Source organism: Electrophorus electricus, chromosome 12 (assembly GCF_041902795.1).
Source record: "Electrophorus electricus isolate QZ-2024a chromosome 12, ASM4190279v1, whole genome shotgun sequence".
Taxonomy (NCBI): Eukaryota; Metazoa; Chordata; class Actinopteri; order Gymnotiformes; family Gymnotidae; genus Electrophorus; species Electrophorus electricus.
The window spans coordinates 19,742,674-19,797,500 of record NC_137508.1 but is presented as its reverse complement, the minus strand read 5'-3'; the positions used below and the strand labels follow the sequence as shown (position 1 = coordinate 19,797,500).

Here is a 54,827-nt window from a genome sequence, read left to right as displayed (position 1 = left end):
CTTTTAACCCTGGGTCTCCAATGTCCATACTAGTCTAAAACATAACACCGTAAAATGTGTCTTATCGCTTAATACTGGCCACCAGTGGAAGCTACAAATTAGACTATGGTTGCGTGTGCGCGAATACACGAAACACAACGGTATTGTATGTTTTTTTTTTTAATTATTATTTAAGGGCTTATCTTATAATACCAGGAAATACAGTAGTATAGTGTTATACAGTTAAAATTAGTCTATGCGAAATTTATATTTGAAAAAGTAGGTCCAGTGTCGTAGGATTCATTTCAACTTTTGGGGGCACACTGCTCAGATCATCCAACCTGACACATCATATGAGTAGTGTGAGCAGGAATTATTGCTGATCACACTAACCCCCACCACTCCCCCCCCCCCCAAAAAAACTACGCCTATAAGTAAATCATTACATTCATTCATTCATTTGCTTGCAGAGCTGATGAAGGACCTCTCTCCGAAATGTTCTATTTCCAGAGAACCATCTATCTATCTATCTATCTATCTATCTATCTATCTATCTATCTATCTATCTATCTATCTATCTATCTATATATATATATATATATATATATATATATATATATAAATATATATATATATATAGATATATAGATATAGTGTATGTGTGTGTGTGTGTGTGTGCGTTTAGCTATCGCGAGCAAACTCTTAATTCACCTCAGTTGCTGCAATTACTTACTACCCGCCCCCCGTTTAACTTTCTCGTACCCGTTATGACTGACGTCATACATTATTTCGAAGTAAAGAAGACCAGCGGTGGTGTTTGGAAGCAGAAGTCACATGCGTGGTTTAAATATCTACCCAGCTGTGCTTCAAAGATTTTACAGCCCTTGTGTTCATTATATTAGGAAAACACCGCCTAGTAACGCAACTGAAGATGGCGGACGGGGAAAATAAATTGGTTGGAGCCAAAGCCGGTTCTGATGGGATAGAAGAACCGATGGTTAAGAAACCACGGATTAGCATTCTTCAAAATCGTGGTATGGACATTATTCGCGGAGAGCATATAACATGTGGAGCCGAGTCGGATGAAACTTGGGCGGCCGCGATTTTAACACGGCCCGAGGGTGCTGAGATGGCGGTGAGTCAGGCCACGGCGTTAGCAAAAGAAGAAGACAAAGTGTCTGTGATTTGGGAGCCAAGTGAAGATGCCTATAGCACAGAGAAGACTTCCGTGTCTGGACCTGAAAGTGAGCTTTCAGGTAGCCATCTAGCTAGCTACTACACCATCATTTTGTTTTTATGTGAGGCCTTAATGGGACTCGGGACTGTATCCCGAGTATTCTTTCGCTTTACAATTATGCTAGTCTGTTAATATAGTTCTAGGGCTAAGAGCTGGATAGCTAGCTAGCTAACCAGCAGGGAAATTGACTCACTCTGTAGCTAATATATTGTAAGGTTTGAGAGTAACTTGTAAAATGTATAATAATGCTGAGAGCTATCTGTGTGATTTGAGAAATTTGTAATTTTTGTTTTGACAGCAAAGATCAGCACGCTGCTAACACAATAGCGAGCTAGCTAATGTCTCCGAAAATATTATGCTCAGCCCCAAACTCTTAATTGCAGGTTCCATCATCAGCTAGGTTGGCTTTGTACTTCTCATTCTACATCTCATATTTCCACCTCATTTTAAAAGGGTAGCTGCTTGTTTGCTAGCTGTAATTCATAAAAAGACATGCAGTACTGGTTTCTTATAGCTAGCTAACATGACTAATTAAAACTAAATTGAGTATTATAATGAGTACTTTTTAATTTTGTACGGTGAAATGGGTAAAGGTAAGTTTGTTTTACAGAGACAAATCTTAACTTGGTGAGTTTGGGTTTGTTTACAGGGATAATGGATGACAGTGTCCACCCCAATGGGTTTTACTCACCTGATGTTAATGAAGACGATGACTGCTCCTCCCATGCCAGTTCCAGTGACTGGACTCCCCAGCCTCAGATTGGTATGTCTAGACCACAGGTCCTTTTAACCTACACACAAACAAGAATAAACATTTTGTACGGAAGTCCAAAAAGACCATGGGTTGCTTATTTTTCCTGTACTGTTTTCTTGGGATCTCAGGTTAATAAAAGTTGTTTTCTCAACTTATTTTCCTCAGTGTCAACGTGCATTATTCGGCATACTTGTTGTACATCATGGATGAGAGCATTTGTTCTTACTTTTAGGGATATAAGAGATATGCTGTCATGCATGCAGGCATTTGCACACTGAACAGAAATGAAAAAAGTCCTTTTCTTTGTTTACTTGTGCAAACCATTGCTTGCAGTAGCTCTCGCAGAGCGTTCATAATACAAATCCATTGTTAAGTTGTATAAAGTCAGATATTTTGAAGAGCTCTAAACACCGTCATAACCTCCACATGCTCTCTGCTTCATAAAGTACATGTTTAACTGGGTAAAGTCTTTTTGTATTTTAAAATTCCAAATTCCACCAATTCCTGAAAATAATTTAGCTTGTATATACCTTATATAATAAATAAAATCATTTGATGTCTTGAGAAGTAAAAAAAAAAAAAAGTTGAACTCTTGAGAAAACAACTTTTATCTTGAGTTCCCTATCAAAAAAGTCAATCTCAAGAAAACAACCTTCACCTTGAGATCACAAGAAAAATACTCATGGTCTTTTTTTGACTGCCGGAATTCCCACAGGGTTTTTATTTCTGTGTATCCTGAAATTGCTAGTATAGGATTAATATTAAAAAAAACAAAACATGCTTCTCTTCCTTAAAATTTTATTTTGTATGGTGTTATTAACTGATGGTGTAGATTATAGTTTAGACCTTTTAACAGGTATTAATTTGTCTTTTATTAGGTTCTTATCACTTCATTCAGCAACACATAATGAGAGAGACTGACCCTCGGACTATTCTAAAAGACCTACTTCCAGAAACTGTCCTTTCACCTGATCTTGATGACATGACACTATGGCAAATTATCATCAACATCTCAGAGCCTCCTAAGAGAAAGAAACGCAAAGATATTAATACCCTGGAGGATGTCGTCAGACTCCTTAATGATGGCAAAAAGATACTCGTCCTAACTGGTGCTGGGGTATGTGTTTCAATTTAAAATTGTCTGTGTCCTAATTACCAAAACATGACTGACACAAATAAAAATAATGGAGCAGTCTAACATTTCTACATTTTCCCAAATGCAGATGGTTATGTTTTGAGCGTCACAGGCTTCCACTCCTCATTTGACTAAAATTAATTATTTACCTTTTTGTAATGTGCCTAATGGATGCAAGTCTGTGTAATCGGCTGTAGCAGGTCATGTCAGTTTCTGCTGACCTGTAATTAACAACTTTGTTTCTAACACCACACTAGTCATAGTTTAGTTTTAAAGCTAAATGTAACTTGCTGCCATGCGTGAGAGTTATTTAAAAGAGCACAGGATAATTTGTTCCTATCAATTAAGTATATCCCCCTTTTCACGTGTGAACTACACACGTTTAGATGTTAAACTTTACATAGCATTATCCACCATTCACTAAATTACAAAAAGTAATTACTTTATTGGGTGGTGCATATCCTATTTATATGAAGTTTTCTAAGCTCACCATTACAGTAAATACCACTTTTTGGTTGGAGCACACATAAGATTCTAATTTCAAGTCAAATGTCTGTCACATTTAGCATTTGGTATTTCTGGAAAGACCTCTTTTTTGAGGAATAAACAGCACTTTTTGTGTAAGGATCATGGCAACACCAGGCACCTTTTATCAAGTCGTCAGAGTGAAGTATAATGTCTCATTTTCTCTAAGTTTAAATGCCCATAAACCACAAACATATGTCCTGGTGGACCAAAAGGGCATCTTTCAAACTGATCACTCTTTTTGGATTTTCCTCCAGGTGTCTGTTTCTTGTGGGATACCTGACTTCAGATCTAGAGATGGGATTTATGCACGACTTGCTATAGATTTTCCAGACCTTCCAGATCCTCAGGCAATGTTTGACATAGAATATTTCAGAAGGGACCCAAGGCCATTTTTCAAATTTGCAAAGGTTTGTATGGTGCACCTGGGATACAATTTGCAGAAAATGGTCTGTGGTGATAATGGCAGTTATATCTCTAATAGCTATTTTCATTCTGCCTCAGAGGACACAAAACCCATCTACCAAAACGTGCACAATGTTGTACTGACTAGTCTGTGCGCCCTGTCCTGTGTGATTGCCACTGTATTGTGTACCTAATGTCCTGCTTATTGTTTGTCCTTATCCCCCCCCTTTCTCACATTTATCCTATGTGAGGTTGCTTGAGTGGCACAACAGAAAAACCCTATAGGGCGATTGTGAGCTCGATCCCTGATGTTGGGAACCCAAAATCGCAAAATTGGCCATGAGGGAGAGAAGGCCTACTCACTGTCTCCTGTCAATTACAAGTGATGACATGGGCATCTGTGAGTTCATGCATCAGAAGGGGGTGGATACCACCATTCTCTGAACTTTACTTCACCCCCAGACGTTGCATGAACTGCAGTATGAAAAGATGTGTTGATTGGCTGCATGTTCTTTGGAGGAAGCATGTGACAGCCCTCATCCTCCCTGGTTTGCAGGGGAGACTTACCTGATGGGTGGGAATAGGTTATTTGTAAGGGAGGGTCCCACAAAGAAAATAATGGAAAAAAAAAAAAGAAAAGAAATTGTACTGTGCTGTGGTGATCCAGAATAAACCTTTTGATCTCTCTTCGCCATTAGTTTTAAAATCAACACTCAGATTTTAATTTTGTTGTAGGAGATCTACCCTGGACAGTTTCAGCCATCTCTTTGTCACAGATTCATTTCAATGCTGGATAACAAGGAGAAACTTCTGAGGAATTACACTCAGAACATTGACACTCTGGAGCAGGTTGCAGGAGTCCAGAGGATCATTCAGTGTCATGGTATGTTGATTTCATATTGTAATGCTTCATTTATGTCTAAATTGGGGAAAAAAAAATACTGGTGCCACGCAACAGTGAATCTGGTAGTACATTTGAAGGTCACTACATAGAACTTAGTAAAATATTCATAGTGTATGTATAAGTTCAAAAAGCATAGACACTTATGAATTCTTATTAGCAACCACGGTTGGTATTTGTCATAATTTTTGGCATTAATATAACAGGACACTAACTAAAGACAATTGTATGCAGTTGAATTTGTTGGTTATGCAACATGCCAAAAAAATTACTTAATGGCATCCCCCCCCCCCCCCCCCATCCTTTCATCAGTAAACATGTCTATGCAGGCATTGCTGATGCCTACAAAAGAACAATGAACATGTCAGGTAGTTACTGCAATCAGTTCCAGTACACTTCCAGAGCTAACTCTTAAGATATAAATACTATTTGTAAACTTATATACCTTGGGAAGAAAATATTTCCAAGTGTGAGATGTCAACTTTGTTACTCATCTGGGAACATGTGTTGGTGTAAAAGCTCACAATTCTAGCCTGTTGTCTGATATCATTTTGTTATGATTGAATGCCTGAACTAGATAAAATGTCACCTACAGCTGGATAAAAGTGTATATACCTTTCTATTTATTGTGTTCTTTGTTTGCTTGTTGATTTTTAAAATATCAAGATTTTAAACCTTTTTTTATACTTCTACCTTAAATTGCTCATCCTTTTGTGCCATCTCAAATTCAGCAAACTCTATAAAACAAAATGATCATAAATAACCCTATGTAAATAGCACATTTGACTGTTGCAATTTAGAATATTTGACACTTCAAAAATGTCTTACCAAGATAGGCACTCTGACTCATTTGTCTTTTAATCATAAAAGTGTATCTAAGAAGAAAAATAACCTTGTAAGGCTTATCAGATGTGATCAGAAGCCATTATTTATGAAGCCTGTTAATTATAAAGGTTTTGTAAGTGAGTGGAAGCAACCCATGTATATGAGGAATGCTGGCTAAACAGCTTGCTAGTTTGACACAAATCCATTTAAATGTCTTCGATGAAGATGGATGGCTTGGTCAATCTATTGAACCCAGGGAAATGGTAGTGCTACAACAGCAGGAATTTAAAACTGTAAGCATCACAAACAAGGATACGAAAACAAAGTAAAAGAGCTCAACACTCTAAAATTCTGTGTAAAGACAATATAACAATGATTACATGCAATATAATTCCAAGGTACTTGAATTTGTCAGAATGCAAAAAAGCGAGCAGCAGGGGTTCTCCATTTAGTGCACATAACATCACAGTTGTTGGGTAGTCACTGTAGGAATGCCTAATAAGCGGCAGAGTTAGCTTTTAGTGTGAATGCTGCAAAAAACCCAAAACACTGAAAAATGTGAAAGCACTATTATGCGAGGGACAGGACAAATAGATTGATCAAGAATTCAGAGCTATCTTTTTACAGACTGATGAAAGCTAAAGAAAAGAAAGCCAGTGTTTGTTAATCAAGACAAACCCAGTTTAGATGGCTAGCCAGATAACTGTAGGTTTTAGTTATAATATTAGTTGGAATGACAAACATTCAAGATCATAGTGAACACAATTTTATTTCATGTGTTAAATTTAATCATAACATTGGAGGAGATGTAATTTTACCTGCACAAATACTCCATGTTACAAAAAAAACCTGCATGTTACTGAATGGCAGTGTTCACTATGAACAAAGTAGGCCTAGCTAGCTTACAGTGTAACAAATAAAAGTTTTAATAAAATACAAATATTTGTAAAAACCTGTCCACATACAACCAGAAAATCTGAGCCCTCGTTGTCTTTTCAATAGGCTCTTGCAGGCTAAGCCTTAAGGCTTTGCTTAGCATATTTATGTGGTGTCGAAATCAGGTAAATATAAATTTCAGAAAAGAAGATTCCTGGCCATATGTCAATGTCCATGAATAACTGCTTCTATGGTAATTTGGATGGCCATCATCTCCAACTGCCTTTAAGTAGATAATCCCTTATTTCGTTCCTGGTTTTGCCATTCTCCCTAATAAACATAGCCATGTTGCATGAATTGTTTTGCCACTCAGCCCGACTGAGGGCTTTTCCAGTGGAAAAGTGACGACAAAACATACTTTCTAAAACAGCAGCAACATGTAAGAGAATTAGTCCAGTGTTTATCTTAATATATTGACAGAAAATACCACTATAGTACATGGATCTTGAAGAGTAGAGCACAGTGTTACTAAGTACTACTTAGTTATTGACATTATTCATCATTAGCCCAACAGTACCAGGTCTGTTCTACTCCAGCTGTATGGTGACTCAGTCTGACAGCAGTGTGTAAGAATGACTGACTGTTTCACTGACTGGTAAAGTGAATAATATCTTTTTACAGTGGCACCTGTCAAGGGGTGGGATATAATAGACAGAAAGTGAAGTTGGTTCTTAAAGTTGATGTGTTGGGCAGGTGATTTCATATTGTAATGCTTCATTTATGTCTAAATTGGGAAAAAAAAATACTGGTGCCACGCAACAGTGAATCTGGTAGTACATTTGAAGGTCACTACATAGAACTTAGTAAAATATTCATAGTGTATGTATAAGTTCAAAAAGCATAGACACTTATGAATTCTTATTAGCAACCACGGTTGGTACTCCAAAAAGGGTCAAATTGTGATTAGATTGTGGTTATACAACTGGGTCAGAGCATCTCCAACATGGCAGGTCTTGTGGGGGTGTTCCTGGTATGCAGTGGTTAGTACCTGCCAATTCAGTACCTGTCATTCCCTCCTGCCTTTATCCAGCAATAGGTAGGATTGCCTTATGTTAGCCACCTGTTTATCTGTTAGTGCTACATTCCATGGAGGGCCTTATCCTTCACTTCTGGGGGGGAAATCATCCTTACTTGGATGTATTCATGGATGTTTTTAGAATCTTTTGTCGGCCCGTTTGGTCTGTCTTCCAACCGGTGTACAACCTTTGGATGTTGGATCTTGGGTGGGGTGCCCATGCATAATTTTCTGGTTTTGACATTGGTACCTTCCAGCTTTTCTCTCGTCCAGCTTATTGTGCCTGTTGGGTATCTGATGAATGGCAGGGCATATGTGTTCATGGTTTTGATCTTGAAGTGCTGCCTAACCCTATAAAGGGACTTGGATCTTGCTGCTATTTTGTATCTGCCTCATGGTTTATGTGTGACTGGAGAATCTCAAAGTCATGTCAAATCAAAATTCATTTGTGTAGTGCTTTTTACAACAGATGTCCCAAAGCAGCTTTACAAATTTCCAAGTCTAAGCCCCCAGTGAGCAAATCAAGGGTGACAGTGGCAAGGAAAAAACCCCTAGAGCATAAGGAAGAAACCATGAGAGGAACCAAGACTCAAAGGGAGGGCCCATCCTCCTCTTGCTGACAATGGTCACCACAATAATAACAATTTTAAGAGAAGGAAAAAATAGAAAATTGTACTAGACATTAACTACTTAGAGGTCCTAGTTTTGTCCAAATGGTGTGCATGTGTCCGAAAGCCACCATGCATTAGAATGTTCATCAAGGGCAACGGAGAAGTTGTTGGTTTGGGTGGACGTGTAGTGTGCTACAGCATGGGCCACCAGGGGGTGGTGGGAAGAGCCATGGCAGCTGAGATGGGTTGAGACTCAGTAACAATATGACATCAGGCATAGGTGTACCTGAGCAGAAAGAGAGAATAGATTATTAGGCATGTCCAGGTACGAGGGTGTGTAAATTGGGGAACTATAATGTGCAAACATGGACTCCAGCAGATTTAGCTATGATGGCACAGCTAAAGGAATAGAGCCAGAAGGAAAAACAGGCAAGAGGGCACCCTGGAATATCAGCATGGCGCCGCTCTCAGTCAACAAACTTGTGACAAAAGAGGTGAAGTGACAGCATCATAATATCCCAGTTTACCATAACTCTCAATGCCCATGGCTCCCCAGATCTATACCTTTACCCAAGATGGGAAGTAGTTAATAAAATGCCTGACTGTACAAGCAGGTTTTCAGTCTAGCCTTAAATATTGAGACTGTGTCTGATTCTCAAACATTTGCAGGAAGGTTATTCCATAGTGTGGGAGCTTTATAGGAAATGGCTCTGTGAGGATGCACAAGTTCCGTATGGTGAAAGAAGAATCTTGAGGGGAAAATACTGGAACTAAACCTGCTTATTTGGATGTACTGTCTGTTTGGACAAGGAGAGTTTAAGGGTAGAACATGCAAAATGTGAAGAATCGGCTAATTCTCACCTTAGTTATTCCCTGACTTTCATAGCTAATTTATTTTGGTAGATTAAAAAAACAAACACAAAAAGGAACTGTGCTGTACATTGTCATCTAATTTTATGTTCAAGTTGACAGTGCAAGCAAAGGTGGTATTAAACACCTTTATCATTTTAAAGGAGAGATGTGTAGAATCTAGTAATAACTGCAATCAACGGAATACTCCCTCACCCCTGCCTTTCCCAGCATGATGTAGAACCTGTCGTGACTGTGAAGTGACAAGGCACATATAAAATTATATCGTCTATGTCCGTGTTGAGTAAAGATAAAAGCCAGCAACAGGTTATCAACTATTTTAATCAGTGCTGTCTTTGTACTATGATGAAGCCTAAACTCTGACTGCAGATTTTGTGTATCTGGTGCTGATGAAAGTATGATCTTTGCTGATTAGCTACTGCTTCATCTAGGGTCTTAGAAATGGAGAAGGTTTGAAGTCTGCCTAGTTTGACAACTGACATGGGTGAAAGTTAGCTTTCTTGATCAGTAGTTTGATAACTGCTAATTCGAAGGACTTGGGTACATACCCAGTGTTGAGGGAGTATGTAGTATATTAGAGGTTTGATTTACTTTCAGTAGGATTTAGATGGCTTGTGATGGTCAATGAGTCTAGTCAGCAAGATTTTGAAGAGGTGATTAATGCTGATGAGGTTGTTGGGTAGGAGTAAAAGACTCTTTATTGACATGGTTATTTTGGTTTCTATATAACTGTCTGATGCATTTAATACTCTGAGTGTTATCTGTTTTTAATTTTCCCATTGGAAAAAAAAAAAGTAAGAAATCATTACTACTATCTGATGTAATCTGAGCTTTGGTGTAAATTTTTATTTTTTTCCTTGTAAGTGCTATTGTACTACATAATCTCAGATAATTTATATTATCTTCTATTAGTTTAGAGAGAAGCTGTTTGAGCCTTTTTAATTCATTAAGAAGGCTCCTTCCATGTGAGCTGGAAGTTTAGTTTGGTGCTACTAATTATTTGACTGTTTTAAAATGTGGATCTGTTTGTTATACCATGGTTCCAATTTTTTAAAAATTATTCTTAAGTGAAGTAACATCATTGGGTATGCAACAAAATGTAGATTCTAAACATTGTCATTTGATCCAGTTATACAGAGTTTGAGGATGTCCCAATCAGAATCAATAAATCAGGGAGATTTGCAATAAACCTAGTTGCAGTAGCTGATGTAATCGTGCATCTGGTGTGGTGGCCAGTCAAGGTGACTATATTGTGACTGCAAAGCTCAAATTAAATAAGGGAGTGGTCTGAGATGGCATCAGACTGGTATAGGATGACTACTTTCTATGTCTATGCCATACCTCAGTATTAAATCAGTTATATGCCCACCAGAACCATCCACCAGCGTTCTCCTCTTTTACATTGATTCTTGTATAGAACTAAAGGCTGATATCAAAAGGTCTTCAGGATTATCAAGGTGAATGGTGAAGTCACCAACAATAATAGCCGTTTCTATCAAAATATCTAGATGAGGTTACATAGATGAGCTACTGCCCTTGTCCCTCACCAGGGATCTAGGCTATTTACCATCCCCCTAATGGAAGAGGTGGGTTCCACCCCCAAGTGCAGCTCCAATTTTAAGATCATTTTTGAACGATTTGTACTTGTACAAATAGCCCACTGATCCTGAATGATCTGAATTTCAGTGACTAAAGCCCCAAACACGTCCTACAGGTGATAAACACGATCCCTGACCACCAGACCAAAGAGCCAGCTCCCTGACAGAGCAGCCAGAGCACCCTCTCTCCTTCAGAGGGTGATGGACATTGTCACCACAGTGTCATTCTAAATAACTGCAATGCCATCTCCACAGCCAGTTAGACAAGGTCGGTGTACACAAATATAGCCTGAAGGACTTTTCATTTAAAGCTATGTAATCATTTAATCTGTTCCAAGTTTCTATTGGGTGCAGTACATTTAAATCTATGGTATCATAAGAACTTTAGATGTTGCATCTAATATTTAATTATCCTAGCTTTAGATGAAAGATGCTTACGGTATTCTATGCATCATTTACTTAAATACTATTTCGGTAATTGAGACATTAATGTTTTTCTAGTATTTTTCTGTACTTTTTCACAGTATCACTATGGTGGACTTTGGGTCCAGACATATCAGCAGATGGTCAGTTTAGCAATTTTGCCTGCTGCCTGGCTTCCATTATGTATTGTATTGTCATTTATTTGCCATGAAAAAGGTTTCGATTCAGTAGTTGCTTGTCCTTTAGGCAACTTGTGATGCATTTAAAAGTAATACAACACTTGCCCTTAGAACTGGGTATTAGCAATGTTAGTTTCTTCATGTTGTGGGTGTTTTCCCTTTCAGAGCAGATAACAGTTACATAGATTTTATTTATAGTGGTTCTCAGAAGTATATTTAGGGAAGTTTCATTCCTGGGTGAAAACTACTTCAACTTGCATTAAGTTAGATTGTGTGCTATGTTTATGAATTAGTAACTGTAAAGCACGGTTTTGCCTAAAATGTTTTTGTTTCAAATTGCACCCAGAGTACAACCTTGGAAAGCAATTTGTTGTAGTAATTTTTATTTTAATTACCTGCCCTTTTTATTTACCAAAATGGCAATGGATGGATGGGTGTTTACCAAAACACTTTGGCAAAGAAAAGTGAATTGTTTTTATTATTTTAAGTGCAAGGCTCTGGGTGTTACAAGTGTAACTACAATATCTTTGAAGTTTCTTTTTTTATATACAAAAAATAGTGCTGTTAGATGAAAATAATCTATCAATTGCAAAAAAGGCTTGACCAGCTAAGGCATTTTGATTTACTTAAAATGTGTTTGTGGTTTTTTTTTTTTTTTTAATACCTGTGATTTGCTGTCTGTTTAGGGTCAGGCAGGTTGGGAATCCATGTGAATTCAATGTCTGTCTTCCCCTTGGGTGGTAACCATGGCATAGAGTTTTCCATGTCAGTTAAAGTTGGTGCTTGCCTGTGTAGGATGTTTGTGAGGTAACCGACACAGGTCAGCAGCTATAATTCTCCAAGATAAGGGCTTCATGTATTGTCAAAAAACAAGTTTTTCTTCAGTAGAATTGGCTAGCTGACTGGCTATGTTGACACTGAGTGTAATGTATTAATCTGAAACCCCCTTTGTGCATGCAGACTTAGCCATAGATGCTGAAGCAATTTTTATAGGATAGAAAGGGTTGTCTGTGAGCTTGAACAGAAATTGATCATGTAGTTTGTTTGGATTAGACCCACATGCCGTTTTTGTTACTCCTAGTCATTCAGGCTGTCTAAGCATTTTACTTTCTCTTCTGAAGAGGGTCCTGGGACACCAGCAGTGACAACCTGCCTTGCCTGGGTAGTAACACCTGTTTCTCCTTAGCTGTTTGTCAGCTCAGCTATTTAATCAGTAGTCCTCCACTAGCTCATCGTGCACATTGCATTGCTCCAAGTGCTCTTGCTCTGCTGCTTTATCATTCCTGTATCTGGTTAATTCCTGTTATTACCTGTTGTTTCACTGTAGCCTACATGTATGTAGTGTTCTCCATTGGATAGCTATCCAAGCAGTGTTTTTGTATACCTTTTACTTTGTAATTCTCTTCTATAGTTTACCATGTCATTCTGTTCTGTGTTTTGTTTGATTGCCAGTCTGTTCTTCATTCCCTGTGTTGCTGCTGCTGTTCTCCATTAAACCTGCTAAAGTATTCATTCTCATATGCCTGTCTCACTACATTAGGTTAACTTGACAAGCTACCAATCATTAATCATGTATTAATGATCAACCTTGACAATTGGCTGCAATGTCTGAAGATGCAATATTTCATGCATATTATAGTATTTACACAGTTACAGACAATAGCACTGGCAAGTATCTGATTAATAATTACCAGCCTAGTAAATAACAAAGGATGAAATCTTAAGCAAATAAAGACCCTGTTAGCATTAGTAAATGGCAATATTAGTGAATTAGTTAATGGTAGCTGTTCAGCTAAAATATTTTCAGTTACAAGGGTACATTGCATTTCATTACAGCACCAACATAAACTTTTATAACAACAATAATAATATGCTTGCTATTTTTGGTAGGTAGCTACCAAACTACCAACATAACTAAATAAACTTGTAAAATAATTTTTAAAAAAGCCAAGTCAACATTACTCCTGAATCCCTTCAGGTATCTCAAAGCCAAGCCAATGTTTATTCTGGTCTTAGCTCAAGTTCTGTTGCTCTCCTTTTTAGCTTGCCAGCTCACTTTATTTATACACTTCCTTGACCATTGGTAAAGCCTCAGAAGATGATTAGGTTTGCCATTCTAATGTCATCATATTCAGCGATACCTCTTTCTCCTTCCATTCACTTTCAGACCTGTATTAAATTCAGGTAAACAGTCCATCGAATCAGACCTACCTTTTGAGCCTGTGCGTATGACATTAATACACAGAAGTCAGTACAAAAACCTCCCAACAAATCTTGCATAATGCTGCTTTAATAGTGCTACCTGTAGTATTGCTACTACTGGTGAAACAAAATGCTCCAAATCTTTGATTCTTTTAAAACCTAAAGTAAAGCTTCATTCACAGCACAAAGATTTACATGATTTACATGAAATTTGCTAGTCATGTATGAATCATATTGCTGCTTCATTTATAGATTACATTTATAATCTTTAAATAGTATAAATCAATAAATTATAAAGTTATAAACTATAATCCACAATTAATTAATCTACATATAATTTATGTTTGATTAATGGAACTACCAAGATATTTAAAGCCTGCATGAAAGCCTGGTTTAAAATTATGGTTCCTTAATGAGAATTAAAAGGCTTCTTGTTGCTGTAAATCTGTGTTCATTTTTCATCCATTCTTACCATGAAGTCTTACTTCATGGGATTTTTTTTATTTTTATATATTTGATCTTTTTAGAGTGAAAGTAAATTTATTGTAGTTTGTTAAGAATATAATAGCCAACTTTATCCATCTGGATTAAGAGAGAGATTGTAGATTTGCTATTAATGTGGCCACAAAACATTTTGTTGGCAAGTCTTGATTCATTAAAAATCATAGCACTGCCTACAGACCACAATCAAGTGATAGTAAATGACACATGCTGATCATGTGGAGTAAGTTTTAATCATTCAGTTCAGTGTTCATTCTTTCCCCATTCTTTTCCACATCAGTTCATTGTCCTCCTTGTATGTTTTAGGACTCATTTTTGCCATGATTAGTCCAATAGCCTTAGCTCCAATCTTTTTAATCATCATGTTGCGATGCTGCCTATCATATCTTACCACCTTTTTAAAAACAATTTTTCCATGTATAGCGCAATCAAAACTAATCAAACCTATTCTTTTTCTAGACCTTTGTTTGATTTGGGTAAGAAGACACGCTGTTTTTCATAAGTCCCTTTAACATGGAAATATGCTCTAATATATAACATAATGCTGCAAAATCCTAGACAGAAGACATCGCTAGCAAAAAAAAAAAAATTAACACCATTCAATTTATGTTCCAGGAAACAATGCCTTTGGTGGGACAATGTAAAAACTAGAATGAGTATTTACCATGTCATTGTACCTAGCAACTGGCTGTTAGCAGGGTTGGGGCAATTGGTTTAGACAAACGTGAAGGGGAATCGGTATTGCAAGAGAAATTATGCTGTTTCTTTCTTCTGTAAATTATGCACATGAGCCTCTTTTCCACTGTGGGGTTGAACAGTTTTGAGTATGAACAGTAACTGTTCCTGATGCTACCTTTTTATGCATACTTGGTGCCACCAGTTCCATATGAGCTTCATGCACTACACCAACAGAAAACACTGCTGTTTCCACACAGCCAATCACAATTTGTTGCCATGAAACATACCTATAATATGCATAAATTGACAGCCCCCTTCAGCAATGCACAGCATCATGCTATATCATTTACAAATAAAAATTGTCAAGTTATTTCAGAATGCGAAGGTAAAAAATGTTTAGCAACATTAACTACCTCTAAATTATATATTTCAGTAGCCAAATGTAGAATGTAAGCTATATTAAAATGACTAATTACTGTTATAATGGTTAAAAAGTGTACCCTAGGGTTTGTAGACACCTCATTCGAATAAAAGCTTGACCACTCTTTCCAGCTTACAAAATATTATCTGAACACTTATTAGCTAATGTTAGTAACAGTGCATAAAAAACATTATACACTGACTACATCAGGTTCCAATCCAAGTGGGTCACTTTTCTAGATTCATGGAAAGTTCAAAAGAACAAATTTGACTCTGGAATTCTTTAAAAAGAAAATGTAAGGGGTAGGTTAATGTACAACCAACTAATCATCATCACAAAACTCCTGATGTGAAGTGGAGCACCTGGCCTTATTTGGCTGTACGTACTTCATAGCAACTTGCTAAATAAATCATTAATTTTATATGTTTGATTTCCGCAAAGAAAATGCATCAACTGATCAGAATTGAATTTACAGACCCAAGTAAATATAACAGTTTAGATTTTAGTAATGTATAATTAATGTATAACCTCAATATTCAAGGAATTTGGGCCAGCCTTTTTTAAAGAACTTTATTCTACCAGTGACATATATGGTGAAAATGCTGACTAGTGACGCCTATACTGATATCAGTAGGTGATTTTTCAGAAAGTTGCCTAAGGTCTTTACACAATATTATTAACATATGCATTACCATTTGTCTTGTGATTATGTAGTTGGCTTGTCTTGTTTTGACGTTTATAAAATGTTTTTACGGGACATTTTAATTACATTGATTAATGCTGCCCTCCCCTTGTTTTTCCTTTTTCTTTCCATTTTAATTTTTTAGGTTCCTTTGCAACAGCATCCTGCCTTGTTTGTAAACACAAAGTTGATTGTGAGGCCATAAGGGAAGATGTATTCAAACAGGTATAGTTCAGTTCATTGCCCATATACATGAGTGTAAACATGAGCTATTTTTAGGTCTGTATCACTGTAGCAATTGACATCATGGTTACTTTTTCTTTTAGTCTTGAAAACAGACAGAATTTAAAATGGTGAGGAAAATGAGAATTAAATATTAAAGTTGCTTTAAATCCAAACAATCTGCTACAAAACATGCCTACTTGCCTTACCGTATGCAATAAAATGATCAGTAGTTGAAACTGTCTTACGCTCTCATATCATTTAACCTGTAGATATTTTCTTATTGTCTTGTTAAAATGACTGCCTTGAGATTTGTATGTAGATGACATTGTACAAAAAACAGTATGTGCTATAGCTTTTAATTGTTAGTCCTGAGTTCAATTGTTTAACTGGTTAATATTCTTTTCAGCTTTATCTATATAAAGGCCATTCAACATTTTTACAAAAAAAGTCATGTCTACCTAACATGCTGAATTAATAACATTTATTAACAACTGAATACTCAGTGTGACTCATGCAGTAGATCACTTAAGACAATGTCACATATAAAGCAGTGTCAGTTTCTACCTGGCATAATTCCAGCCAGGTCGCTATTTAACTAGCATCATTTATGAAATTTACTTGCAAGGCAATATTATTTTCTATACTGGGATGCACCAAGCAATAGCTAACCTTTATTATCTAAGGCTTTGTAGGGATAAATAATGAAGTAGGGTAATATGTTAATCTCCCTACTTGTTTGAATATTATGCTGTCACAAACTAAGGCATTATTGTGGAAAACTGCAGGCCACCATTGGTTCTTTGGATCGTGCTTTGTATACATATGCAGGGGCAGTGCTTAATTTGTGCTGGATGCTGCAGAAACAAGATTCAGTGTGTCTCATATTTGGACATCCACGTTCTGGAACTTGAATATTCCAGAACAAATTTTCATTAAAATATACTTTTGTGTGTAACCACCTTTCCAAAAACCCAAATTCTTTTCTTTGGTATCTGTAATCCTGTCATAATCAGGTTATTAGTCACGTACCAGGAGGGCTAGCAGACAGCATGGTTTAGATATGGCAAAAAAGACATCTGACTTTCTTAAAGAAGTAAGCAAAAAACCAACCTGAACATGTATTGTGTATCTTAACATGCTGTAAATGTCCACAGAATTGTTTAGATTTTATTGTACTGCAGTCATCATAGTAACATTAGGCCTAGTTTGAATGCTACTATATTCAGACCTATTTTGAGCAGTTAGAGCACTGTTTTGTCAATAGAGAGTATTCACTGACGTCTCAAGCTTGGTCATACTGGTAATATTTGTTTTATTACAGCTTTTATTTGTAAAAATAAGATAGCTAGGCTTACTTTGTTTCCAGCAAATATTACTACCCAGTAATGTTATATATTTGTGCAGATAAAACAGCCTCTCCTACATTTTATCACTAAATCTTAAAATAAATTCTTGTAGTCATCATGACCGTCAATGTTCCTTAATTCTAAGTATAACTTGCAAATCTACAAAGTCTGGCTATCTATCTAAACTAGACTTGTCTTTCTTTAGCTTTCAGTGGTTTGTAAAAAGATTTCAGAACTCTTGCTGAATCTATAGTCTAGCACAGTAGCTCATTTCATATTTCAGATTTTTTGGTGTTTCTCCAGCATTCACACTAAACACCATCTCTGCCACTAAGTGGTCAAAATTCAGTGACTCTCAACAACTGTGACATCACATTCATACCCGCCATATGTTCCGGGACATTTCCCTCAGTGTCCACTTGCTGATCGTCACCCTTAATGTTGTTACATTGTCTTTTACAAATTAATCACTGGCTAGGGGTTGGAGGTGGAGTCAAACAATAAATAAATTATTCCAGTGGTGGTGTAGCGATTTTATTACTTTTAATACATTGTCAGTTACAGTTGGTAAGATTAATTGGGGTACAACCCTGATTAACAAGGAAAATGTACTAATTGTAATTTATTACTAATAATTTTACTAATAATATTACTAATAATGACTAATAATTTAGCTTCAACTCATGAAAGTGGCCAGTACAATAGGTGATTATTTCTTGGCTCACAGACATATTAACCAATGTATGTTTATTGTATAAGCAGAGGTAGGAAAAATATGCACAACAATCATTGACTAAGATTCTAATAATGACCAGGAGTATCTAATTCACTAGAAACATTATAACAAGCCTAACAATGTAAACAAGCTAAATTTAACACAGTTTGTGGTGATTACAGGTAGCTAGCTAAAATAAGAAAAGAGTAGAGCAACAAAAAGTAAATAGATTGTTTTAAGTAACATATGGAAGTAACCAAATGGGTAATCTACTTATCAATCAAGACCAACAAAGTGAAATGTAATCAACAAATTCGGAATGAAAGTATGCCTACAGTCTAATTGGAGGATCAGGAGAGAAAGTCATTGTGAACAGTGACGTGGGGAACTAATTAGGAGTGCTGAACCAGTGTCACAGGTGAGGGGACAGTTAACTTGTCTAATTTGATTAATAAACACTAAATTTACTATTGATACCAACTGGTAGCATATGAGAGAAATGTTGGCTCTTATGACTTGCTGGTATTCAACCCTGTCGAACTGTCTGGAGATGCATGCGTGTGTTCCATTAGATTGTCTGGACAGTGTGGAGAGAGCGAGGGAGAGTCCATTTAACTTTGGGGCTTCAGTTTACCATGCTAGAAGTGAAGGTCAGTCTTTTGTCCAACTGCCTGAATTGTGGTGAAATTCGTATCCTTTCTGCGTAATTGTCCGGTGACTCGGAGAGTTTGCTGTTTCTTGAAGTCATTCGAGTGACTCTGAGATTGATGGGATCCGATGACGATGAGGACACCAGGGTACTTAGCCCGAGGAATTAGACCTTCAGTGATGACTCAAGTGAGAGCCATATAAGCTTTCGCATGCAGACCTTTCTGAAGTAGGAGTGGGTTCATTACCAACCCATTACTAAATATTGGAATTCTGGTCTCAACCAGATGGGTTATAAACCGTGATGGATAAATTCCGATGAATACACAATAATGATAAGAAATTAATAATAATAAAATAAACAAAACAACAAAATTAAAATATGGTAAACAATCTAAGACAACCTGGTTTCAAGTATTTCTAGCTGCTTAGCGGGAGGTTATTGACAGATCCATGGGAGGGAACCCCTTTTTGTTTCAGTCAGTTTTTGCACCTTGGACCAGACTACTGAGGGGGTTGAGTGTCAGTTATATCTTGGAGGAAACGAGGCCTGCCTAGGGTAAAGAATTTAGGAGATATAGTAATACAGAAATGCATAGGATCCACTACATATCAATTATAAACAAATTGAGAAATAAAGGAATAATAACATAAAAAGAAAATCATATATTCCTATTCAGTTCTGTCTCCTGGTCTTAGAATGAGTGTAGAGCATTTGGATAATCAGTTTAATTACTTTCCTAATTTCTAGACGTTACTTTAATATATTGTCTAATTGGTTTATATAGGATTTCTTTTATACAACTAGGAGTGAGTAAGTTTGTTTACAATATGCAATATGAGGTAAGCAACATACAATTGAGGTAATATGGATGAATAACAAAGAGGAACAAGTAATGAACAGAATAATGCAACATAGCAGATATAACAAGTAAATATCACAATTTGGAGATATTATAATTACCATGCATTACTGGTTGATTATCATTTGATATCATAGTAGACTATAAATGGTAACTTGTTACTTTGTGATACTGTGGGATGGGAAAAGTTGGTTGTCCTTGTAGGGATTTGAGTCTGATGGAATTTATGGTCACAGTTTCTTGGAAATATAACCAGGCTGGTAAGCTTTTCAGCTTCCTATCTATGAGTTTATACCCCTAAGGGGAGCGGGTTGAGGGTTAGAAGCCATGCCATCTTGATAGCTAGGCCTTTTATGGCTTTGTTGCTCAACCTCAAAGCACCAACAGGTCCTAGGTCTGGTCTGTGGCCTGGGGGTGGGAGAGCCCCCCCTTTCGACCAGGTCAAGTTTCATCAGGGGAATAATTTGTAGTTTATTTTCAGTACATCAAAATTAGCCAAGAAAAATGAATTCTTTGCTGGAGCCACATTGCAGTCCTCTCCTGATGCTCATTTATCTAGGCTTCTGCATACAAGCACTGGGTTAATAGCTTCCAAGCAGTTCAGTTTTGCTAACAACTTGTTAAATAATAGAAGTATTATTAATAAACAGCCTACTTCATCTTTTGAAAGTGATGATGACAATTTTGGTAATTCTAGAAAACCAATTGAATTACACTTGACACCGTGGATTTTTAACAATGGGTTAAAAACCAGTGTTGTGTTCACCTGCTTAACTGATAGTTTCTTGAATTTTGACTAATGCACCCTTAGTAAAATGTGTTATATATCTAGTTGATCTGGAATAAATAGTACTCTATGACAAAATCTGTGGTATCATGTCTTTTCATGTTCCTGTATCACCTGCATTAATAGTTGAGGTACTGGTGAATTTTACCTTGTCAAATGCCTTTAAACAGTATAATTCTTTTACAGATTGTTCCTCATTGCCCAAGATGTTCTGATGTCCCTTTTGCTATTATGAAACCAGACATTGTCTTCTTTGGAGAGAACCTTCCTGAATTGTTTCACAGAGCCATGAAACAAGACAAGAATGAGGTGGACCTCCTGATTGTCATTGGATCGTCTTTGAAAGTGCGACCAGTGGCTCTTATCCCAAGTATGTTTTAAGTTTTAAGTTTGACCTTTGTCTCATTTATTTTCATGTGAGAACTAATCACTAGGTATACCTACTTTGTTACAAGCTTTCTAACTCTCAGGTATTGAGAGTGCAGTTTACCTCGCTCTCAGTCTCCACACCTGCTGTCACTCCACACCTGCTGTCACTCCACACCTGCTGTCACACTCTTCCCACACTCTGAATTTTTTTCTGTTCTACATAATAAATTCCATTTCAAATTGTGGTGAGCAAAGTTGGTATCCTTTTGAATAGATGGTAAACCCTATGGTTAGCATGGCCTGTAATCTTAATGGAGCTTCTTGTAACACACCATAATTGTTACCAGTGAAGTATGAAATCAATTTACTATGGCAGTTTAATAAAAAAATCATTAGAGAACTTGTGCTGGTTAGAAGCGCCTAACATTTTCCAGGAATGTTGGCAGTCTTCTGAAAGCTTTAAAGCCAAATGTGTTTTAGAATTCACTGGTTAAAAGCCAAGCAACAGCTAACAATGAATCTAACATAAAACAGAGTAACATGATTCAGTATTTTGATTATGTAGATAGTGGATAGTATGAACTACCAAACAAGTTGTTACATTTTAAAATGTAGACAAATACATGAAATATACACTTCGTTTTTATTAGCTTGGGTGGGTTAGTGAACATGAGTTGGCATTTCAACAGTTTTTTTTAATTTAAGGAATTACTGTATTTTTAAACCAAATCTCTACCCTAGATCATTGTTTTTCATTTTCATGGTACATGGCAGACGTCCATATTTATTTATTTGTTTGTTGACTTTTTTCTATCCTTAGAGGCAAACTGTATTTCTTTTGTCACTCTCAATGTTGTCAAATTTGCTTTCCAATACATGATTGTTGCATTATGGTTTTGAGTAATGATAAATAATAGTTAATTTTTGCTTCCATTAAGGCTCTGTTCCCCATGAGGTGCCTCAAGTTCTGATCAATCGCGAGCCACTGCCCCACTTGAATTTCGATGTAGAGTTGCTGGGAGATTGTGATGTTATTGTCAACGAACTATGCCATCTGCTTGGTGGTGACTTTGAGCAGCTTTGCTACAACTCCTCACCACTTAGTGAAATCACAGAGAAACCTCCTCTGCCTGAAAAGTACACTGAAGTCCAGTCATTGGAGGTACAAAACACTGATGCAGGCGAGGCTTCCACAGAGTCATCAGAAGCCATCACAAGTATATACTCTCGTCCAAATGTACAGTTGCCCAAAGATGTTGGAACCAACGTATCACCTTCTGCAGCTACTGAGGCAAGATCTTATCTGGAGTTTGGAAACCTCAGTACAAATTTACCAATACCTTCAGAAAAAAGGGAAGTTTCCCCAAATACACCCAAGAGAACAAGCCCATGTCCAGGGAGCTCAGTGAGCTGCCAGAAAGCACCTATAGAGGTAGATGATTTTAATTTAAATAAACAATACCAAAAAGGGGATATACCAGATAGATTAGAAGCTAAAAATGAAGAGGGTTTGAAGCACCGACATCACAACAATGAAGTTTGGAAAAAATGGTGGTTGAGTCAAATTCATCGAAATCCAATCAGTAAACGGCTTGGAGGTAAGATTTCCATTTTTTGTTAAATGACAAGACTTAAATTTGCATACAAAATCAGACTGGCAGTGTTGGTCACTGTGGTTCTGTTATTCATATGTTCAAATTCTTAAGATAATTATGGTGCTCACCATTTGCTAATGTATGTTCTGTTTTGCAGCTCACCAATATTTATTTCAAACACCAAATCGCTACATCTTTCATGGAGCTGAGGTGTACTCCTGTTCAGAAGATGAGACCTCCAGCTCCTGTGACAGTGAGGGCTCCTGCTGTAGTGGGAATGGTTTAGAGGAAGAAGAGAGTGATGCAGAGGCAGCATCTGCACCAGAACAGAGTATGGGAGATGGAGAGAATGATGTCAGACGGACAATATGTGACAGTAAATGCACCACAAGCCTTTCCACAGACAATATGACAGAGAATCTACACACTATCACAGACTTCTAAGTCACTCTGTTCATATGTCTATAAGCACTATGTGTATTTAATGTGCTCACTTCTGTTTTAGACTGTATATTTTTGTACTTCTATCCCTTTCTTGTATTGTTACAGTGCCCTCCAAAATGGACATTGAGATCAAAATTGCTATTTTTCTCTCCAAGCAGTTTTGAAGGATATGGAATCTAAAGTTTATTTCTGGGTAATTCTGGACCTACAAGCTACCATTCATGAATAATAGCAATTTTTGTATCCACATTTTATGAACATAATTAGATTGAATTAAAGTAATTGATCCCAGTCATTTGATCCCAGTGGACTTTCCAACAAGCTCTGAGTTACAAGAAAAAGCAGCAGCAGAATTATTCAACAGCAGAATTATTAAAAGATTAGAGCAAGACAAATGTATTATCAATTGACAGAGATGAACTTCCAGACTCTTGTAAATGTTTATGTACAGATTAAGTCAATGGGAATTGTGGACAAAATATACAACCAATTAAAACAAACTACCTCTTGTGTGCAACATGTTGGGTTAGTGTTTACCAATGGTTTTGGAGGGTACTGTCATTCTGATTTCTGCAAGAACTTTTAGTTGGCTCATTAAAATTGTTTTTTTCATTTTTCATTTTCACATTCTGTACATGTAAAACTGAAGTTTAATTACAATCAGTGTTTCAGTACAATGAGATGGTGGAAACTTGGACTTGCCTTTAATAACCTGGAATAAAAAGGGAAATGATATTCCCCTTCTCTTTGTTTCTCTAGACCAAAGAGAATATTCTGCATTTATAAACATTTTTGTTCCTTTTTTATTGGATGAAGTGTTTCACGATTAGCATCCCACCAGATTGTAGCATGCTTTTTTTTAAAAAGATTATTTGTTTAAAAGAGTAATGTCATTTTTCCAGTAATTCTTTATGAAAAAGCTTTTGTACTGACGTATGTGTGTGTGTGTGTGTGTGTGTGTGTGTGTGTGTGTGTGTGTGTGTGTAATATATAAAAAACTAGTTATAGTTGTCTGTGAAAGCATGTCTAATCTCATTTTATTAAAGGAGCAGTAAGTAATTTTTACTACCAAAATGTAGAAACAATTTATTAATAATTTACACACACACACACACACACGTTGTCAGTACAATAGCTGTTTCATAAAGAATCACTGGAAAAATTACTTATTACTCTTTTAAACAAATAAAAGAGAAACATTTTATCATTTTCTGGTAATGGGTTTCTTATATTAACATCTGGCCACCTAATGATTTGTCAGTTTTGAACCAACACCAAAGAAACCATAGAGGAAATGTTGAATGGCTCACATCAGAGACATTCCGTCAGTTTGCAATATTCAACGAGGCTCAAATATGATTCTAAAAAAAAAACAAAAAAACTAAACGCCACTTAATAGAAAGGGACTCTTTGTGCTTTGCTACTTTCAGTATATAGGTATGAACTAATTGGATAGTTATCAAGCCATTCATTATCTGAGTTTTGTTACAGTAGGTACAAAATGCACACTGTTTGGAGTCACCAGGATTGGGGCTGAGAACTAATGGAAAAGAAACACTTTGTAAAATGTTAGTGAGAACTATAAACATTTTTAACCCAGTTGCATTAAAATGTCCTTATCATTTTGTCCAAAGTACGTATTGTTTGAAGACAGACATTTATATTTCCAGAGGGCTTAAAATGGGACACAAACATCCAACAGTTTCCAAATAAGATGGCTCATATACACAAACGGCACACAAAATGAAAGTTTTCACTGCAGTTTCATTTGTGTTTTTGTAAGTGTTCAGTAGTGATGCGGCTCGCATACAATTTTGTGATAAGGAATTGCCTAAAATTGAGAAATTTTTATCAAACGTTTTGACACCATTTAACAGTTCAATTTTTCCAGTGGGGAAAAAAAGCACTTTAAAAATGTTTAGTGTTCCTAAAAATTCTTCCAAATCCTTTGTATAAGTTTCATAAGCAAATTATAGTCAGAAGGAGTGCTTAAGAGAGTTCAAGGCCTCAGGGTTTTTGGCACATAACTGGAAAAAAAAATGCTGTATATCTCATTTGGGGGTGGCATGACAAAAAAAGCACATGACAAAGTTCGTCACTCTGACTTATAAAACTTAAAACTTGTATATACTTTGTGTGAGTGCATGAGTTCAAGTGAAGATACAATGCAACATCTCCAGTTTATATCTGGAAATATCACCTTTACATAGGCATTCAGACCCTTTGTTGACACTGGTAAGCACTGGTGCTTATTGCTTATTATGAATAGTCCTTGACATGTTTCTGCAACTTGTTCACTTGTGCCTTAACTTGAGGCTAAATTGCCTAAATAAATAAGCATGTATGGAGGAAACCAGGCACTGAGCATAATTTCATTAATACTATCTATGCAGTCATACATGGTAGTGGCACCATCATGCTGTGGGGACTGGGAGACTAGTTAGGATGCAGGGAAAGATGGAGAAAACCATAGAGCAATCCTGCGTCAAAACCTTTCATGTATCAAACTTGTCTAGTGACTTAAGAACTGTTAGTTTTTATTGTCAAAATGCTCTGAAATTTGTCCTGTGTCCCACAACAGTTCTTCACACAGGTTTATACTCCACAGAACACCTTTACACATGCCTGCAACAAAACAACTCAAACATCACAGGACATCTTGCATGTATTTGCAACAGTAGCACACTTACACACTCCACAAGACCCATTTGCACCTAATTACAACTACACTAACCTGCTCCACAAAACATTACACTTTCACACTATCACATTTTACAAATATTGCTACATGTAATCTAAAATGGGCCCCTTTTATTTATTAACAGGTTTGATTGAGGATAAAGGAGTTCATAAATCTATTTAATTTCATCCTTGGTACTCCAAACTGTTTATTTGAAGGCAGAAGGCTGTGTGTGGTTATAAAGCCATTATCTAAAGGTTGACTCACTATTTTGAGCATATTCATACTAGTCTAAAAATTCTGCTCCTCAATTTCACTGAGAGACACCTTTCACATTATAGTATTGTAACAGAATGAGATGAAGATTTATATCTAACTGAACCGTTTCAATGAAAAAAATATCAGACTGAATGGTATTGAAATCTGAATAGAAGTCCAGAAAGAGTGGTCTGGCATATGCGGAGCCTGATTAATTTTTTAAAGCACACTGGGCCAGTGCGACAGCTCTATCTTCTGCATTACAACCATGTTTATATGCAAACTGATACAATTTTACTGTGTATTGCTCTAGTAAGATGCTGGGTCAAAAGCATCATTACAGCTGATCCAATTGCTACCAGATGGCAGTCATTAAACATCCTGGGACAAGATTTCTTGGAAATTGTCGTAATATGAGATGTCTTCCAAAGTATTGGGATAGTGTGAGTATCTATGAAAAGTTGGAAAATTATTTGCCAAACTGGAGCTAGTTCTATTGCAAAAGATTTTAAAACAAATATGCTCACATTATCTGAACCAGTAGTTTTCCTTTTCTTTTACTGATGCATCAAAATCTATGTAACATATTATTAACCTTGATTGTTATTCTACCTAACTACTTGTTATGTTGCCCTTACAAATTTCATTATCAACACATTTTTTACAAATGTCCCCTTTTTCAAATCTTGAAAATTGACTGTTTAATGAATTTGAAAATTCAGGCTCATTTCCTACTGGAATTGGCTTTCTTGATGAGGATATTCTTGTCATGCTCTTCATTATATCCCTTATAGCCTTTTCAGGTTGTTTGTGGTAAAAGCATCTTTCACATGTTTCCAGATGCTCCATTTTAACCTCCCATAGCTTCCCCCTTAGGTTTTCTTCTGCTAGTTTGACAGCACCCAGTCCTGGCCTGCCTCCTTTGATTTAGAATCTGTTTAACATTCTTAGCGATCTGCATCATATTTTTGAATATACCTTGATCTTTTTTGTAGGAATATATGATTGCACACAGAAACTTATATAGTCACTTGTAACTGTAGTTATTTCATCCAGTGTTCCCTGCTGAAGTATACTCTTAATCCGTACATTCAAAACAAGAATTCAGCTCATCCATACTGTCTTGAGTCCACACCCTGCCCTCTTTTTCTTGGGGTTTATTACTTTTAACATTAATTTGTATGTTGGAATTAAGTACATCACGTTGTGCTGAGTTTGCTATAGGTATTCTAATTCTAATTCTCCCTCTCCTATCTTTTAATTAGTGCACTGCCTCCAAGCCATACAACATAGCAGGCCTTGCTACTGTCATATAGACTTTCCCTTTCACTCTGGCAGGTTCCCTTCTATCAAAAATCACTCCAGCAACTGTACACTATCTGCTGCACTCTCTTCTTCACCTCTCTATCACACTCTCCATTACTTTGTACATTCAACTCCATGCATTTACCCTCATCCACACATTTACCACATCACACAAAGTACCTTCCTATCTGATTGTCACCATTTTTGCAGTCATTGCCTAGTTGTCTAGCTCCGCTCACCACTACCCAGTGCCTATTTCAACTCTTACCTGAATTTCACAGCAAAGTCTTCTTCCTTTAACTTTCACCATCTGATCCTTTGTTCTGCCCTCACTCTCTTTCTCCTCTTCACCATCATCTCATGCTGTCTAACTACACTCTCCCCTACCACAACCGTATAATTTCCAATATCATTTGTCTCCTGCAAAGGATATAGTCCACCTGTGTATACCTTCCCTCACTTTTATCATCCTGTGTTCCTCCTTTCTTAAAATATGATCAGTACATCCATTTCCATCCCTTTTACAAAGTCGACCTCCATCTGCCCTTCCTTAATCAAATCCATAACACCATATATACCTCATCACCTCCTCATCACCTCTATTTCCTTCACCAAAATGCCCACTGATCACAACTCTCTCTTTTTCAGCTCGAATTACAACTCTCTCTTTTTTGGGTACTCTCTCCAATTCCTATACCTCACTCCAGAAATCTTCTTTCTCCTATATTTCACAACCCACTTGTGGTGCATATGCACTGATGTCATTCATCAGCATTCCATCATTTTGAGCTTCACACGCATCATTCTATCAGACACTCTTTTCACCTCCACTACATACTTTCTTTCAAGAATACCCCCATCCCATTTCTCCCCTCATGTACACCATGGTAGATCAGTTTACCCCCCCTTCCAATCCTCCTAGCCTTGCTCTGCTTCCACTTGGTCTTTTGTGCACATAGTATGTCAGCACTTCTCCATCATATCCTCTAGCTCTCTCCCTTTACCAGTCATTGTGCCCATCATCCTTCTTACCCTTCCACCTCTCTGTCTCTTCTGTAAGACATTCTTTCCTCCCCCTTCTCCTCCTTAGCTAGACAGTATCACAATTTGCCACCAGTACCCTACTGGCCAACAGCAATAGTGGTGGTCATTGTTAATCCAGGCCTCTACCGATCTGGTATGTAAATATGTCTTTTGATCCACATACTTGATTTGGCAGTTTTTCACCAGCTTCCCTTCATGACACAACCCTCCCTATTTAACCAGACGTAGTACCAGCACTAAAAATGCACTGATATGTACACCCTCTATGGCTAGGTTTGCAGTTACACATAAGTGGGGTGTTTATGACTAAATGACTAAATTTAAAAGATAAAATGTGATTTTTTTAAGAAATCCATTTTTGTAAGTCTCAGTTTACCTTTGTCATGCTTGTGTTATAGTAAGTAGCCTTTAATTTTAATTATGGCTCTCTAATCTTTATTATTTTTACATTATTTGACAAGTTGCATTATTTAGGTTTCATTTAGTTTGTGAGGTTTTTTTTTCCAAGACAGAAAAATCCGGCCGTCATGTTTGAATTAAGAATTTAACATATTTTCCAATGTGATTCTATTGCAGTATTTGCCCTTTTAATCCTGTTCAAATAAACGCTGTACTTAGAGCCAGTTTGGCAAGCGCGTGACTTTTAATTTGTACTATCTCTTAAAGCGTATGATTTTACGGATATCAATGTTGCAGCAGGCTTCACGGCAACAATATGGACGTACAATTTTGAAAACATGTCTTAATTTAGGTGCAGTTGAAGTCAAAATTAAATTTGAATACGCATTGTGCCTAGTCAAGGAAATGGAGGAAGCTGGGTGTTTAGAAGTAAACGATGACCACAATCACAACTGTCGTGAAACCCAAGGGAATGCCTATTACTCAAATTGTAGGTCGCATATGGCTGGAGAGACCCATTGTTGCCCACCTGTTTTCGGTGTAGGCCTACGTGTTTCTGCAGAGGAGGTCTTTGATAAATACTCAATGACAGAGCCCATGTACGAATCAGATTCAAGCAGCGAGGCCAGCGAGTGTGACAGTTACGGTGTATCCACGTCTAATGCCGGAAGACTGAGTTTTAACTCGCCCTCAAACTTTCGTAAGTCTAAATCTTCGTGTTAGTTGTTTGCATTACTTTTGTGAAGATGTTTCAATGCAATTCATTAATCATTTTGACTTTAAGGGAAATCATTAATTTTAGCTATTTAGTTCATTTTTAATGTATCGTATAAGGTCATTTACAAAATATAGTCGTCAAAAATGTTACTTATTTTAAACTGTAAAGAAATAGATAAAACTGACTCTATTTTCAGTTTAGTGATTTTTAATTAACTCTCCCGTTTTCGTTCAGCTAGCTACATATTTCGTGGCAAGGAATAAAGGCCCCATGCACTGCAGTGGATAAAGTGTGATTTTTGAAATTCGCTAACGTGAGGATATTTTAATCCCTGCGTTGTTCCAAAATTGCTGTTGCATCCCCACACCATTTTTCAGCGCAGATGCGAGTCGAAAATTGTATTTTTAAATGAAGACTTAACAGTTCTGTCTTATTTCCCGCAACCAGTTTGTGTATGTAATTTGTCACCCCGTGTGTGTGTGTGTGTGTGTGTGTATATATGTATGTATGTATGTATGTATGTGTGTGTGTGTGTGTGTGTGTGTGTGTGTGTGTGTGTATGTATGTGTATATATATATATATATATATATATATATATATATATATATATATATATATATATATATATATATAAATATACACACACACACCCAACTACTGCTTAAATACAGATGACAACTACTAGATGTGAATCACAGTTGATGCATTTCATGTAGTACATAATAAACTCTATGTCCAAAAGTATGTGGAGACCTGTGGAAGATAGCTTGTTGGCCACCCCATTCCAAAACTGGTCATTAATATTGAGTTGGTCCCCTTGCAGTCCAAATTTCAGGGAAGGCTTTCCACAAGATTTAGGGTTGTGGAATGGGAATTTGTGCCCATTCAGTCAAAAGACCATTTGTGAGGTGTAGCACTGATGTTTGATAAAAACATGCTATTCACATTCCAATTCATCAAAGGTTTTCAGTGTAGTTGTGGTCAGGGGTGAGTTCCTCCACCCCAAACTCATCACACCATGTCTTTATGGACCTCGCTGTGTCCTCTGGGACACAGTCATGCTTAGACAGGAAAAGGCCTCCCCCAAACTGTTTCCACAAATTTGGTAGCATATAATTTTCTAAAATACTTTGTTTGATGTAACATTAAGATTCACTGAAACCAAGAGGCCTAGCTCAAACCCTAAAATTGCCTTAGATTATCCCTCCACAACAAAACTTTATGGTTGATCCTCTGTACTGCTGTAGGTAGCATTCTCCTGGCATCCATTACATCCAGATTAGTATATTAGACAAAGATAGTGAAGTGTGATTCATCATTCCAGAGAACAGGTTTCCACTGTGCTATAGTCAAGCCACGCCTCACAATTACAAATATTGACTTTTGTGCAGCTACTCAGGAATGGAGGTCCATTCCATGAAGATCATGTACATTGCTAACGTTGCATCCAGAGGCAGTTTGGAACTCTGTAGTGAGTGATGCAACAAAAGATAGGTGATTTTAATATACTGTGCACACAAGGTGGCCTCGCTGTGTGAGTTAGCATGCTCTACCACTTCACGACTTGGCCGTTGTTGTTCCTAGCTGCTTAAATTTCACAATAATAACCCTTGCAGTTTACCAGGGCAGAAATTTCACTAACTGAACTGTAGAAAAGGACTCATCCTATGAGTGTGATTTTACATGTAGCAATGAGGAAGAAAGAATAAATATGGAGGTGTTACGATCCCAGCAGGAACGAGGCAAGAGGCAGAACGCAAATGCACAAGGCGTTTATTAACGAGGGAAATACAAACACGAACGGCAAAATAAACAGAGGCAAGGGGAAAACATGGAGGGTAAGTAATATACTAACGGGCCAAACGGAAAAGCAATGATGACGACAGTACAACGAGCATAATATGAATCTGACGGGAAGAACGTAACTTACCAAAATAACCGACAAACTAGAAGACAAAACACAGGGCTTGAATAACCAGAACAATTAAGGATTAATCAGACGTAGGTGAACATAACTGCGACAACCAAAACACGGACTGGATCTAAGGAACAGATGAGGGGCGGAGGAAACAAAACCAAGGAACGGAACAGGGGAAGTAAAGGAAAACAAAGACACGACAGGGAAATATTAAAACAGGGACGCTAGGAGGGTGGCTAATCATTACAGGAGGAGAGAGGAAAATTTTGTTGCTCTGCCATGATTTAAAATAATAATTTAGATGAATATCAGTGCAAATACCAAGACTTGTATCTAACACACATGCCAACATTTTAATGCCATGAAGTCCTGGTACTCTTCATTCTTCATTGGCAATGGACTCTAACTCACTGGAAACATGCAGTTCTTATCTTGATGAAAGTTACAAATGCATTACATTTTTATGCAATTGGCAGTTTTCAGTCACCTGTCTCTTGTTTTGGGTCTTGAATATGCATGGCTTGATTTACATGCTTGTTTATTATTATTATTATTATTATTTGGCTTTCAGCTTGAGCACACGTGAATTTACCACGGCAGCAAGATGATACTGGTGTGCTAATTATCTCCACAGTGACTTTATGAACAGAAATTAAATAACATATTGCATATTTTGCATGGTTACCAAGAGGTTTTATGAATCTGGCATTTTTTGTCTTCTTTTAAGTACAGATCACATGGGGGGCGAGATATGAATAGTATGAGCATTAGTTCTCTTTGTATAAAGTAATGCTGGGATGTAAACATTGACATAAGGTGGAGCTTCTTCAGGTTGTTTTAACCACAACACCTGTCGTGATACATGATAAACTCACAATCTGTGGATATGTGCAGTGAAAGTTGAAACCACTAAGAAGCACAGCATGCAACTTCCAAATATGCTATATCCAGTCCCCTCATACCTCATGTCCTACATAGACATTTTGTGATCAGACTTCATATTATCTGTTAAAGTGATTAATAAGTGTACTGATGACACATTTAATCACTGAATATATGTTGAGCTACAAACACAAACATGCTTATGTTAATCTTATCATTAACTGGAAAAAATAATAATTTGAAGCAGGGTACATGGCAGTGATTCTTTTGAAGTGGGACAAAACATGATGCAACATTGGAAAATAAAATTGCCCAACATTTTTTCATCAAAATGTGCCTATTAACTAGGTGTTACTCATATTTTGTTAACATTAACACCACCAGACACCAAAAACAAATTAATTTTTACCTACATCATACTAGCTTTAGAAGTAACCTCTGATTTTCACCAAGAATGAAAGATACCCAGTTGTTGTAAATGCACAATATAAATATTATAAAGGTTTCTATCTATGGTTAAAATGTAATATGCAGTGCAATTTTAATTTTGACTTTACCTGTAATCAATATGTTTTTAAGATTTAAAAACATGTTGTTATTAGGAGACAGCTTACATTTTTTTTTACTTATGACCTACAATTCCTTGACAAATATGAAATATCTTAATAAAAATAAACAAAATATTAATCTGGCGGTGGTGACATTGACAGGGTTTACATGTTTGGCAGTGGTGTCACATGATTGGAATTATAGTCATTTTAATTATTTGTTACTTAGAATCAGTTATAGTATTAAAACAACTAACAGTGAAGAAGTTATTTTTTATATCCTTTTTATTGAAAAAAGGCATGTTGAAAGGCATGTTATAGCCAGTGATGCATGCTTTGCAAAAGATAGTTTGGGATAGTTGAATCTGGGGGATTATTTAGATGTAGGGGAAACTGTGGTAAAAGGTATCAGACTAATGGTGGTGGTTGTTGACTGTGGATGTTAATTTTGGTTGAGGGGAAATTGCTATGGAGTCGTGTTTGGGGGCAGTTTTCCTGATGAGGTTGTTGAAAGGCATTTGGCTGTGGAGTAGGAGGGGTATTTGACTGATTGAGATCATTTTGGTTGAGGGTATTTAGCTCTGGGTTAAGTTGTACTTGAAGGTTATTTGACTGATGGGGTAGATGCCATTGAAGGTCACTTGGCTGTTCATGGGTATTTTGGTTGAGGGGCAATTGGCTGTGGGGTAGTTGAAGTTGAGGGGTTATTCAGCTGTCTGAATAATTATGGTTGCAGGATCTTAGGCTGATAGGCATAGTTGCTGTTGAAGGGCATTTGGACATGGAAGGGTATTTTGGTTGAGGGACAGTTGATTGTGGGGTAGCGGAGTCTGAATTTAGATGTGGGGTACTTTTGGTTCATGTCTATTTGGCTGGTGGGGAATTTGCCATTGAGGATGTGTGGTGTCTCATTCAAGTCACGAGATGGATCCTTGTCCCTCCTGTGTTAGAAATTCCTCTTTTAAATCTGATCATGGACTGATTCTTTCTCCCCTACACTTCATTTAGTACTCTCCATTCTTTTTCCTATCCTTTTCCAATGAGAGGATTTCCCTAACCACTATCTTACAAATAAAAATAATAAAAATTGATAATAGAGCTCTACCTAGATGTTTTCATTATCCAAGTTTGAATATCTTTTATCATAATACCCTATACTATCCTAGAGGCGAGTTGGCCTGTGTTCCTTCTGCCTGTTTCCTTGAGACCTATGTATCCTCAGCCTTATGTTGTTTCTCCTCTATGTTCCCTCAACCCTAACCATACCCATAATCCTGACCTCTTACTCCAACCTAAACCTACCCCTATCCCCTAAATCTTGCTGGGCTAATAAATAGCTATCCATAAAGGCAATATATATTGTCAAGCTGCATTTAAGATGTCTGCTTTATTAGAAATAATAGACCTTTATTACTACATAAATATTAATATATAAAACATACCAGACCCTGTTTGACACTGATATATTCTGCAGAGCTGAAATGTGGCAAGGCTTTTTCATTTTAATGCACGCCTGACAGCAATGACAAAGTTGCCACACAACTTTGAAACCTTATAAAACACGCGTGTCTCATTCGAAAACAATCTAGTTTATATGAGATTTTTAAATGTTGCTTTTTATGAAAAAGAAAATCTATGTAATCATTTTTGTAACACTTAAATACATTTTATTGCTTATGTTTAAAACCTTTCTCTGTTGACACACTGTTTTAGTTATGTATTTTAGTTAGTTATTGGGTGTCACAAATTGTATATAATAATGATTGATGGTGATGGTAATCATGTTAAATACATTTATATTCATAACATTTACAGTAAAAATATTCTAGTTATTAAACCTGCAGTTACAATTGCTGGACGTTTTGTTCCATGTCTTAAGTATCAATAATGGTATTTCCTGGCCAGTACATAAATGCATAGTATATTGCTGTCACTGTTGACTTTATCCCCTTCTATACCAGTATTATTATATGCCTGTCACTGTTCGCTCTATTTCACTTTATTACACTGTGTGTAGTCTTTATCTTTTGTGAGACCTTCCTCGAACCTTTTTTCCTACTTAACATGTTCCCTTTCCTCTTAATTTGTTACCGTTGATAATTTCATGAAGAATACACCACATTTTGAGCAGGTTTTGTTTCTGAGTTGGCTAAATGCAAGGTACTGCTGCCTGAAAAAGCCATGCTTTTTATTACCTAGAATGTAGTTGTACAAAAATCCTAGGGATTACTCATTCTGCCCAGCCTGTAGACAGGTTTTCTTGATTATAACCTAATTTAACAAATTACAATTTTTAGTTATTGCATTTTTATAAAGTGTCCCATTGTATTCTGGAAATAGGATTTGGACTATAAAAACTATTAGGCACACGCCATTCTTATAAAAAAATTAAATATACTGACATGGTGAATCCAGGTGACTGCTTTGAAAATTATTTTGCCACTAATGCGTTTTAACCACATGTAAAGCCAAAAAATGCCCCTCTAGGTACATCAAAGGGGCTACATTTATTATTACTGATATATTACTGATGGTAATGTCGTCATTTCTTGAATGAAAAAGTGTTTTAAATTTGTTAGTAAATTGTTTGTCTCATGTTTTTAACGTGATGTATATTATGTTTTGACACAGTAATGAATGTAATAACAGTAGAGGACTACAAGAAAGCCCACTGGCCTAAACTTGAGAGAGCCATTGAACATTTGCTGACACAAAGTCCAATGGACCACATCTCCATCTCCTATGAGCAGATATATAGGTTGGTGGTTTATAGTTGGAATATACATATGATGTTTATTACTGTGTTTCCTCTTTTCTTTCTGTTGGGAAAAAAATATTTCACATACAACCTAGTTGCAGTGCATTATATACATTGTGTCACATGAATACGTCTGTCAAAAAATCAAACTTTAACCTGAATGCTATTTTAGCTACATTCTACAACAGCATAGCAGGAACAAGCAGACCTATGTTATTAGAACAAAACACACTTGTAACATTGGTAGACACACTATGACTGGCACTATTTATGTGCAGTCGTGGCCAAAAGTTTTGAGACTAGCACAAAATTTTGGTTTTCTCAAAGCTTTGAAGCTTCAGTTGTATGCTGGCAATTTGCATTGACTCTTGATTGTGAAGTGTTCAGATGAATCGCAATTAATTGCAAGTCATTCCTTGTCATGAAAATGAACTTAATCACAAAAATTACTGCATTCCAGCCACTGCATTTCAGCCCTGCCACAAAATGGCCTGCTAATATCATTTCAGTGATGTTCTCGTTAGCTCAGGAGAACGTGTTAATGAGGACAAGGCAGCTGATAGCACTGTCATGCTTATTAGAAGAGCAGACTGGTTTCTTTAAAAGGGTGGTGGTGCTTGAAGTTTTCTTCTGTTGACCATAGTTACCTCCAAGGAAACACGTGCAGACTTCATTGCATTGCATCAAAAGGGCTTCACAGGGAAGGACATTGCTGCTTGTAAGAGCACCTAAATCAACCATTTATCGAATCAAGAACTTCAAGGAGAGAGGTTGAATTGCAGTGAAGAAGGCTTCAGGGAGCCCTAGAAAGTCAAGCAAATGTGATCTGGTCACCACCAGTGTAGAGCTTGCTCAGTAATGGCAGAAGGCAGGTGTGAATGCATCTGGATGCACAGTGAAGCGAAGGCTTTTGGAGGATGGCTTGGTATCAAGAAGGGCAGCAAAGAATCCACTTCTCTCCAAGAAAAACATCAAGGACAGACTGACATTGTGCAGGAAGTATACGGATTGGAATGCAGAGGACTGGGGTAAGGTTATTTGCTCCGATGAAGCCCCCTTCGGACTGTTTGGGACATCTGGAGAAATGATTGTCCGGAAAAGAAAAGGTGAGCACAACCATGTGTCACCATCCGAACGGTGATACATCCTGAGACAATTTGTATGTGGGATTGCTTCTCATCCAAGGGAGTGGGTTTGCTAAAAATTTTGCATGAGAACACTGCCATGAATAAGGAATGGTATCAGAATATCCTCCAAGAGCAACTTCTTCTTTTCTGAATGTGAATCAGTGATGAGAAGCTCTTTATCAGCTAGTAAAGGAAAGGCAAAGATGAAAGACCATATTTGCATGCAAAGTGTAATGTGAAATGATTAGGAGGCAGATGCATATGCTGAGAAGTGTGAGATTTAATAAAAGCAGATGATGACAAACAGTGGCTAAACAAATGCCATGACCGTAAGGATGCTAGGAGGGGCCAAACGTGACAGTACCCGACCCAACCCCCTCCCCAAAGTACGCAGCACCGAGGCACACAAAAACAACCAAAAACAAAACAGACCAAAAACAACTAAGAAAAGACACCGAAAGGAACAACGGGCAAGAGAGCAGGACCTGGAGCAGGAGCAGACCAGGAGCAGGACCTGGAGCAGACCCAGAGGCCAAAACAGAAGCAGTAAGGACACAGACAGGTAAAGGAAACAAAGACAGAAGAGCAGAAGAGAAAGAAGACACAGAGACTAGAGATTCAACAGGAGCAGACAAGGGAACAGCTGTGGGAAACAACACAGAAACAGGGGGGAACAGATACAGAAACCAGGGGGACAGGAGCAGACAGAGCAGCACAAGAACAAGAGGATGACAAAAGTGCCCGGAGGGAGGAAGAGGAGAGACAACAAAAGACAAGTGATATGGGATGACAGGAGGCACAAAATGATGAGGAAAACCACACCACAACACAACATGGACCAGGGCAGGGACAAGGGAACAGGAACAAAAACGGACATGGGTGCAGGGACAGAAACAAAGGGAGACACAGGAACCGCAACAGGCACTGGAATGGGCACAGGGACAGACAACACAACAGGGGCAAAAACAAAACCAGGCACTGGAGAAGGCAAACAAAATGGGGCAGCAGGAGCAGGCAACAACGTAGACAGGGGAGGCCCACAGGGAACAGGAGACAGAGGCCAGAGTGGGATGGGTGGGAACCATGGGGCGGAGGCCACAGGAGAGACACAGACAGGGGCGGAACGGGCAGGGAACATGAAGCCTATGAAGAGGCAGATCTAAGGGTGTGGAGGTGACAGGTGAGTGCAGGAGGTCCAGGGGCATGGGCATTCGATGCATACGATGAGAAGAGCGAGATGTATTAAGGGCAAATCCATAATCACAGTCCATCATGGAGAGTCCAGGAAATCATAATAAACAAACAAAAGCACCCAATGACAAGCAGCAGCTAGAATTAACAAATGGCTAGCATTAACAAACAGCTAACCAGCCAACAAACAGGCAAACAAGGCAAGGTTTAAATACATGAACTAATAAGAGTTAACTAGACACAGGTGCTACAAATGAAGGGCAGAGAAAAACAAAACACAGAAGCAAAACATGTACATGAGACAGGGTAACCATGTGACAAAAAGGATGCTAGGAGGGGCCAACATGACACAAAGATGAAGGATCATATTTGATGTGCACACACATCTTTTAAGTTTAGAATATTATCTGAACAAGTAAGTGGCCGCATTTTCTATAGCCAAAACCAGAATACCTTTTATCTTAGAAACTTCAGTTTAGTCTCACATTTTGGATATTTTGCCCAAATCCGGGCTGCATCTTTTACTGCACTTGATGAATTCACGTTCAGTTAATCTGACCTATAATCTGTGCAATTCAGTTGAAAAACAAACAAATCATTTAGAGGGGGAGAATAAAAAGAAAATTTATATAGCACCTTTCTCAAACTCAAGGACATTTTAAAGACAGAAATCATCTTTTGCATTCAAATAGTAGTAAATAGTAGTGAGTACAAACCTGCCATTAATTAAAGTGATTCTGTCTAACCGCATAGAGAAGCTATTTTAGTAATAATAATTATATAATATGTTCAATTTATATAGTTTTTTTCACAGACACAAGGTCATTTTACAATGATGGTTAAAAAATAAAAAATGTACACAATTTGACAACACAATAATTTAAAAAATACGGATAAGAAAAGAGGTATGTTTTAAGTTGAGATTTGAAGGAGGAGAGTGTGGAGCAGAGATGGAGAGATTGAGGAAAAGTATTCCATAGTTTTGGGGCCATGACACTAAAGGCTCTGCCTCCTACAGACACCAGTCTAAACTTGGGGATGGAGAGGAGACCTGCATTAGAGGACCGAAGTGTAAGGGTGTAAAAGTTGAGCTAGATAGGGGGATGCTAGACTGTGCAGAGCTTTGTATGTAAGGAGGAGGATTTTGAACTGAATGCGTTCAGGGACTGTCCAGATTTAAGATTGGACAATTTTGATATTTTGGACTTCGGGCCAATAAGTAGAAATTCCGTTTTATCAGAATTCAGTTTTAAGAGGTTTATGTCCATCCACTGTTTAAGATCTTGGATACAGAAGAGTAAAACAGGAGGTGGTAGAGAGAAAGTGAGAAGGTCAACAGCTTTGATATTATGGAAAGAGATGAGAGATTTGGTCGAGTGACTGAGATGCTAGAAGTGGCTTCAATAAGTTTATGATCAGAGATACCAACAAGCAATCCAGTATCAGAGGTAATATCTAAAGCAGAGGAGCATATTATAACATATTATAGCATAATGTGTGACCATGAGTGTGTAGGAAAATCGACGTGTTGTCAGAGAAAAATAGTCAAGCACAGATAGGAACTGAAAATGAGCAATCATTGTTCACATAGATATTAAAGTCCCCTAGCACAACCATCGCTGAAAATATTGCACTGGCCAGAGTGAGAAGTTCACTGAATTCTGACAGAAAGTCTGAGGATGTTCTGGGTGGTCTGTAGATGAACAAAAACGGTTACCAAAAACATACCAAATATTCAAATGAAGAAAACTCATGAAAGATAAAGACAGAAACCTTGTAGACAGCAGCCAGACCATTTACATTTGTCATTTAGCAGACGCTCTTATTTAGAGTGACTTACAAAAGTGCTTTGTCATTTACTTATAGAATATATCCTACAGTACAGTATGTTAGAATCAAACATACCGATGAACTAGAATACTGTAGAATACAGGGATGAATGCTGATACCTAGAAGTACAAAATACATAAGGTCTTAAACAATGAAAATTGCTCTAAACAATAAGTGCTAGAGTTTGTTAAACAACATGAACAATACCCTACAATAAGTACTAATTTAGTCAATATGGGAGTCAGTCAATATGGGAGCAGTGTCAGTCGTCCTTTAAATATTCCGCAAATAGATGGGTCTTCAGTCTGCGTTTGAAGACTGCACGGGATTCTGCTGTCTGGACAGCAAGTGGGATTTCATTCCACCATCTTGGAGCCAGGACAGAAATTAGTCTCAATGCTTGTCTTCCATGAGGCCTGAAGCACGGTATTTCAAGCCGAGCCGCACTTGAGGTTCGAAGTACTCAAGGTACAGATCGGGCTTTGACCACTGACCACATGTATGAAGGGGCTGGTCCATTTTTGGCTTTGTAGGCAAGCAGCAAGGTTTTAAATGTGATGCGTGCAGCTGCAGGGAGCCAATGAAGGGAGCAGTGGAGTAACCACCACCTTTTCCCTCGGTTCTGGGCTTAGCCGAATAATTATGGCTACTGGGTGTTAGTAAATTGAGATATAAGTAGTCCTCAGATTGCTGCTAAGTGTCAGTAAGCAAAAATAAATAAAATTTGATTTGAACAATGAGATCGTGGCATATGGAGGCTTTATCAGTGAGGGAGCAACAGTTGAATAATGCAAAGTTAAGTTTATTAGTCCCAGGAACAGCAAGGACACACATTGCAACCAAACATATCCAAGTGCTGGCAGCCAACAACTTTAAAGAGCAGTTAAAAACTCACCCAATAAAGAAGCAGCCAAAGTGAAGGTTAGTGGGGAGAGAGCTCGCAGCAGGAAGGCAGGTAAGGACTTAAACCCAAAAAAACAAAACAAAAAAAGTAATCAAATTATGATCACTGAAAGAAAAATCGCAGCAAAAAGTAAAAGATCTGGTGAGAAGCAGCAGCAACAAACGCACCAAGCATACTCCCACCCAAGTCCAAGTGATCAATCCCACAATCCCAGTGGGATAGTAGGAGTCTCTCTGATATTTATGTAGTGTTATCTTGCAAAGCTATGGACCACAAAGAACTTACAAAGCGTGAAATGGATCTCATTGTTGAAAGGTATAGACCAGTACAAGGCATTAGATAAACCATAGAACACAGTGAAGACAGTCAAGGGTAAGAGGATAAAATATGGCACAACAGTGACTTTACCAAGAACTGGACATTTCTCCAAAACTGAAGAATACACAGGAAGAAAATTGCTCTTCTGGAAGGCTGTCAAGAAGCGTACAGCTTTATTAAAGGAGTACTGTACAACAATTGTCCCATATTCTTCATATATCTGGCCTAGATTTTGCACTAACGTACATCAAATCTGCTAAAAGCATATGGGAAAATGTTATGGTCTGATGAGACCAAGGTTGAACTTTTTTGCCATAATTCCGAAAGGTATGTTTGGTGCAAAAACAACACTGCACATCGCCAAAAAGAACCCAACATAACCCCAATGAACCGTGGTGGTAGCAGAATTATGCTTAGGGGTTGTTTTTCATCAGTTGGAATTGAGTCTTTAGTCATGAAATTATGAACACTTCCAAATATCAGTCAGATATATTGGAAAATCCAAGTTTTGGATTGGCCCAGCCTGAGCTGAGGACTGGATCCAATTGACAATCTTTGGGGTGACCTGAAGAGGACTGGGCACAGGAGATGCCCTCACAATATGACAGATTTGAAGCACTTTTGCAAGGAAGAGTTGTCAAAGTCAAGATGTGTCTTTACCCAAAAAGTCTGAATGCTGTCTCAAAATCAAAAGGTGCTTCAAAAAAGTATTAGTTTAAGAGTGTGCATGTTTATGCAACCATGTTGTTGTAAGTTCCACCCCCCAAAAGAACAGTTTGTTTTTCAGTTGAATTCTACAGATTTTACAAATCACCATTAAAGGTGGAAAAAGTTCAGAAATTATTTATCTTGGTCTCATTTTTTTATATCACAAAAACCTAGCATTGTATTAGTGGTGTGTAGAGTTTTCATATCCACTGTACCATATTGGCTCAGGCACCCAACATATTGAATGGACAGAAGGGGTTGACAGATGAGTACAGAGTATGAAATGCAGTTTTGTACATGGGCTCAGCTGTTGAATCTCTTTACCAGATTTGATTGTTCTATCTTAAAAATTAAGTTTGGATATAAAATCATTGGTTCCCTATGGGAGGATGGAGGGATGAATGAAAGGATATCAGCAGCCCCCTCTCTTAGGGGAGGGGTCTGGGCTAGGCATATACTGTAGCATAACTTTTAAAGTGTCGATAGTGCTAAAACACTGTTTTAATAAGCCTCAGATGGAAAATAAATCATTCGGGGCACCAAATACCCCTGGTTCATTCATTTAATTTTCACTTTTTTTTTTTTTGTTGTTGTTGTTTTGTTTTTTTTAAATACCCTTTATATTGTCTGTAGTTGTTGAAAATACTAATTGCATTTGAGTGATTTGTGAGTTGTCAGAAAAATGTAAGAGTATTCTAGTTTTGGATTCTCACAAAACATATCAAAGTGATAAATAACTATAAAACTATTTTTAGGTAAAATGGCTTTTAATAACATGCAATAAAACTGTAGAATAACAGAAGTCTTAAACATTAGTGTGATTCATCTCAGCCGAGTACAAAATGTTTGAGACCTTCAATGGTATTCTGAGTCCAAAAAAAATTATTCAGGACAGCCCTCTGTTTATAGTCATCAAGACATACAATTGAGTTTTTAGTATCACAGGGGACAAAAGTGTGCTTTATGAGACACATTGAGCATTCCAGTGATGTCTGTATCCACTAGTCATGCATGCTTACCTACATAACTAAATTGGACACGTTTCTAAATCAAGGCCACATTACATGTAAGTTGGTCAGTATTGTTAATAATATATGCATAAGATAGGGCTATCATGATATCAGATTTTCAGTAGACAATTATCATGGACAATATAATTCACAATATAGCAGTATTTAAAAAATAAAAAACGTTTACAAGATGCTGCCTCTTTATGAGAAACTGAACCCAGCGATCATGCCTTGATTGTGCAGCTGCTTAGTGTCTGAGTAAAGAGCAGCAGAGTTTAGAGAGTGCTGAATATGAAAAAGCTACAGCAGGCATTTTTGTTGTGCATACATAACCTAAATTGACTAACGGATGCATGCATGTTTAATACATACTAGTAGAGTACCAAGGTATGTTGATATAGTAAAATCGGATGTTATATTATCGCATGTGTATTATTAACGCTATATCATTATTTCACTTTTTAAATATCCCCAATACCATGACCTCAGACTGAGAACCCTCTTGAAATTGGCCTTATTTCTCCTATAGTTTTATGTGATAGTACTCTTTGTAGCCTGTTTGTTTTTATTGGTTTGTTTTGCATCTTTTTCTTACTGGAACTTTCTATGCTAAAATCACTTTGTACATACTGCACTAGCTCGTGCACTGCATTATGAACACTCACTTATAGCTAGATAATTAATATTATACCATATATGTACCATTGCAATTAAGTTGTATGTGATTGTTTTTCCTTGGGGTTTGGCATAATCTCAGTAATGACCTGTCTGGATCCTTGAGTAGCAAGCCCTTCACAAGTTTAAATGCATGTTTTGGAGGCAGGACAACACTAAAATGTGCTGTGGTACTTGAACATGAAGACTCAAACACTGGATTATCTGATTAATCCTGCTATTTACTAGTCATTATGAGTACCTAAAACATAACGGTGCATACAAATTATGTATTAGCATACTTAATACATAGCCTTACAATGGTGCATACAGTTTGAAAATTAAAAAAAATTGTAAAGCTAATTATTCCTGTGATTATTACGCGATTATACCTCCTCATTTAGTTACATTTGAGCTGAGCTCTGCAAATATTTGAACACAAAACACATTTTGGGCAATTTATGCAATGTTCCTATGTTTTTCAGTCAAATGGACTCTTTTCCTATAACAACCATGCAGATAACTAATGAGGAGTTGGTAACATGATCCCATACAGTGCTGAAAGTCTAACTGATATCCTGCAATGACAGATAATGGCGATGTTCCATGGCTCTATAACGGATATCCAAAAAATACACTGAAGTCAGAGTAATCAGTAAATTTGTTGAAATAATCATAACATTGTATTTGTGGAAAACATTTCAGGTTTTTGTCTTGTGGCCAATGAAAGAACTTCAACATTACAAGAAAAAAAAAAGATTTTTAAAAAATAAATAAATAAAGACTTATTTAAGGCTTATTGTTTTTTTGTTCTTTGTTGATCAGTCATGTTTATAAGTGTGTGTGCCAGCAACACTCAGAACTTCTCTACAATGACCTGATGCAGAAGATCACATCTCACTTACAGCAAGTCTCCTTAAAACTACAAGTATGTTTTAACTTATGTTCTGAAATTATGTTCTGATGATAAATTGTATGCTACACAGTGGTGGCCAAATTAGCATGGACTTTTCTCAAAATAGCTGGGTTCAGTTTATAAATAAATCATAATAATAAAACTATGTATATTTTGTACATTACACAGAAGTATGTTCTGTTCTCTTGGATCCAGGTGACACATGGCACCAGTAATTGGGTACATGCTTTAATAACCTTACTAGCTTGAGCCACTGAGAAACAATTATACCAGTATAATTGTTTTATTGATTTCTCTTTACTTTATAATAATAACAATAGTAATTTTACAGTAACTTTATAGTAATAACAATAAGAAGACAATATCAGCAGAATACAAAATACAGTTGACAATTATGAATTGTTGGGGGTTCTGGATAAGGAAACTTTAACAATGGAAAGTAATGCCACAAGTTTATTAGAGATTAATCTAAATGTATCTTTTTTTCTGTCTGTCTAAAGGAAAGTCCTCCTGAAAGTCTCATTGAAAACTTCAACCATGCTCTCATACAATATACATTTGCACATCAGTGCATTGTGTCAGTATTTATCTATATGGTACTTTGCCTCTATTTATTTATTTAGTTATTTTAATTTACATAAGTATAGTAGCATGATCAGTGATGAATGATCAGTTTCCTCAGAATTATTACTTCTGATTACTAGTATATTATGTTTGTGTATTAATTGTTTAATACTTTTTTCACTTTATTTTTTCAAGAACAAGTTCTATATTGAAACTAAGCTGAATAGAGATTTGAAGGATGACCTGATGAAGCTTTTCTCTGATTATGTTGCAGAGAAACATGTCGACACCTTAATACGTGAGTACTTGTTGTTATTATTATTGTTGTTCTTTTTTCTTCTTATTATTAAATCCTTTATTTAAACTTTACATTTTTTACAATTCGTATTTTACGACATGGACAACAAATAAATATATTAATAAATCCACATACTAATTTGATTAGACCTCATTCAGACCCACATCAAATTAAATGTATTTCTACAAAAAGTCTCAAAAAAGCCTGTAGCAGCTTTAGGTACAGAAATAACATAGACTTTGCAATAAAAAAGACATGCAGTAAATTTGTCTGTGGTAGTATTGCCAAGATGCCCTTTGTCAGTTCAAAATTGGGGCCATAATTCTTGAATCAGCAGTGGGGTTCAGGTCGATGTTTATGATATTGAGATGTGTTTTGTCTTCAGACTAAGACACTCTTCATGTGACTACATACTAGATATTTTTTGATGATTATTATACCAATGTCCTGTTGTATAGTTCACATCCATTAGCCCATTTATCCATCAATTTAGCTATCAAAAATGAGTGCAGAAAAGCGGGTGGGGATTTTTAAAAAAATCTATTTTGAAAGGACTGTATTGCTTCTGGAAATGCTGCTTTCTTTCTAATGAACCTGAAATGCACAACCCATAAATCTAAAGAAAAACAAAACTGAAAACATGTGGAATTCCCTAAGTTCATCATTTCATTTCATTTCAGTTTCATTTCATCTGTATGTTTACTTTTAGAAATCTACCGAAATAGTGTTCAGTGTAGGCTTACATTTGTTGGGCCTTTTTGGCTTATATCAATTATATTTTATATTTCATAAGTATGGTTCATTGATATCTATTATCATGTAAACCTTATTATTTTTTTGTCTGTTTAAAGTCCTTTGAAATTTTGGATAAATGCAACCTTGGAATAAATTAACAGACCAATGCAAAATGAGCAGTTTCTCTGACTTTACCATTTGTATGAATGTGTTTGAAAAAAGGAGCATTTTTCTTTTATTCCATGAACTACTGGTATTTCTCCCAAATTACAAATAATATTGTCATTTAGAGCATTTATTTGCAGAAAATGCCAACTGGTCAAAATTACAAAAACAATGTGTTTTCAGATCTCAATTAATGCAAAGAAAAGTTTATATTCATATTGAACCTCCTATTGCACTGCACCCCCTAGCTTGCAGGCCCAAACTTGCATACTAAAATAAATCACTTGCATTAAGTATTCTTAAAATACTTTTATTGACATAAAATTTCTTGGAACTAATATAAGTACCTGCTTACTGGATTAAAGCCTTCTACAGTCGTGGCCAAAAGTTTTGAGACTGACACAAATTTTGGTTTTCACAAATTGCCTCAATTTTTTAAGATCCTTTTGTCGGATGTTTATATGGTAGAGTGAAGTACAATTATAAGCATTTCATAAGTTTAAAAAAAATAGCAAAGACTTAATATTTACAGTGTTGACCCTTCTTTTTCAAGACTTCTGCAATTTGCCTTGGCATGATGGATATCAGCTTCTGGGCAAAATCTTGACTGATGGCAACCCATTCTTGCGTGATCAGTGCTTGGAGTTGATCACAGTTTCTGTGTTTTTGTTTGTCCACCCTCTTTTATGAGGATTGACCACAGGTTCTCAATGGGATTGAGATCTGGGGAGTTTCCTGGCCATGGACCCAAAATTTCATTGGTGCGCCATCATGCTGGAAAAAGCATTGTTCATCACCAAATTACTCCTGGATCGTTGGGAGAAGTTGCTCTTGGAGGATACCATTCCTTATTCATGGCAGTGTTCTTAGGCACAATTTTGAGCAAACCCACTCCCTGGGATGAAAAGCAACCCCACACATGAATGGTCTCAGGATGCCTCATTGTTGGCTTGACACAGGACTCATAGTAGCACTCACCTTTTCTTCTATGGACAATAATTTGTCCAGCTGTCCCAAACAGTCTGAATGGGGCTTCATCAGAGAACATAACTTTACCCGAGTCATTTGCATTCCAATCCCTATACTTCCTGTAGTAGAATGTCAGTCTGTCCTTGATGTTTTTCTTGGAGATAAGTGGCTTCTTTCTTGCCCTTCTTGCTACCAAGCCATCCTCCAAAAGCCTTCGCCTCATTGTGCGTGCAGATGCACTCCTATCTGCCTGCTGCCAGTCCTGAGCAAGCTCTGCACTGGGGGCTGATCCAAACCCATAGCTGCAACTTCTTTAGGAAATGGTCCTGACACTTGATGGACTTTCTTGGGTGCCCAGAAGCTATTTTCACAACATCCTGGCTCATTTGTTAACAGCTCTTTGGTGTTACCAATGTTGATGGATAACAAAAGGACTTGATTTTTGAATATGTTTAACCTCATTGTGTACCCCAATGAAACAGGAAAATTATAGATAACAAAGGAGTTCCTGGAGACTTGAAGGAAAAAAAAAAAAAGAAAAAATCCCTTGAAGATGTGTTTTTTTTTTTGTTAATTTATTTATTTCATGTAAACTCTTTTGGGGATGTGATATACTTTTAGAATTGGATAAATAGTAAGCAATTTCTCTAGGTTTTCATCTAACACCCATAGTTAATTTCACTAAGTAATTAAATGTGCTAGATTAAACCAATCATATACATCAGTAGTAAATGGATTTTTTACATTTTTTATCTTTTCCAATAGCTCTTCTTAAAAATGCACATGCCATGCCATTTCAAGTGAAACCATCAACTATGGAAAGTGTGGTGAAAGGTCTTTATGCTCTGCGACCAGGTGAGAATTTCTGTAGACCTTTGTGGAAATGCATATCCTTATCTTGCAGATGTTCCCAAACTATATTGGGTATTTCATTATAAACAAAGGCATAGGAATCATTTCAAGAGCTGTAAGAGGGGGCACAAAACAAGGAAGTATTATATATACTGGCTTCTTACATTTTAATTCAGAGAGGACAGGTTACAACCATCTTAAAACTTGTGGAAAACCTCAGTTTGATGATTTTCCTGAACTCCAAAGACATCTGGCACTGAATGCATAAGAACTCTTGTTTGTGTTTTACAGTCTTCTTTTCCACTCTAGCCATGTATTTATCTTGATGGCATTCTTAACACTGACTTATCTATTGCCTTTCTATTGTCACATGACGATATGTATTGGACAGAGACTTCAAAACACTTTGTCACTTTGGACAAGTGAGAATACTGTAAAATGCTACATGAAATCAGGAGCATTTATATATGTATATATACATGTATGCATGTATATAGGACTCCAAGCTGTAATAGTTTTGGTATAACTGGAATAGACTTAATGATATACAATTTTAAACATCTCAGTAATTTCACACTTTGTATTGGCTAACTACTACTACTACTACTCAGCTAACTACAAACTTGCTTTTTAACAAAAAGTATGAGAAGCAAGATGTTATAAATAGGCTTGTGTTAGCTGAGGTAAAAATATGCATTTCTTTATCTTAAACATATTAGACTTATTGCTCTCTTCAGACCACAGAGATTTAAAGCTACTATAGATTTTTGTTGTCTGTATCATGGATTCACATAATAAAAATAAGATGTTCAGTGGCACTTTTTTGGCTGTTGCTTGATGCACTGGTGTGCCAGAGCCCTTGGTATTTGCAGGGGTTATTATTGAAATTATTTGAATAATGGCTAACAATTTGAATATCAAATTTTTACTGTAATGTTCATCCTTAATTGTAACAGATTTGAGGTAATACAATCTGCTGATAAAATGTAACACCAAAAGTAACTGATTAACATAACTGGTAGCCTAGAGAGGAAGTGCATGCGTCACTGTTTACTGTTCATATGCTTTGTGTTTAGCCCATAATTTACTAAGGATTTCCAGAATTGCGTTTGTTGCTATTCTGATTTTTCACTAGATAATTGAAGTAATATTAATAGTAGTCTACTCTTACTAGATAAATTGTTTCTCACAACCTTACAGAGTTAAGTAGTCAGTGTATCATAAGTGGTATTAAACCACTTAAACCATAAAATCTTGTGTGTAAAAAAAGAACCAACCCAAGTGCCAATGCTATGCCAATGTTTGTAACATGATCTTTTTGCATCTGCTTCTCCTGCAAAGAAAGCTAAGTGAAATAATATATAAAGTATATGGTTGCCTCTCCTATTGTACTTTTTATTACAGAATGTTCCCCTGGATAACTAATTGCTTGAAGTAATGGCCAGTCTCTTCACACACAATTTTTATTAACCATCCCTATTATAACAAATAATGTCTGCTTTAAAAAGAAATATTTAGAATAAAATTATGGAGTAAATTCTGTTTTGCATTACTAAATAATTTGAAGTTGATAAACAATTGGAGTTTTTCCATTTTTCCACACAGACTGGGCTCCATTAGCTCCTGCCCTGTTTTCTAGATTCATTCCCCAAATTCATCCTCCTGCTTTGGAGTCTCAACTCCTCCATTATGCAGCTCAAGACCAGAAACTGCAAATGGAGCTTTCTCTAAATGGTTTCTCCAGGTAATGGAATAACATGATTAAATATAATTGATTTAAAAACATTAAGTACACGATTTTACATAATTAGAGGTAGGAATAATCCTGGAAAAGCTTATGAAAGAAACCTGTTACATTTCTTTGATAAACATATCATTTATTTAGGTTTTTGTTTTTGTTTGCTAGTAATTCTCCTAGCTATAGAATATGGGGGGTCAATATACAATTTAAAACCAATCTGAAAATAAAATAAAATTGAAAAGCAATAACTGGAGTTTCACTAAGGCAAATCTATTTTCTGTGATCTCAGCTGTGAATCTTTGAAGTATTAACATTTGTACTGAGCAAAAACATCATTTGGTTAAATTTTAGACATCTTTAGATTAATATATATGGAAAATGTAACTATTTTGGTGGTCCTTGGTGGTCTTCTGACATATACAGACAAATGCAGAATTTCCAGGACATGTTAATTTGTTAATCTGTATCGTGCTGCAGTAGAAAGGTAATAAATGCACTGATCATTGAGTAATTTCAAATACCGCAAACCTCCTCCTTGTTTGTTCTCATCAAATTACCTGCCTTTTTTTATCTATTATGGTTTTATTGTTATTTTTGTAACTTGTATTGAGAAATCAGATCATGGTCTTCTGCATTGCAGAAGAAAATTCTACCACACAACAGCCAGTTAAAGGCCCATTCTTGTTACTTGTTCCTCTGATATAGGACATTTAAGGTACTTTGAGATAAAATGTTAAATATTTTATTATGCACTTTTATGTTAACATGCTCTAATATGTGTTTACTTTAAAGCGTTTGATTGTGTCAAAAATCTTTCTATTGCATTTTTGTAAATCACTTGTTGGGTGGGGGGGAAATGTCAAAGAGCAGTGCCAAACCTTTATCTGTTTAATAATGATTAAATTTGTGCTGCCCTTTCTTTTTCTATAGGGGTGACCAGTCACGTAAGAGATCAAGTGAAGAATCTTGACAAAAAGAAGATAGTTCAGCTACTTTAATTCAGTTTTCAATATTGAGATCCTAAAGACTACTAAAACCATAGAAATAGACTACAGCCATTTGATTTTTTATATTCTTTTGAGCATTTTTTCTTTGTGATTAGCATTTTATTCCAAATTCCATATTCACCAAGATTCCTGTCTTTCATTCTTTATAGTGTACTACTCAGCTGGGCATTTGCATGCTATTATGACAGTTAAGTGACTTGTTGACATGGCTACCTTAAGAGGTTTGATAATGCCAAGTACTTAATATTTGTTCAGATACCTCATAGGTGGTCTGTACAAGCAGCTCATTTGATAGTTTGACAATGCTGTGATTGTGTAGGTGCATAACCTACTAGAGTAGGCTAAATAAGATGAAGGTCTGTTGAAGGTCGTGATTAACTGATGTATTGAAAGAGAAACATCTTCACATAATAACAATTAATTGAATGGAAATAACAATAGTGGAATTAAATCAAACTGTTTTGACCACTTTCAAATTTTTTTACAGTTGTTTTTCTTCAGTATTTGTTTCCCTAGTTTGTTTGCAGTTTCCCTAGAAAGTTTATTAAAAGGTTTTCCACATATGTAACTGTGAGAGGCTAGGATAAATGAAAGCTAGGAAACACGATCAACTAATAACAAACAAGGGCTTTGATACACGAACAGTGGTTAGACCTACATACAGGTTTTAAGTCACATACACAGAAGCTAGACTTCCATACGGGCTTACAAGCAAGAGCCCAGACATAGGGAACAAGACAGGGAAGGAAGGAAGTACTCAAGGAAGTAAAGCAAAACAAAGACACGAGACAGGGAAACCATAGAAATATGGATACTAGGAGGGGCCAATCATGACACTAAGCAAGTATAAAAGTATAGGTTGATGTCTAGGCATCTCAGGTAGTTTGTATATCAATTGCTCAAATAATTTGTTAAAACAAATTAAAATTAAGGCACCCCAACTCAAATATTGCAACATCCATATTAGACACATTGCACACCTTAGCTGATATAATATGACAAATATGACAAATATGACTTTGTTGACATTCTTGTTCAAGAAAAGGCTGTCGAGAAGGGTAAAGTGTATAGTTATTTTAATTGCCTTTGCATGCATGAATCATACAAATGTACTGATCCACCAGAGTCATAGCTTTAAGAACTGTACCAAATTAAATAGACTCAGTGAAACTGAACAAAAAGAAGTTACCTATAGCTTCATAATGTTAGTCAAGAGCACACCTAACTCCAAAGATTGTAGCTCTGTTCTTTGCCATGCCCCAGTGCAAAAAAAAAACAAAAAAAAACTAGTCAGCTGTGTCTAAGTGGTCACTGCAGATGCTCAATGAATTTTTTTTTATTACTAGTTTGAGATTGTATCATCAACATATACAGGGAGCTATATCACCTGTAGCCATAATTGGTTCTGTTAAAGGAAATTTGAGGAAATGAACATTAATTTGTGCTCTCAATGGAGCATTTCTACAGCTCACAACAGTGCTGGGGCTGTTGTCTCTGGAACCCCTTGTGGTGGCTGCAAACTGTAGCATCTTACTGTAATCACTAACAAACTATGTGTAGTTTAAGCAGAGTTGTTTGGATGTGTGGAAAAATATATTTATAATATATATTTATTTGTTGAGGAGACACCTCCACCAGGAGGCCACACGTTTGCTTAAGCAGCATCAAACAAAAAAGTAACATTTCCAAAAAGCTTAAATGAATGTTTTCAGTGATAAACCTGTATAGGCCTGCAGCAGAAATGAATGGTATTACAGAGGATGACAAGGATGAGCACAATGCTGCAGGTATAGCTGTATGCTGGGTTTTAGAAATACCAACATCCAAAAATTGTGCTTGCTAGGGGGTTGCCCCTCCTCTCGGCAGTGTCCAATAGCATGAATTATGTCAAACAGTGATTCGTGAGAATCAGGTCAATTGTTGTTATTGTTGGATGTTTTAAATAGTTATTAAATAAACTCCCAACATGTACAGAGTCCTTACAAATGGCCTTACAAGACCTAGAAAATTTGACCACATTTAGTCTCATTTTTTCATCTCTGCACTGGCTCCCAATTAAATGTTTAATTGACTTTAAAATACTCTTGTCATAAAGCACTAAATTCTCTAGTAAATCTCCTCATGTATGGAACAGCCTTCTGGCTTTATTTCGGCACTCACACAAAACTTTTAAATTCAATTTTTAAATAGTTATTTAAAAAGGATTTCGGGTAACTTCCTGTATATAAAGGTGCAGAGCTTGTGGATCACAGGCATACAGTTTTCTGGTAATCTGTGGTGTTGATGCTGTTGTCCGGCCATTTTATGCATTCACTTCGGTTTGTGACGAAGATGTGGGTGGAAAGCAGTGTCTCAGAGAGCCCTCAGGACTGTGGTCACTTTTTAGCCCTCTAACACCTACATCTATAGTGGAGTGGCTACTTGGACTAAACATAATGTAATAAAGCATGGACTGCATAATAAATGTGCCACCCAAGGATGATGGGTTCCCTCTTCAGTGTTGGTCCTCCCAAGGTATCTTCCTAAATTTCACCCAGGGAGTTTTTCCTGTTGTCCCTGGCTTGCTCATTAGGAATCTAGACCCAAACATCTGAAAAATGTCTTTGACACTTGCTTTTGACACAAAATGCAGCTATGGCTGCATATTGTCCAAAAGTCTATTGACTCATTAGTTGCCTGCATTGATGACATTAATCAGAGGATGTCTCAGAACTTCTGCAATTAAAGACAAAACAGATGTTTTGGATATGAGGCTTAGAGAAGAGATTACTTTTTATTTACTTGATGTTTAAATAAAACCTTCAACAATCAACGTGCAGGGCGATGGTTGCTCAGTGGTTAAGGCACTTGACTTGTGTTTGGAAGGTTGCTGGTCCAAGCCCCACCACTGCCAAGTTGCCACTGTTGCCACCTGAGCAAGGCCCTTAACCGTCAATTGCTCAAGTTGTACAAAGTCAATTGTAAGTCACTTTGGATAAAAGCGTCAGCTAAATGTCAAGGTCAACATTTTACCATCAGTTCTGATAATCATGTTTTGGTAGCAGCAAAGGTTAGTAAACTGTCAACAAAATAGCTAGCTAACATACCCATTAAAGAATAGAACGAGAAATGAAACAAATTAAACTGATCTTTGAGAGGTAATGCCTATAAGGAATTTGATATTATTATGATACCTGTAGGAAGACCATGTGTTGACAGTGGGTTTGTTAACAGATAAATAAACAGATACATTTCTGGTGATAATGAAGTAATTTCAAGTAAAGAGTCAATCTGACTATTGCCCTGAGTTAATTCAACACTGGATTGAGTCTCATCTGTTGGGATTCTTTCTGTGTTAACAAAGAGATTGTGTTAAACCTGCTGTCTTAAAATTCAACTCTGATATTTGCTGATTAAAACCCAGATTGTTAAGTGAGTAACTCTGCCCCTTGCCTCACACCTAAGTCCAGTGTTAAGACTTTTCATTCCTCCTGTGTTTCTCTTGTTTTTATTGTGTCTTGGTACTATACCAATATCTGTTAAATGTATGAATTTTGGGACAGTATCATATATGTTGATAAAGACAGCTATTAATATTTGTTTTTTACTTGTAATAGTGTTTGTGGTTACATGGCCATGTTTGCTAGCTACTGAGCTAGTTAACATCATTACAGTCTACAGTTAATGGTAGCTAGATATTATACATTTATGATTGTAATGGCCCGAGTGTTGCAGGGCGAGGAGCAGGAGGCACAGCACAGACTTCGCCGATGTAGACAGACATTTACTGAAAAGGACAGAAGGCAAAGGCACTCACATATAACGTAAACGATGAACACAAACACAGGCATTGACATAGTGAAAATGGACACGAATACATTTAACATTAACGCTGTGAAAATGAGCAAGCATGTAACCAACATGAACAAATGCAATGACCGACAGTGCTGCACACACTGACAGGGGTTTAAATACACAAAACACTAACCAGGTACAGGTGTGTGCAGGCGTGGTTACAAATACACTAAACAAATAAGACCCTCCCACTGCACGTGGCGGGCCAAACCACGTGACTCGTGGGAGCAGAGCATTCTGTGATGATGATAGTCTGTACAATTCATATTAAAGTTGTCTGCAGTTCTTTAATTTGTTGATTATTGCATTAAAACATTACGTGAACTCTTTATAATAACTACTTTAAATAGCCATAAACGGCAGATGCAACTTTTAAATAGCCTTAACTAATGTTAGCAATGTGGTCTGAATGTGCTCTTGGGGCATTTAAATTAGACTAGCGCATTAGCTCATTCCCATATATATATATATATATATATATATATATATATATATATATATATATATATATATATATATATAAAATATAATAGAATATAATATACACACACTGCTTGGCCAAAAATAAGGTCACACACACTAATATTTCATTGGACCACCTTTAGCTTTGGTTACGGCACGCAT

At 36.7% G+C, this 54,827-nt stretch overlaps 3 protein-coding genes across 9 annotated transcripts in view; 2 read left to right on the top strand and 1 right to left on the bottom strand.

Annotated features, from left to right (window-relative positions):
* The window catches only part of dnajc12 (DnaJ (Hsp40) homolog, subfamily C, member 12), a 1,925-nt gene extending 1,833 nt beyond the window's left edge, over positions 1 to 92 (bottom strand). The window contains exon 1 of the mRNA XM_026995550.3: positions 1 to 92. This exon is cut by the window's left edge and continues 98 nt beyond it. The gene's annotated coding sequence lies outside the window, so the exon portion shown is untranslated.
* A 616-nt stretch (positions 93 to 708) lies between these two features.
* sirt1 (sirtuin 1) lies at positions 709 to 23,604 on the top strand. 4 transcript variants are annotated; one of them, XM_081724694.1, is made up of 10 exons: positions 709 to 1,013; positions 1,866 to 1,979; positions 2,849 to 3,087; positions 3,888 to 4,040; positions 4,771 to 4,918; positions 16,023 to 16,102; positions 18,736 to 18,813; positions 20,648 to 20,831; positions 21,769 to 22,428; positions 22,583 to 23,604. In XM_081724694.1, the coding sequence occupies exons 1-10, from the start codon at positions 911 to 913 to the stop codon at positions 22,867 to 22,869; spliced, it is 2,046 nt and encodes a 681-aa protein (XP_081580820.1). In that variant the 5' UTR covers positions 709 to 910; the 3' UTR covers positions 22,870 to 23,604. The 4 variants fall into 4 exon arrangements, with proteins under 4 accessions (XP_081580820.1, XP_026851348.2, XP_026851349.2 ...); XM_026995547.3 differs by having other exon boundaries at positions 712 to 1,235; XM_026995549.3 differs by having other exon boundaries at positions 976 to 1,114.
* A 5,247-nt stretch (positions 23,605 to 28,851) lies between these two features.
* On the top strand, positions 28,852 to 54,556 carry cacul1 (CDK2 associated cullin domain 1). Of its 4 annotated transcripts, XM_035531836.2 has the most exons (10): positions 28,852 to 29,255; positions 35,254 to 35,380; positions 43,948 to 44,050; positions 44,207 to 44,257; positions 44,539 to 44,634; positions 44,798 to 44,900; positions 47,535 to 47,624; positions 49,227 to 49,365; positions 50,003 to 50,077; positions 50,293 to 54,556. In XM_035531836.2, exons 1-9 carry the CDS (start codon positions 28,961 to 28,963, stop codon positions 50,031 to 50,033), a joined length of 1,035 nt encoding a protein of 344 aa, XP_035387729.1. In that variant the 5' UTR covers positions 28,852 to 28,960; the 3' UTR covers positions 50,034 to 50,077; positions 50,293 to 54,556. The 4 variants fall into 4 exon arrangements, with proteins under 4 accessions (XP_035387729.1, XP_035387728.1, XP_026851353.1 ...); XM_035531835.2 differs by lacking the exon at positions 50,003 to 50,077 and having other exon boundaries at positions 50,293 to 54,554; XM_026995552.3 differs by lacking the exons at positions 44,207 to 44,257; positions 50,003 to 50,077 and having other exon boundaries at positions 50,293 to 54,552.
* Positions 54,557 to 54,827: the final 271 nt, after the last annotated feature.

What these genes read in the sequence shown, in the direction of transcription:
- sirt1 (XM_026995547.3), top strand. Translation starts at nt 911, where the DNA reads ATGGCGGACGGGGAAAATAAATTGGTTGGAGCCAAAGCCGGTTCTGAT. An exon ending in CATTTTTCAAATTTGCAAAG is followed by an intron (nt 4,041 to 4,770) that starts GTTTGTATGGTG and finishes ATTTTGTTGTAG; the next exon opens with GAGATCTACCCTGGACAGTT. An exon ending in GAGGATCATTCAGTGTCATG is followed by an intron (nt 4,919 to 16,022) that starts GTATGTTGATTT and finishes TTAATTTTTTAG; the next exon opens with GTTCCTTTGCAACAGCATCC.
- cacul1 (XM_035531835.2), top strand. Translation starts at nt 28,961, where the DNA reads ATGGAGGAAGCTGGGTGTTTAGAAGTAAACGATGACCACAATCACAAC. An exon ending in TCCTATGAGCAGATATATAG is followed by an intron (nt 35,381 to 43,947) that starts GTTGGTGGTTTA and finishes TTTGTTGATCAG; the next exon opens with TCATGTTTATAAGTGTGTGT. An exon ending in ACATGTCGACACCTTAATAC is followed by an intron (nt 44,901 to 47,534) that starts GTGAGTACTTGT and finishes CTTTTCCAATAG; the next exon opens with CTCTTCTTAAAAATGCACAT.